Genomic DNA, 72,089 nt, shown 5'->3' on the forward strand with positions numbered 1-72,089 from the left:
GTGGACAAGATTTCGAGTACCATAAGAGATTTTGTTTGTTTGTTTGTCTTTGTTGTTTTGTTTTGTTTTTTAAAGTGGCATATGCATACACAGATGAGTAACATTTGGAAGCCTTACCCTTGAAAATAAAGTTTGGCAATGTGTTGCTCTGCAAAGTCTCAATATCAAGGAAAAACTTATGTTCTACTTGCACAATGGATTGCAATATGCACTCCATTATTGAATATGGTTTGTTCATATCTACACACACACACACACACACACACACACACACACAACGGGACACAAAATTACAGGAGGAGAAATCTGCTAAGGAGCCTATTTCTAAGAGGCCAATGATTGCACTTAGAATATTTTCATATGAGTAGCTGAATGACACTGTCCACTAAAAGCACTTAATATTCTTTTTGACAGGAGGGACCAGAGAGTGTTCACTGCTATACTGTCATGTTGTGTTTCCTCCCAGAAAGGTTGAGGTAAACGTGCCAGAAAAATATGAGCTCCATACTTGGCTGTATAAAGTCTATTAAGTCTGTATAAAAATGTATGGAAACAAAATCTTTTGCTAAAAAGCATCGATAATAGCACACTGTAATTTAAACCATTAGAAATACTTAGAATTAGGGGGCATTGTTGATTTGTAGAAAATTATCAAGAGTGGTTCTCTGAAAAGCGCTTGCTTTCTTCTTCTTGCATGACAGGACACAGAGCTACCATCTTTTCTAGGCCTTGGAGAATTGTCATATTTCTTTTCCAAGTTCAAACGTGTTTTTGACATTTTATCCTTTGTGCTTTCAATATTGGGAAATATTTCCAAGACTTCCTATAATATGAAGTGTTTGGCTAACATTGCTTCCTCTAGGTTGCCTCCATCCTTTTGGTCACAATCACCTCCTCCATTTATGTCAAGAAGTTCCCTTTTACTAATTTCTCCTGGCTGCACATGTACACTCCTGGGCAGAGGTCATGTCAACATTCCCACGGTCAGCCATTTCTTATAAAACTCCATTTATGCCCAGTTTTTATTTTTACTTCCAGCACCATTGTTCTTTGTTTGTTTGCAGTGCCTTGATGCTTTTTGGCCAATTTTCCTGTTTTGATCATTCGTTTTTGTAAATGTCATGTAGGTGTATAAGTGGGAGACAAGGAAGCAATGTTATGACACCCTTTGCTGTCTGTAGGTGAACCAAATCTCAAATGTGCAGTGACCAATCATTGACAGACTCTGAAAGAATGATATGATTGGTCCCTGATTATGACGGCATGTTTTTTACACGGTGATTTATGGAGTGAGAACTAGCTAAGTTTGCATCTAATACAATTACTGACAGTTAATACAGTGATCACTGAAATTCGAGCAGCGTTGTAGAGAGACTGGTGTTACTTCCTGAAATTTGTGCATACCAGGACTGTGCAAAGAAAGGAACGTCTGTAAATTCCTCATGTTCCCATTGTTATACCTTGGGTTATGTCTTGTTGTCAAATACTTAAAGGTAATCAAAGTTGAAGAAAATGAATCTTGACCGAGATGTAGATAGGTTAATCTTGCTTAGGACACACAGAAAGCATTCGGTGTCGATGAGCTGCAGTTGCTGGGAAGGGCAATGAAAAATGCACCCTGCCCTCACATTGAGTGGAGGCTAGTGATCGGTTCAAATCCACCTATATATACCTGAAGCCCAGCATAAAAATCAGGCCATGTAAAACCCATCCTTGGGCTTTTTACAGGCTTCCACATCTTAGCTAGGGAAAGGAAACTCTTCAATGGACTTGTTCTACATGAGAACTAATATGAGAGTGATCTATGTAAAATAGATTGCAGGTATTGTGGGAAGATTTGTCAAGAGGCTACATTACTCGTTATATTAGCAGGGACACAGAACTACTATGGGTAAGAGTTATTAAGGCAATGATAGTAATAATGCAGAGAGTGAGAGACCACGGCAGAGGCGGAGAAACAAGGACTTGCCCCTGGGAGATAAATACGGAGAAAGGAGCCTTTTGGAGACAGCTAGAGTTTCAAGCTTAAGTGGTTTGCAGAAACCTGACAGATCTGATTCTCACAAGGTATCAGTAATGTTTAATGCAGCTCCTTTGAAAGAAATAAAAACATTTGCTAGGAACCTCTCAGTAGGTTCCACGTGTTTCCTTGCATGGTCATTCACCTATATTGCTGGGTCCCTTAATTTATAGACTATCATGAAAAAAATAAATAAAGAGCAGGTGGCAAGATCTACTCCTTTAAACTTTCTTTCATCTAGCATTCCAACATGTTTCAGACAATATAAGTTCTTCCCTTTCTCAAAAATGTGGAGATAATTCTAAATATATAGATATAGTAATAGAGGCAACAAATCAAGGCTTTCCAATCACCCACATCACAATTTTAGAAAACCAGAGCTGTGTTGTGCACATTTTTACTTTTTCTTAGTCTGTTTGCCATCAGTGATCACATGTTTCTAATATTATGAGTCTCATAAATGCCATAGTACCTCTTACATTTGTCTCACGACATGTGTTTGCCAACTTTTGTCCGCAAGGAAAAGCTTTTGATAAATGCCAAGGGGGTCTGGCATAATTGTTCAGATACAGAGAACTTACAATGATATAAACTGAGCCATGGGGGGAGAAAGGATTTAAGGAATAGGAATATTCAGTCCTATTAGAACGATATTGCCAGTTGAGGATTATTAATACTCTTGTTACCACAATCCAGTTTGCCTGAGCACTACTGTATATTCTTTTATAAATCAAGCTCAAAATCATTATGCATGATTACCTTTTTACCCAGAGGTTCTGGTGCAATGCAATCCAACGTAGATTCAGATATATTCAACTCTGGCTTGTGGATGTTTCTCACAGGACCCGAGTAGACAAGGTTTTTCTGCCAAGATAAGTAATGAAATGGTATCAGAACATGTTTCAGGCACATGGCATAGTATGCTAAAGGAAGGGAGACTTGAGGTCTAATTCTGCTTTTGCCTTTCACTCAGCTGTATGATCTGGGAAAAGGGAATCACAGTAAACCTCTCAGATCCTTCATTTATAATTTGAGATAGTAACAATTCTACTCAAGTTAGAGTCTTGTCATTAAAAGTAAGGAATAAAGTCCTACTATACAAACTTATAGAACATTATACAAATATAAGGATCTATGATGATGATGACCTATAAAACAATTTTTTATAGGTGTGTATATGTATGTATATGATGTATACATATATACATGATGTATATGATGTATAACATATATATGTTGTATATATATATGATGTATAACAGATTTATATATGATGTATAACAGATATATGATGTATAACAGATTTATTATTATTTATTAACACATGTATTAAACTCCTTCATATATAGAACTTCCTTGGCTTAACAATGGGGTTCCATTCTGATAAACTCGTAAATTAAAAATATCATAAATTGAAAAGCCATTCAATGTACTTGACTTACCAAACATCATAACTTAGCCTAGCCTACCTTAACTGTGTTCAGAACACTTACATTAGCTTACAGTTAAGGAAAATCATTTGACACAAAGCTTATTTTATAATAACGTATTGAATATCTCATATAATTTATTGAATCCTGTGAATCCTGTGAAAAACACAATGGCTGTATAGGTACAGAATGGTTGTAAGTATACCGGTTGTTCACCCTTGTGATTGCGTGGCCGACTAGGGGCTGTGGCTTGCTGCCTCTGCCCAGCATCATGGGAGGGGATCACACACACATATCGCTAGCCCAGGAAAAGATCAAAATGCAACGTACAATTTTTACTGCGTGTGTATGGCCTTTCGCCCCATCACGAAGTCAAAAACTCATAAATTGAACCATCATTAAGTCAGAACTGTCTGTACTTTTTGCTAGCGGAGGTAAAATGAGGAGTAGAGTCAACAAAGAGTGGAAATAGGGTATTAAGAAGGATTTCGGCTACCTGTTACTGAACTCTTCATCTCACATGAAGTTCTCAAGCAGTGATGGACAACGCAAAGCCTGCTGCAGAATACATTGCTGGCTGAGTTTTGAGATCCGTGACAGTTTGTGAATGAGACGCTTAAGTGCTGCTGCCAGTTTCTATTTCTCAAACATACCAAACACCAAGTGTTGGTGGTTCTAACACAGCCCAACTCTGCACTGGCCTTCAATAAAGCAGGTCATAAAGTTTTTTATGCAATGTTTTTCAGTACAGTTCAAATATAACAAACTTTATACTGAAGGGGAAAATGTGGCCAATCAATAGTTTTTCCTCCTAGAAATTCTGGAGAAAGAAAAGAGGCGGATTTATCACTTTTTAATGCATACTATACCATAATGCTAGAAAGTGTATTCCTGGTACAGGAACAGACATGCAGAACCAAAGAAAATGAGAATGTCCCGAAACAGATTTATTTATGTAATGTTTTGTAGTAGTGGTCACAACACAGATCAGAGGGGGAGTTGCAGATCTTTTCTTAATTGATTGAATTTGTGATATTGGTTTTCTATATAGGAAAAAATAAAATTCAACGCATCTTTCAAACAACATAGACGAGTCAAACCCAGATTAATTAAAAATCCGAATGGGAAGGTAAAACTGTAAAATAAATGGTGAAAAAAATGTAGGAGATTGTCTTTTGGTTTTGAAATAGAAATTTCTTCAATAAAATGCAAAATCACAAGCCAAAAGGAAAAAAAAAATGATTCAACAGTATCAAAATGTTTTCTTTTTTTTAAATTTTTTTTTTCAACGTTTATTTATTTTTGGGACAGAGAGAGACAGAGCATGAACGGGGGAGGGGCAGAGAGAGAGGGAGACACAGAATCGGAAACAGGCTCCAGGCTCCGAGCCATCAGCCCAGAGCCCGACGCGGGGCTCGAACTCACGGACCGCGAGATCGTGACCTGGCTGAAGTCAGACGCTTAACCGACTGCGCCACCCAGGCGCCCCCAAAATGTTTTCTATTAATGTTTTCTATTCAGTTTAATTTTTCTATTCAGACAAAGTTGTTCAAGCAGTTATTAGTGATGCCTAAATTGGAGAAGTATCTAAAATTAACAAAGAAGTCTCATTAGTTAACAAGAATATGATGAGAAACACAACGGAAAAATGGCCCAAGGAAATGTATAGGTAACTCACAAATGGAGATCCTAAATGGCTTTCATGTAGGAATGGCATGATAAATTGATGTTTTTTGTTGTTGTTTCAAGTTTTTATTTAGTTAACATACAGCGTAATATTACAATTTAGTGATTCATCACTTACATGTAACACCCAGTGCTCATCACAAGTGCTATATGCCATTGGAGAATTCATGTGGGGTCCTACTTTTCTCCATTAAACTAACAAAAATTCTAAATGCTCAATAATACTGTTTTTTAAAAAAAACAGGAAATAGAAACCTGTATAAATTATTAGTGGGAGCGCGGACAAATGCAACCTTTTCGGAAAACGGAAAATGTTTTGGAAAACAACAAATGTCCTACTTCTTAGTGTGCCCGCAGGGACTCTCACCCACAGGTCCAGGGGTGAACACGGACATGGATGGTTATCAGAGCAGTTTCTGGGGCATTAGGAAGCTCATACAGTAGAAACACATAACAGTATATTATATTGCAATCAAAAGCACTGAAGTTGATAAGCATGTGTATGTGTGTATGTATGTGTGTGTTATATCTCAATATGAGTGGGTCCTAAATACATGATGTTGGGCAGCAAAAAGTGAGAAAGAAAACAAAAATATAACACAATATTTTTTTTTTTAAGTAGCATACTGGAAACTATCATTCATACAGATATATAGATATAAACATAGATAATTTTTAAGATTACATCAATACTGAAGTCATATATGGAACACATTAGATTGGGTCCCTAAAGGTGGTAGGGGGCTAGAAGGAGAGGTCAAAGTGGGAAAACTAAGAGTCTCAGATAAAACAGACCAATGACAGTGTGCCATGAAAGTGAGGACTATAGGGGCACCTGGGTGGCTCAGTCAGTTAAGCATCTGACTTCAGCTCAGGTCATGATCTCATGATTTGTGAGTTCGAGCCCAGCTTTGGGCTCTGTGCTGATAGCTCAGAGCCTGGAGCCTGCTTCAAATTCTGTCTTCCTCTCTCTGCCCCTCCCCCACTGACACTCTGTCTCTCTTTCCTTCAAAAATAAATAAATATTACAAAAAATTTTTAAAAAAAGCAAGGACTATAATTAGTTAAGCAATATACAAATGAGACTCATAAAACCAAGAGCAAAAAGTCAATTAAAATGTATCTCAATAAACTGAAGATAATGAATTTAATTTTTGTCCATGTTTTTTTCTAAAAACTCCTTTAACATTAACACAAATATATCTAAAAAACATACTTGTTAATATTGGCAAGTGTAAAAAGTGGCAGGGATAGCAAAATGAAGAGTAATGAGATATTATTAGTATTTGATCTGATAATAAAAGAACATAAATATTTAAAGGTAGCACATGATATAATAGTCCTGTTTGAAACAACAGAAAGGAATGCAATGTCCAGTGGTAGGAAAACACTAGCAGAAAATATTAAAAACACAAGCAGATATCATCTGGAATTCTAACTCTCTGTTGGCCTTGCATACATTCCCCAAGGTAGACAAATGAAGAATTCCCATTACACTGATATTTTTAAATGGGTCAAACTTCAAAATTCTATTCTGTAGATGACATCTAATATAGACAGCTAAATTTTCTGACCTTCCAAATTAAATTCCGATTTTACATAATTCTTTATTGTCTTTGGGCAGGGATTATTCACCTTTTCTTTTTTTGTGTGCAATGGACTCCTTTGTTGTCTGTAAAACCCTTGAACTCCTCAGAATCATTTTCATCAAAATCCAATATTTATTTTTAAATATTCTTGATAGGCTTTGCTATCATTTGTGATTCTCAGCAAGAAGACAATGGTAAGTACTAGACATTTACAGACAAATACAGGTTTTGCAAATGCTTTTGCACAGCCTCAGGTCCTCATGCCCAGGAGTAGCACTGACTACCTTTGTTGCCTAGCAACACCACTCTATCAAAGACAACCTGGTAGTCAACTGAATTGGAAGAGTCAGAAGTTGAAATGAACAGTATAGTAGTTATTTGTCTAGACTGAGATTTGCCTGGTTTTTGATAACTTGTGAACACACTGGCCTTGGGAGTATCTTTTCTTGTTTACAACCCATTAACATAAAAGTAGGATATCAGTAAACTGCTGCACCAATCTTATCTATTTTGAGCCAGAAATGATCTCAGGCAGCCTGAGGCAATTGCTGGAAGTATTTTAGCCTATGCAGGTTTCAGCAAAGAAAGAGTCAAGAATAATCATTTGAAAAGGGTTTCACGTTTTCTCTTCTATCATAAAATTTAATTCTATTTTGAAGTAATCTTGTCATCTAAAACTGACACATTGAAACCCCTTTCCTGTTCTTTTTTCCGTTGTTAACACCCATGGTTTTGCACCCTGCTGTTTCTCCAGTGTCACAGTGAGTTGGTCAATTTAAGGCATGCATAATAGATGCCAAAAGGGAGTGAAATGAGTAACTACCAACTCTGAGCTCTTTTTCTTTTTCGTCTTCTGCCTCTTCCTTTTTCACAAGTAGCAAGATAAGAGGCAGAGATCAATGGATTTTAAGAAATGTATTCATGATGCCAGTTTAGGATAGACAGCACATTGTCTTTGACAAAAACTTACCTTGGGCTCTAATTTCAATAAAGTAGGATCAGGGAAGATCTACTTGAATCTACCAGCCTGCTCTCTTTCCATTGTGGTATTTTATACACCAATCACGAGTATCCCATTGCTTTGCACTCAAAAAGCGGTCTTTTCAGCACTCTTGGAAGTCTGTCTCCCATGTATCTACACTCCCTTTCATTCCTACCTTTCCTATTATTCTCTTACATCATTATCATTTTATTGACTTCATTTTGTTAACTTTTCTTTCTTTTCTTTCTTTTTTTTCCACTCTTCAAATTCCTTTTTAACCTCACTCTATTATAAGTGAGTACGTACGATTCATAAAATTACTGCGCACTTTGTTTATTGAGTGTACTTTAAGTAGTATCTTTGGACCCCCTAGTTTCTCAAAAGTACATCTCCTTTTTATAGAACATGCAGTATAAAAGTTGGACTTATAAGCTAGAGGCGTGATTCTATCCATGGTTTGATGAATCTGTCATAACGAGCTGTGCAATGCCAAATCTTCACAGCACTAGTAATCCACAACTGTGCAATGTTTTGGAGAAAGAAAGTATGTGACCCTACGGAGTATGGGTTTTCATTTAAAACCCCATGATCATATGGGCTCCTGAGTGGCTCAGTTAGTTAAGTGTCTGACTTCAGCTTAGGTCGTGATCTCAGGGTTCGTGGGTCCAGGCCCCACACTGGGCTCTGTGCGGACAGCTCAGAACATGGAGCCTGCTTCAGATTCTGTGTCTCCCTCTCTTTCTGCCTCTCCCACACTTGAGCTCTCTCTCTCTCTCTCAAAAATAAACATCAAAAAAAAATTTTTTTTAAACCCCATGATACTACCATTGAGCTTGAAGGATCAACTTGACATAGTTTTAAATGTAGCCACCTGGGGCGCCTGGGTGGCTTAGTTGGTTAAGCGTCCAGCTTCGGCTCAGGTCATGATCTCCTGGTCCGTGAGTTCAAACCCTGCGTTGGGCTCTGTGCTGGCAGCTCAGAGCCTGGAGTCTGCTTCGGATTCTTTGTCTCCCTCTCTCTCTGCCCCTCCCCCGCTCATGCTCTATCTCTCTGTCTCTCAAAAATAAATAAACATTTAAAAAAAAATTTTTTTAAATGTAGCCACCAAAACTAATTGGTTAGTTTTTTTTTCCTTTTGATATTTTCTCTCTCTCTCTCTCACACACACCACCACCACCACTAATTTCCTTTACTTTAATTTTCTATTATTTGCTTGAAAATCTTCAGTACTTCTGTATATTTTTTTTCTCATGAGTTCTTCACATTTTAGTAATAGAAGTGTAGCATTCTTTTTTTCCTGTCTTTACATTTTTACTTGACACACATTTTCTATTACTTTAGTTTTATATTTTTAGGTTATGTCTTCATAAATATCTGTTATTTCTTTTTTTCTTATGTTTATTCATTTTGAGAGAGAGAGAGAGAGCACGAGCGCACACAAAAGCGGGAGGAAAGGGAGGGGCAGAGAGAGAGAGAATCTTAAGCAGGTTCCAAGCTGTCACTGCAGAGCCCAATGAGGGGCTCAATCTCAACAACCATGAGATCAGTGAGTTGAAATCAAGAGTCAGGCGCTTAACCAACTGAGTGGCCCAGGTGTTCCTCTGTTATTTCTTTTCCCTAGGTTGTAACCAGACTAAAATGTTCATTGATATTTTTTAAAATAATGACAAACTCTTTTAAATAAAATTCTTGTCATATGAGTTCTTCATTTTATTTTATTTTATTTTATTTTCTTAAATTTTTTTTCAACGTTTATTTATTTTTGGGACAGAGAGAGACAGAGCATGAACAGGGAAGGGGCAGAGAGAGAGGGAGACACAGAATCGGAAACAGGCTCCAGGCTCTGAGCCATCAGCCCAGAGCCCGACGCGGGGCTCGAACTCACGGACTGCGAGACCGTGACCTGGCTGAAGTCGGATGCTTAACCGACTGCGCCACCCAGGCACCCCTATTCATTTTATTTTAAAATGCAAGTCTTTCCTTTAATTTGTTAAAAAGAATTCGACTTTGAACCTATTACCAGCCAAGTATTTTTCTAAGAACATTTTTAGTAAAATGCAATTTCGCTGAAAACTATAAATTATACAGCATATTCTAAACTCTAGAAATTTTGTTACTTAATTCTGTCAAGATATATTTATCTGCTGTTTACACTTTTAAAAAAGACTAAAAATTCTCAGTATTGAAAATCTGTAGTGTTGAGTATTTGTAATTGTTTTATTTAGATAGGCATCAAATTGTCCACAATCATGTTACCTTTCCAATTCAATCCTATTAATATCTTTTTTATTTCCTAATCTATTTTGGAACATAGTCTGTATAATAATTTATAATATTCTTTGATCTTTTTATTTATTTAAAAAACATTTTTTTAATGTTTATTTATTTTTGAGAGAGAGAGAGAGACAGAGCACAAGCAAGGGAGGGGCAGAGAGAGGGAGACACAGAATCTGAAACGGGCTCCAGGCTCTGAGCAGTCAGCACAGAGCCTGATGTGGGGCTCGAACTTATGAACCGTGAGATCATGCCCTGAGCTGAAGTCAGACACTTAACCTACCGAGCCACCCAGGCATCTCTGAGTATTTTAAATACATACATTTTCTTTGGCTTGCATCAAATTTGTCTTCACCTATTCTCTGCTTTCTATTTTCATCTGGCTTCTCTTTACCCATTGGTTTACTAGGTTTCTATGATTCTACTAAAACGAAAATCCTTTTACGTTCTTCATATTATTATTATTGTTTCCATTTCATTATTTTAATTTTGCTCTTTGGACTTTCACAGTTTCTTTTGATCTTTAGACCATGTCAAGAATAAAGAAAAGGCTGTTAATTACATATTTATTAAGGTACATTGATTCATGTCAAGAGAGATAATTCTGATTGACAAGGTAGTGTGTTTTAGATTCTAGGGCAGGTCAGGAAGGACCTCTATCTCATCTCTTTCCTTGTTAGATATTCAGCGATTTATTCTTGGTTTTCTTGATCCTCTTTTTTTTTCTCTCTCTCTCTAAAAGAAACTTAGGAAAAGAAATGAGACTGAATTCTATTTTAACTAAAAGTCTACCAAAAGTAACAACAAAAATCCCAATGAAGTCTGGTAAATATGCTTGTCAATCTCTCCTCCATCTGAGTGGTAGTTGATTTTCTTCTCCACGTCAATTGAGGTCATCCACTTCACCCAGGCAAATCTTTTTACTGACGACCGATAGTCATTGTGGACATTCCTATTAGACAAGCAACTATTTGTTTTTGAAGCCATGCTTTAGAAATTAGTATGGTGGAGCCCTTATATGTAGGAACTACAAAACAAGTGCACACTAAGGACTAGATAATCACCCTTGGCTCAGCGCATCTTTCAGGAGATACAGCTATTGTTTCTTTTACTCAGTTGTCTTGCACACTGCTTCTGTTTACTTCCCTGATTATTTTCTCTTCTATTTTCACAAAGCAAAGCTCTTATAAGTGTGAGACAAAAGTAGTCTTTGCTTGACGCAGGCTAAATATTGAGTCACACCTCTGACATCCTTCATACACTGTTCAGCATCTTGTCTATTTAGTCCTGCTTAGCTCAACATCCCATCCAATAGTCACCACCAGAGCCTGTATTTTGCAGCCATAATGAATTTAATAAGTTGCTCACAGTTTGATGGAGCATCTTTAAAAAGCTCATGGCATTCAGGTGAAGGTCAGACTGTTGTCCTCCGCTAAAATATTCTTTTTCTCCATCTTCCGTCAGAATTCCACTCAGCAAGAAGGATTTAGTTATAGTTAAGGCCCAGCCTCCCTCGTTTAGAGCTCCTGTACCAGCACACCCTGCACTGACCTTTCCTTGCTCCGAAGTAGGTCAGTGAACTTACAGTCAATAGCAATCACTTTATTCATTATATCTTTATGTCTTTCCAGCCGAATTATAAGATGCCTAAAAGTCAGAGGAAATGATAAAATTGTTCTATCACCTCAGTGAACATACTTTCAATAAGTACTTTTGAATGAGTATGTGATTAGCTAGGAACGCAATGGGAAGATCATAAAAGCGGGACTGAAAAACTAAATTCTACTTGCAATTTTCCAATGATTACCTGGATTACCTAGAATAAATAGGCTTGTTTCTTGAGATCTCTGATTTCTCATAAACAAAAGGAGAGACTTGGGTCTCTTTCAGCCCTATGATTTGACTAAGCAATGAATGGGGCAAGGGTATGGGGGATGACTAAAGTTAAAGATTGCCAGGAGGCAAAGAGGCTTGAAATATCTACGGGGCATTTGCTGTTATGTTCTGAAGATGATTTACAATTTTAGGTATGAAAAACAAATATTTTAGTTGCTGCTCACAAGAGAGGAACTAGATATAGTGAAATCAGAAGACGGAGCTCAACTTAGTTCTTCTATTTCTAGCTGTGTGATCTTGGGCCATTGACTTAACCCTCTTTGAGCCTCAATCTTTTCACATGTAAGTGAGGAACAGTAATACCTCTCTAATAAGCTTATTATTATTAAGAGTATTTAAGAAATAAGTCGTAAATACGAGGTAGCTGTCAAGCAGTGACATCAGTATTTTCTACATAAGTGACATACGTACGCAATTTTTCATTTTTTTAATCAAAACTTTTTTAAAGCAGACTTATTTCTTTTTTCAAAAAAGTTTTTATTTTTTTATTTTGACAGAGAGAGAAAGTGAGCAAGAGTGGAGGAGGGGCAGAGAGAGAGGGAGACAGACAAAATCCCAAGCAGGCTCCACACTGTCAGCACAGAGCCTGACATGGGGCTCAAGCTCACAAACCATGAGATCATGACCTAAGCTGAAATCAAGAGTCTATGCTTATCCAACTGAGCCACCCAAGCAGCCTAAGCAGCCTTATTTCTTTTGTCCCCAAGCATGTGTGGATTAATTTTATTTCGGATGACTTTTATAAAGGCTTAGAAATATGAATTTCTTGAGCCAACATTATCAATAAAAAGATAAATGTACCTTGCATTTATTTCTCCCTACTTCATTGAGAACAGGATGTGGTTGGTTATCATTTAAAATTCATCAATACATCCATATATTCTCGTACATGAAAGATAAAGTTTGAACTTTTAACATTTGTAGGTTATAGTCAGAAAATTATCTGAGTGGAATTAGTTTAACCCATGGTACATATTTTGTGTTTGTATGGCATGCTGACTTTAAATAATAATTGCTTTTCATTCCTTCTAGATAAAATGTCTTTGAAAATATCTGGTGCATTTAGACATTTATGTAATAACATTTGTTCTCACATTGCTATATTTTTCTATAGTAATCTCTAGTAAATTAAGACTAATATTTTCACTTATCAGTCCTTTTCACACCGGGGACTATTTACAGACAACCTCACAGAATGAAGTCTATTTAGCTCACACTGTGCTCTAAAACATTTTTAACATTAATATGGCGTGTCATAGCTCAGGAAAGCATAGTTTGTTACCTTTTTGTCCACGAATTCATATAACTCACATGTAAAGGATGACGAACATAAAGCTAAGTGTCACAAAGAGAATTATACAGATCACAATGCCCCTCTGTCACCTCAGGTGGGTATGTTTGATCAGATGAGGAAGATGGTTTATGGGAACTGACCATCTGCATTAGAACCTTGAAGCAGTGAGCATTTTCAACATCACAGCTAAGGAGTGTGATTTACCAGCTGATCCTGAAGTAAAAATGCAGAGAGTTGGTGAGGAGAGTTAGGAAATCGTAAAAGACATGAGACAGGTCTGTTGGTATACAACCCAGTTCTCTGGGAGAGGGGAAAAAAGCAAAAAAGGAGCTTCCTGCACAGGAAAAGAAGTTCTAAATAGAACAAGATGCTTCCTCCCCTAAAACACTGACGTTTACTTTCAAGCACTCAAAGTAAGGAAATAGATTTAAAGTATCAGTTGCTTTGAACATTAAAGGGCAGAAAACTCAAAAGGTTCAAACTTCGTGCTTTTATCCCATTCTTTTCTCCCATCTGGATGTTGAGAACATTCTTTTCTAAAGACATAAATAAAACTGAATTACTATTTAATTCCTTTATGCTCACCAAAAAGTCTGGAGGAGATTTACACCAACTAAAGGAAAATTAACACATAATCAGTTGAAATGCAGTAAAAACTAAGATAAAATTCTTAAGTGAGCATTCTTTATTTAACTTTTACAGAGAGACAACTATGCATATTTCAAGCATTGTATTTGGTTCTAAGTCAGGGTTGAATTAGACATGACCCTACCCTCCAGGAACTCGTGAACTAGTGTAAGAGATAAGCACATAAAAATAAAAAATAAAATAAAATAAACCAGTGAGTACAATGAGTTACATGATACAGGTTTACACTGAATTCTGTATACATCATGTGTCTATAATTATTTTGATCAGTGATTATATACACATAGATATAGAGAGACTTCCTGTATAATAAAGAACAATTTTGGCTACATTTAGCAGTTAGCCACGTGGGTATAGAGCAAGGGCACAGGAAGGCAAATAAAGTGTTTCCTTGACAATCTGAAACAATTAAGAATTAGACCTAGAATAAATTAGTAGTTTAACTGAGGATGAGGAGGGAATAGGATTTGAATCAGAAAGGTAAATCAAAGATATATAATTAAGGAAAATGCAGCTATCTTATTAATTAGGCATTGTTATGGGCTGAATGGTGTTCTCTCAAATTCATATGTTGAAGCCCTAACAAGGCCTTAGTACCTCGGAATGTGACTGTATTTGGGAATAAAACCTTTATTTTATTTATTTTTTAACGTTTATTTATTTTTGGGGGGACAGAGAGAGACGGAGCATGAATGGGGGAGGGGCAGAGAGAGAGGGAGACACAGAATCGGAAACAGGCTCCAGGGTCTAAGCCATCAGCCCAGAGCCTGACACGGGGCTCGAACTCACGGACCGCGAGATCGTGACCTGGCTGAAGTCGGACGCTCAACCGACTGCGCCACCCAGGCGCCCCGGAATAAAGCCTTTAAAGAGGTGGTTAAGTTAAAATAAGTTCATTAAGATGGGCCCTGACTCAAACATGATGTCTTTCCTTTAAGAAGAGGTGATTAGGATACAGACATGCACAGAGGAAAGACAATGTGAAGACACAGAAAGGAAGTAGCCTCAGAAAAAACCGAACCTGTCAACCTGTCAACACCTTAATCTTTGACTTCTAGCACCCAGAAACTGTGAGAAAATAAATATCTATTGTTTAAACCACCTCGTTGACAATACTTACTTCTGGCAGCCTGAGAAACTAATATAAGGATAATTTATTCAGATTCTGATTTAGAGAATTTTCTTAATTTTTCTTCTTAGTCCCAATTTCCTTTTATATTATACTTACTCCGGGACAAGATTAAAAGAAATGCATAACCTTAGAGTAAAACAAACGTGACTTCTACATCAGCCCTTCTTTTTTCTCGGGCTAAAATCAGACTATTCTAATCATTTTCTCTAAGAGTTAGGGATGAAATGATGCCTATGTGGGACCACGATACTTCCCAAGTGTAAATATACCATCTTCAATGTAGGAAAACATAACATCATTGTTAGAGTCTCCAAAGTGTTGAAGGAAGACAACTGGAGGAGTAAAGAGTAAAGTAACAGTTGATTATTTAGCTGTTATTTTAGTCAACTTAATCTAACTTATATATAAACTCTGTGCTCTTCTGTGCTTTTCATTCTTCTAGGATAGGAAAATGTTCTTGTCATGTTTAGCTGGGGTGCTTCTTCAAAAACAGAAGTGGAGCCCAGCTTCTACCCAGGTTCAGAGCTAGGGAAGTGGAAGAAAGATAATGAATCTCAGACAGGAACATAGTCTCAGGGGACCAGCTTCACATATTTGTGGGCTTCTCCCCACAGCTGGGTTGCTTTCCTCACAGTCACTTCCAAGCCTTGCATATTATTTCCACTATGAATACAAGTCAGGTTATTAAATCCTTGTGTTTGGAGAGTTATAGCCGCAGGATAGCTCTCGGGGAGCACGTAGACAGCAAATCATACTGAGTTCTTCCTCATACTTCAGAGACTCTGAGTGCTTTCTGTCTCTGGGGTCTTGGGGCAATTTTCCACTCCAGCCCCTGCCTTGATAACCTGCCTCCACGGGCTCAGATGGTCTGCCAGCTACTGCCCAAACTTTTGCCTCCTACCTGAAAGCTCTTCTGTTGATACTTAAAGCAAGAAACAGCGGAACCAGGCAGCCCGCTGCACATTAGCCACGTGGAAGTGGATAAAAATCAGGTCCTTGTGGTGAACCAATATGAGGTGGGTGCTGTCAGAGACATTATTTTCCTTCCTCAACTTGGCATGATTGCTTTGAGAATCAATTATTTACATGTCCTCTCTTGGCATTCCCAAGAGATTAAGCAATTCATTACACTTGATGTCAGTTAGTGATCAGCTTGATAACAAAGCCTTTGATGATGGCTCCCTTTCCTGCTTCTCCAGTCTTTACCCCCACTTCTGCTCCTCAGACTGGGATTATAAACCTTTATTCCAGGCTTTGCCTTCTGGATGACCTAGGCTAACACAGAGGAAAAAAGAAAAGCAACTCTCTCTTGAACGAGCTGGCACTGTTTGCTCCAAAAATTAGAAAGAAAAGAGGTTACTTAATTACAGGTTTCAAATATGTGTCCGTTTATCTACTGTATTACTTTTTAATTTAAATGTTATTGACATATAACTCAATGCCAAAAACAATCTTGTTAAAAAATGGACAGGTGACTTCTTTTTCCAAAGAAGACATACAGATGTCCAACAGACATATAAAACATGCACAACATCACTAGTCATCAGGGAAATGCAAATTAAAACCACAGTGAGATACCACTCCACACCTGTCAGAATGACTAGTATCAAAGACAAAAGGTAACAAGTGTTTGCAAAGATGTGGAAAGAGAACCCTCGTATACTCTTGGTGGGAATGTAAATTGGTGCACCCAAAATTGAAAACAGTATGGAGGTACCTCAAAAAATTAAAAATGGAAACCCCAGATGATCCAATAATCCCCCTACTGGGTATTTACTCAAAGAAAATGAAAACACTAATTCAAAAAGATATATGTCCTCTGATGTTTACTGCAGCATTATTTACAATAGCTAAGGTAGGAGAGCAACTCAAGAGTCCACTGATAGATGAGTGAATAAAGAAGATGCGGTGTATATGTACAATAGAATATATGCAGCCAAAAAAAAAAAAAAAGAATGAGATCTTGCCATTTGTGACAACATGGATGGACCTAGAGGGCATCATGCTAAATGAAATAAATCATTCAGAAAAAGACAAATACCATATATACTTCATCAAAGCTGTGATAATTTTTTGATGTGTTAGCTAGGCTGATCTGTATTTCCTAGAATTCCCTCTTGAGTATGTTTCCATATAGATGAGCTACAAGGGATAGTCTCAGGTTAGAGTAGGATGATGGAAAGGAGACAGCTACCATTCTGTGGCATAAACATACATTCTCCAGTTATTTAATCAAATACTAATCCAGGTGTTATTATAAACGGATTTTACAGATTATTTATTTAATGTTTATTTGGAGACAGAAAGAGAGGGAGAGAGGATCCCAGGTAGGTACCTCATTGTCAGCACAGAGTCCAACGCAGGGCTCTATCTCACAAACCATAAGATTATGACCTCAGCCAAAATAATGAATCTGACACTTAACCGAATCACCCAGGCACCCCTACAGATACATTTAAATTTCCAAGTGGGCTACGTTAACCAAAAGATGTTATCCTGGATGGACAGGTTTTAATAAATTGGAAGACTTTTAAAAGAAAGCTTACAGGGGCGCCTGGGTGGCTCAGTCGGTTAAGCGTCCGACTTCAGCTCAGGTCACAATCTCGAGGTCCGTGAGTTCGAGCCCCGCGTCGGACTCTGGGCTGATGGCTCAGAGCCCGGAGCCCGCTTCCGATTCTGTGTCTCCCTCTCTCTCTGCCCCTCCCCCGTTCATGCTGTGTCTCTCTCTGTCTCAAAAATAAATAAACGTTAACAAAATTAAAATAAATAAATTAATAAATAAATAAAAGAAAGCTTACATTTTCCGTACTTGGGAAACTTGCGGTGGCTACCAGGATTACACATCAGGATTTGCACAACTCTTATGTGTGGTTAAGTAATAGTTCGCTCTCTGTCCACAGGAATCAAAGAAAGCAGGACTGGGGCTACTGGTGTCACATGATGGAAAGAGTGGAATCGGAAGAGGGGGGATGAAGCAGAAAGGGGGGGAGAGAGAGTGAGAGGGAAATAAAAAGACAGGATTCAGCAGTAAGGGCTGATAGGTTAGGAAAAGAAGGAGTATCGGGGAGTGTGGGTATTTTAGTTTGAACAGCAGGTATATTGGAAAAGTCTGAGTGAGTCTGAAGAATGGAAGAATGTGGTCAAAGAGTAGAAAGTTACATTTATGGTTTTCAAGGTAGATCATTTCCAGGTGATGGCTAGTTCATAGACTTTCCCTAGACACTAAAACTGATGTGGTGCGGAGTTGAAATTTAGAATGGCCCAGAAATTTTTCAGGAGAATTGCTGCTTGGCTCATGTACATCCATGTTGAAACAATATGAAAGAATTAAAGTTCTGATTCAATTGCTCAAAATTTATCCTTCAATCGCTAAAATATTCACAAATGTCACTGTTAATCCATGTTCCTGTTTATATTTCCTGTTGAATAATACTTTTACTTGGAGGAAATAGAAATGCCTTATAGACTTTTTACTGAAGTAACAGCATCATAGGGCAGGTAGAATTGACCACCATTTATCCGGCTGTGCAATTTTAACATGACACCTAAATCAGTAAACAAATATATTTAAAGACCTAAATTTAACTTCTAATAAGTTATAAGAAGCATATATATGGTGCACTTAAAATGTGAAATCACCCAAGCTGTGAAGTGGATCCTGTCCCATGTCAACGAGCTAAAAACAGTTATAAAGAAGGAAGTCATTTCAGTATTGCTGGAGGCAAGCTTAAATTGGAATGGTAGAAACTTGATCAAATTTTGGTGTCTTTAATCAGATCTGAACAAACATCCACTCTTGTGGCTGACTTCACTTCCATGTATTTGTCAATTTTCAAAAAGAATTTGACGTAACAATCTTTGGACCTCAATGATGTGAAGGCAGAGGGGGAAAAGAAAATAAAAAGTTTTGAAATTAAAAAAAAATGTAGATAGAACAAAATGGTTGTTCTTTGATGTATCCAGAAAAAGTAGACTCTATCCATCCCTTGCCTAATAATTTTCATGAAGCTTTATGAATTTCATAGGGGGACGGGGTAAATATTAGTAAGAATGAAACACATTTGGCTTGTAAAACTTCTGGGAAAAGGGTCTTTCCTCAGCAGTGTGAGTAATCTCTGTGTATACTATCTCAATGGGCAAAAGTTGGTTATTCTATCCCTGGTTAGAACTACTTGCTATTATTCTCCCTCTGTGCTCTGTATTCTGTGTCAGATCCACTCACGTTCTACTTGTAACTAAAAAAAAAAAAAAAAGCAGCAGCATCCCAGAGAATCTGTGAATACGAAAACAGAGGAGTGCACTTAGAAATAATGAGGTTTGTTTTCAATTTCATTTCTCTTCTTGGTAGTTAAGAGCAGCTGCTATAAAGTGACTTTGTGTTTGGTGAGCGGCTCAGCAGGGAAGTGCGGGTGGGGAGTGACTCACTAAAACCAGGAATGAAGAAATGGCAAAAGAAGAACGAAACAACAGAGGAAAACAACTAGGGCCTGTCGGTAAGAGACAAGCTGGTTCTGTAAGGAAAAGCTAGCCTGGACCATTTGGGCTGAAAAATTACTTTACAGTGAAGAGCGTAGAATGAAAATAAAAGCAGAACAGGGAAAAGAATGCTAAAAACTGTGCAAGACCCACTCATGTTTGATGACCTGTCAACTCTCAAATGAAAAGCAGGTGTCCTCTCTCTTCACCTACTTCTGCAAAGACTCAGGGTTTCCAACGGGAAAGGGAAGACAGGCTTCAATTACAACTGACATATACCTAGGTCACGTTGGATGCATACATTTTCTGCTTTTGTTTTAAAGTCATCCTGACTACAGCTGTAAGGAATTTGTGCCAACTTGGCTCCCAAAAGAGTTTCCTTTAATGTCCCATCTCTAAACAGTAAAAAACGTATTGTTGTATTGTGACTTAAATATGTCAAAATATTTTAGAAGAATAACCCTTTCTCCATAAAAAATGAGCTGATTGTTTTTCTTTCTATTTTAATAGAAAAATACAAATAGAAAATATTAAAAAGACCAAAAAGTATCTCAAGTTCTTTGGTTGCTTAGGTTTTTATTATTAAAAACCTTGGGTCAGTGTCATGGAGAGACTGAATTTAATAGTCACCCTACTTTTGAGACACCGTATACAGAAACAAGATCGGTGGCGAATGATTTTCTTAACTGCTCAATTTTGTATTCGAATACAACCCATTTATATTGTCTTTATAAGTAGAGCTTTAGAAATTATTCCCAAATTACAAACACGACTATATATTTTCTCTAAAAGATATATTTTAACTAAATATCAGCAAAAGGAAATGGAAGCATTACTTCCCCTCAAAGACTTTACAAACCCGGCGTGGGACTATCTTCAAACTTTGTGATTATCTGTGTCTTCAGGTATCTAAGGGTCTCCAGGTTATTAGTATCTTCAATTACACAGTGTTCTGCTTCACCTCATCTCTATTTACAAATTCACATCTTAAAACTTGTTACACTGGGGATTCTGGCTCCACTTCTGCGATGCAGCGTTAGCATGAGAAACGGCCACTTTTTATCGGCACCGTAAACTCTATCATTGGAAAATCCACCCAGAGTAGAAACCGAATTAGCCAGGCGCTCTGCGGCCACAGCTGCTGGAAGCCCCGCAGCCCCTTCTTGGCAAGGCGCTGAGCGAAAGGACTGAGAGATCAGGGTGCAGCTGGGAAAGGTTAGCTCTGTCCTCACAGTGCTCAGACCCCTGACAGGAGAGGGCTGAAGGAAGCATGTCACGGAGCTTTCTGGGGGCAACAGGGTCACGTATGTGGGCTACATCACAGAGCACCTGTGGCAGCGCTGCTTGTCTCCTCCATGTTAAAATAAGCAACTTCAATTTTCCCTCAGTCTTTCTGAGAAGAGAAATAATGGAACAATTGTACATTTTTTTTTTCTGAAAAATGACGATGGCATTGAAAAATGCCTATATGGATTTTATTCACAGAGTTAAGAGCCTGATTCATTACACAGAGGTCAAGGAAACAAGCAGTCAGAATTTCTCTGTATTAAAATATTTTGGTTTCGAAGGGCGGGGCGGGGGGGGGGGAGAAGGGAAAGGATTATAGAAAAAAAAACTTTTAATATCTTTTTTTTTCCAAGAACGTTCATTTCTTCTGAAGTGCATGTGCACAATATACATGAATGTTCACCTGAAATACACCCTTGTGTATATATAAATTTATATAAATATATTTAATACTATATAAACAAATGTACAGGTGTATGTATATATATTTTTTATTAAAAAAGTCTTTTGACGTCTTCTTTTAGCTGATGAACTCCCATCCTTCTTTCCTATTTGGCAGGAGTTCCCTACTCTGTGTCATCGTGTTGAAAGGCAATGGCCTGCCTTCCCCTATCAACACCAGAAGGGCAAGACCTTCTCTTGCTCTGCCCTGGAAGGCAGCAAATGTGCATGTTTCTTCGCAACAGTGACTCAGATGGCCCACACCAGGACTTTGTCTCTTGACTGAATGTCACAAAAAAATGAGGAACATAAGAATTCTTTCGAGACTGTAGTGGAGACCATGTCCTAGAACTCAGAAAACATAGCCTCACTGTGTCTGTTGAGCGTCTTGGCTCCCAGAAGCTCTTCGAATATCAAGCCTGGCTCCCAGACTCAACATTCCAACTGTGGCCCTACATTTCCTTTTAATAACTCTTCATTTTTGCTTGAGCAAGGTAGAATTGGTTTCTGCTTTTTACAGTTAATTGCGTTGCGGATGATACCAATGCTGAGGGGAGATTCAGACTCAGTCTTGCCATCGAAGATCTTCTCTCCTCAAACTAAATCCTTAAAACTATCAAATTGGTAGTTATACAAAAGGAACGACAGCATTGGATAACAATGATTTCTGTACTACTGGATAATTTCTCTCAACAAAATAGAAAATGAGAAGTTAAGGTCTATGTTTTTTGAGATTGGGAAGAAGTTGAAACTTGGCTCTCTTTATATCTGGAAACTTGAAATGTACTATAATATCTGTTCTTTATATAAATCTCTATTGTAAATGTTATATAAATGTAAGTATGCATAGATGCTTCTTGACAGGGCAAAGCAAGAGAAGGTCTTGCCCTTCTGGTGTTGGTAGTAGAAGGCTGACCATTGACTTACTACAATATTAAATGACACTATACTAATATAAACCTATCTTTATAAATTATGCAAAGAAAAGCTAACTTACTACTAAGCTGATATTTTTCATCTACAAGGTCATTTCAACTACCTTCGAATTCACGTGGCATACACAGATGAAATACAGGGTGTTCTATTAGAAGTAGTCATCAAAATACTAAAAATCATAATATCTCCCAATATAATAAACAGATCTAGCATTAGGAATCATCCGATATTTTAATCTATCATGAGATACTTACTAGAATTTTTTTAAATGGCATTTTTATTTAAAAAATGTTTTGGAAAAATTCAGCTATGTAGTAGGAACTTTGAAATCACTTCAATGGATATAATTGAAACATAATAATGTAAATAAAGTCACTGTGGCCAAAGTTCTGGATCAAGGATTCTACATTATGAGATTAAAATTATGTTATTAAAAGGGATGGCCAAATCCACAGATTCATGAAATCTGTTATAGTGCACAGCTATATACACACATGCATGCACAGATAACTTCTTAGTAAGCTTATTTCTAAAAAAAGCTAATGAAAGCCCAAAATGGTGATAAAAAATTGTTGATTTTCTATAAGATCTAGTATTTTGATATCTTGTTTCCTTGAAAGATACTTCTTGGTTAAATCTCCTTAGTAGGTAGAGTATGAAAAGATACTGGCATCTCAGGAGGGAAATCTCAGTGAAATCTTTCAAATGGCAGGATTGTAGGATAGATTTAACAAATATTTGGAGAACTGGAATCAGAAATTTGTGATAATGGTATTGTCTCCTCCTAAAAGCTTTGAAAAAGAGGATAATAAATGTACTATAGACTATGTAAACTTTAAACTGTCTGAAGTTGTATAAAGAGTATCAAATAATAGGCTTTGCTAATAAAAAGTGCAAGCAACATAAAAGCAAAATGGGAGATACTAATGCATAAGCAATGATATATTACTGCAATTTCATCTGTTGTGACTGTCGCAAGTAGTTGCTCACAGATACCATAAATTTGTACACTCTCTAAAAGGTATATAAATTTTTTTAAAAGATTCAAAGGTGATACTGAGATTCTAATAAAACATAAACATAGGTACACGAAAATATACCAAGCATAGCTCTTTGGATCGTGCATCATCTCTTCTTGTTGCTATCATCTCGAAATGACCTACTTACAAGGTGTTAGGTACTTCAAAGGATTCTAATCTGTTCTACTTGCTTTTCCCAAAACACTTTGATTAAGTCCAATAACATATACCAGCACCCAAGTAGACGAATTTTAATGTAGACAATTAACTATACGGACCACTCATTTTCCTTTAAAGTTAAGATAACAACATTTCAAATGGATATTTACTCATGTCAATAGTCCTACCACACGATCCAAGTAAAGCCATTTTGCTAGTCTCTGCTATACATATTTAACATCTTTATATATATATATATGGCATAGAGGTTATGATCATAGGTTCGATGTGCTAGCAAGAATGTTAAAAAAAAATTGGAACTCTCATATATTGCAGGTGGAAGTGTAATTGATTCAAAATTGTTTGGCTGTATCTACTAAAGCAATTCTACTTCCAGGCACATTCCCAAGAAAAAAATGTCTATACCAAAACACATGTGCAAGATCACAGCAGTTTTATTCAAAATGGCCAGAGACTGAAAAGCAACCCAAATATCCATCAATAGCAAAGTAAAAAAATATGTGGTATATTTACACTATGAAATTGCACACAGCAATGGAAAAGGACAATGGCTGATGCATGCACCAACATGGATGGAAGCCAGATTCATAAGAGTATATATGATTGGATTCCATTTCCATGTGCAAAGTTCCAAAATCAGCAAAAACTTATTGATGGCAAATAGAAGTCAGAGTGCTGAAAGAAGTCTGAATGAGTGGGGAGAGGCACACGGAAACCTCACTGTAGGGTGCTGGAATTGCTGTGTTTTTCAACCTGGAAGGTGATTACATGGGCATGGGCATGTGTGAAAATTCATTGAGCTACACTCTTGGGAATAACACATTTTTGTACTTTCCTTTCTTTTTTTTTTAACTAATTTGAGGGGTGCCTGGGTGGCTAGTCAGTTAAACGTGTGACTTTGGCTCAGGTCATGATCTCATGGTTCATGAGCTTGAGCCTCATGTTGGGCTGTCTGCTGACAACAGCTCAGAGCCTGGAGCCTGCTTCGGATTCTGTCTCCCTCTCTGCCCCTCCCGTGCTCATGCTCTATCTCTCTCTCACTCAAAAATAAACATTAAAAAAATAATAAATAAATAAACTAATTAGAAACAAGTATAGATTTGCAGCAGGTTGCAAAAACATACGCAGTGAAATCATGCGCATCTATTCTCCAGTGTCCCTCAAATTTAACAACTCATAAAACTATATCAGAATATCAAAACCAAGAGAATGAGATTAGTATAATTGCTGGAGCTTATTCAGATGCCATAGTTTATATATGTACTCTATTTTTATGTACATAGGTCAATGCAATTTTATTAATGTGTAGCCTGTATAACTACCATCATAATCAAGATAGTGTTACATCACTACAAGATTACCCTGGGCCAGCAACTGATAGCCAAACACCCCTCCCCTTGTTTCCCTGTCTCTAACCCCTGGCAAATACGAATCTGTTCTTTGTCTTTCTAATTATGATACTTTGTGAATGTATAATAATGGTATAATGCAGTATATATCTTTTGAGAATGGCTTTTTGTATTCAGCATAATTCCTTGAGATTCTTACAAACTGTGTGTTGCAATAGTTTGTTCCTTTTATTGCAGAGTAGTATTTCATAGTGTTTAACTATTTTATTTAACCATTCACTCATTGGAAGACATTTTGGTAGTTTCCAGTTTTTTACTCGTATAAAGCTGTTATAAACATTCATGTATGAAAATAAGTCTTCATTCTCTGAAGTAAATGCCCAAGCGTGCAATTTCTGAGTTGTATGGTAAGTCCATTTTTGGTTTTGAAATGAACTGCCAAACTATTCCCCAGAGTATCCATACTATTTTAAATTCCCAGTATCAATGTACGAGTTATCTAGTTTCTCTTCTTCCTCACCAGCAGTTAGTATTATCACTATTTTTTATTTCACTCATGTTGATAGGTATGCTATTATAATTTTAAAGTGCATTCCCCTAATAGCCAATGATGGTGAATATATTTTATGTATTTATTTGTTATGTCTTCTTTGTATATCTTTATATATTTTGTATTTGTATATATATTCTTGTGTATATATTATTTGTGCAATTTGTATATATTAAATATATTCTTTATATATTTTGTACCTCAACACAATAGTAAAAAAAAATACCCCTTAAAAGAAGAAAATATTTTAGGCCCTGGAGGCGACTTTGTTAGTATGAATACTACTAACTCTGCTACTTACCAGCTGTGTAACATTGGGCAAGTTTCTTATCAATGTGTAACAGAGATGTTGTATTTAATATACTCACAGATTAAAAGCATTTAAAACAGTACCTAGTAAATTACCATGACAAAGAATATGTTAAGAAAAGTAAAACTTGGGGCACCTAGGTGGCTCAGTCAGTTGGGTCTTGATTTTGGCTCAGATCATGATCCCAAGGTGGTGGGATCAAGCCCCAAGTTGGGCTCCGTGATGAGCATGGAGCCTGCTTGAGATTCCCGCCCCCCCACCTTGTGCCCCTCCTCCATTCACTCTGTTTCCTTAAAAAAAAAAAAAGAAGACAAAGAGAAGAGCAGGAAAAGCAAAAAGAAAAGAAAAGAGAAAAGAAAAGAAGAAAAGAAAAAAGAAAAGAGAAGTAAAATAAAACTTTCCCCAATCCCCTTCTATCTCTTCTCCTTAGCTCACAACATTAAATCCTCACAACAACCTTATAAGGTAGTTCTACATTTTACAGATGAAGACATTAAGCCCTAGAGAGGTCAAGTAATTTGTCCCAGATTAGAAAGCTGTCAGAGGCCAGGCTAAGGAACTGAATCTCAGCCTTCTGCCCCAGTGCTCCTAACCAGTAAGTGATCAATTGGGCGTGGATTTACTTTACTTTCTACTTGGAACCAGTGGCCATTACTTGTTTAAGGATTTTACTTCTGTGATTGTCCCACTTCTCTTGTGTGTCCTCAGTTTCTCCCCACACCTGCATTACTATCATTGATATAGCAACATGCCTCACTTAACATTAGCTCTCTTCTACATGTCTGATGACCTTATGTTCCTCTAACTGGTACCAATTTCTCTCTTCAATCCATAGCAAAACTTTTTGCATGAGTCATTTATACTTGTGGGGTCCACTTCTTTTATTTATTTATTTTTATTTTTTAGAGAAACAGAGAGGTGTGAGCAGGGTACAGGGGCAGAGGGAGAGAGAACCTTAAGTAGGCTCCAGGATGAGCACAGAGCTTGACTGATGTGGGGCTCTATCCCATAACCTTGGGATCATGACCTGAGCTGAAATCAAGAGTTGGATGCTCAACTGACTGAGCTACCCAGGCACCCCTATACTTGTCCACTTCTAAGGGTCTTTTCTTTTAAGGAACTCTAGGCTTTTTCTCAATACTCACAAGACAAGGTCTGAGAGTACAGGCTCTCAACATGCTATCAAAGTCATAGCAATCTTTCTCTTTCTCAACCATTTATACTATTAGCTTCCTTCTTTCTCTAAACAGCTTTTCCCTTTACTTTCCATTAGAACAAAGTTATCTAATTCTCCACAACCCCTTGACTACTGCTTTTCAATCTCCCTTTTAGCCCCTCCTCCCTACCCCAATGTTTTAAGAAAAGCATGGTTATGTCTCACTTAGTTCTTGTCTTTCTGCTCCTTTCTGGACATGCCCTTTTCCCTAGATAGGCTCATTCAGACCTATGGATTCAAAGATTTTAAAATTTTTATCTCCAGCTAAAACACCTTTACTTAGATCTTGAATTGTATGTTCAACTTTATATCTGTACCTAAATATTAAATTAGCATTTCAACTTTGAAATTATTGTTCAAACTGGTCACTTGATTACCGTCTGCTCCATGCACCAAACCTACCCCTCCCCTAAGCATTCTGAACTTAGCTAATGATGCTAAGCCAAAAACTTACAAGTTATTTATTTTTTTTTTAATTTTTTTTCAACGTTTTTATTTATTTTTGGGACAGAGAGAGACAGAGCATGAACGGGGGAGGGGCAGAGAGAGAGGGAGACACAGCATCGGAAACAGGCTCCAGGCTCTGAGCCGTCAGCCCAGAGCCCGACGCGGGGCTCGAACTCACGGACCGCGAGATCGTGACCTGGCTGAAGTCGGACGCTCAACCGACTGCGCCACCCAGGCGCCCCACAAGTTATTTTTGATTCTTCTCTCTTTCATTACACTTATACCACCTCTCAACAATATCTATTGGCTACTTTCTAAGAAAGCCAGAGACACTAAATCAAATAGCAGATTAGAATCTCCATTGCTGCCACACTAACCCTTGACATTCTGTAACATCTTCTGTTGTTGCTTTTCCACTTACCTCTTGAAGTGACCACGTTAAAGAATAAATCAGAGTATAGATCAGATTATATTATATACTTGATTAAAACTCTCCAGTGACTTCCCATTGCATTTAAATTAAATCAAAACCCCTATCGGGGCGCCTGGGTGGCGCAGTCGGTTAAGCGTCCGACTTCAGCCAGGTCACGATCTCGCGGTCCGGGAGTTCGAGCCCCGCGTCGGGCTCTGGGCTGATGGCTCGGAGCCTGGAGCCTGGTTCCGATTCTGTGTCTCCCTCTCTCTCTGCCCCTCCCCCGTTCATGCTCTGTCTCTCTCTGTCTCAAAAATAAATAAACGTTGAAAAAAAAATTAAAAAAAAAAATCAAAACCCCTATCAACAAAAGACTTATTATCCAAAAAGCCTTATGCGAACTGACCCCTCCCATCTCTCTGAATTTGACTTCTCTACTTTCCCTATTTTTCTCAACTCTGTAGCCGCAGAGGCCTTCTAGATGTTCCGTAAGTATGCCCAACCTTTTTCTGCCTGGAGTTCTCCTGCTCCAGGTATTTTCATGACTATTTTCCAGTCTCCACTCAAATTTCTGCCCTTCAAAGATGTTTTCTCTTACCACTGTAGTCAAAGTAACTGTCTATAACTTCGTAATACTCTCTGCATTTATAGTCTCTTCATAGCCCTTACTACCTTAAGTTACATTGTAGTATTCGATTACGAGGTTTTATATTTGTTGTCTGTCTCACTAACCTGTCTCACCCGTCCCCTAAAGAAAGTGATTTTCAAAGTTGTGAAGGCTTTTGTTCACTACTCAGTGCCTGATGTCCATAATTTGTGTGGCATTTAAAATAGATACCCCTTAATCTCAAATACTTAGGAACAGTCTTGGGTAAATTAATTTTTAAAAAGTCTATAAAGCCAGAAAACATATGAAATACACACACCAAAAAAATTTTGAAAAATGTGCACTCGTGTTCTTTTTACACACGGGTGAGTCTTTGGGTGTGGATCCAGTGACTGGAGTTCCCACATGAAGCAGCGTCTGTGGGGTTACCAGACAATTAAGAGTCTACTTGCTAGTAGTTAAAGACACTTGTGAAGCCTTCTGGATGCTGACTTGTCCAAAATTTGTATAGTGTTTTCTTCTATATTTTACAGCTGTCTAATCAGAGTTGATTTAACATTTATTTCAGTAGCAACTCATTTTAATAGTATTAATATTTCTAAAACTTTTAGCTTAATTTTCACAGAAGTAACAAGTTTGTTCCATTTGTTGCTCATATGTCATTGATTTAATGTGACATTAATTGGGTTATTGTGACACTAATCATATAATTATAATAACAAGTACAGTTCCCATAAACAGATTTGGGCACAATTTGGGTGCTACTTAGTAACTAACCCACTGGGGAAAGAGCTGCATCCTTTTATAACTTTCTTGAGCCTTTAGCTTATAGTTAAATAACCTGAAAACAGGCTGGGCCATTTTGGTTGATAAGGTTAATCAATAAAATCTTATTATGTTTATAATTTTTGGAATTAATTTTTATATTCTAGTCGTAAGCTAAACAGTGAAGATCTCTAATTGGTCATCACCTAAAGACCCTTAGGTTCATTTATATGACTTTTTGAAAAGTACATTTTCCCCAAATAATGGATTTATCTGTTTTAAAATTACTGCAAACATCATATATTTAATTAGTGTTTTTCTATTTTCTCAGAAGATATATGAAGCTTTAAATTCAGTTAGAAAGTCAAGACTGACAGGTAGTAACAAATGTACCTGGAAGAATTCATACATTTTTGGGGAAGACCTACATAGCTGTCTTCTAGAACCTATATATTTTATAGTATATGAATGAAATATTGATACAACCAAACATTTTAAATAATGATTTTTCCATAACTTACCATTTATACTTAATTAATCATATGATGTGGCTAATTTTCTAATAAATCAGTGAAAATTAAAATATTGTCCATTTGTAACATATACAGAAATTCTGCCAGTCGGTCTATAGTAACAAAAAAGACTTCTCCGATCAAGTATAAGAAAGAGATCAATACGGGACCATTGTTGTATATACTGTGTAAAACTCTTACATATTTGAAATTCATATATTATTAATTCCTTCCTTTAAAATCCTAATCAGCACCCTGAAAGACTTGCTTATGAACATATTTTCCCCAGAAAGCACTTCATGCACACTGGTAAGATAAAGATGAAATGTTAAAGAATCTGTGGGAAGGGTCCATTTAGATACATTTTTATACAGCTAATTACATAGTTAATAAGGTTTAAAAATGTAGTACTATTTTAAATTTTTTAAAAGTACAGTTTTGTATAAATCCCAGAATTACTTTTATGGGGTGGTGGTGATGATTGGAGTGTATAACAGTTACCAACCATTTGGAAGGTATTAGTTTTAATCTGTAGCAGACTGTTTTGGTATTTGGAACTGTATCTTTGCAATCATCTCGTTACAAGTTAATGTAATATATACCTCATTAAAGAAATATTATAAAATATGAGCTTTCCTATTTATTCAAAGGTAACAAATAGTCAACTGTAATACCCAAAATGTTCCTGAACTATTTGTATTTTTGAGGAAACTGGAAGTTATATAACAAAGAAACATATTTAAATTTTTCTCAAAGTTATTTCATATTAAAAAGTTCAATAATTGTTTTTAATTTCTTTCCAGCTAGGGAAATATGAAGAGAACATTTATTTAAAAGGCACTCAATTATGGTGTGTCAATGAAACAAAGTTTGGAGAAGGAAGACACATGCTGTGACCAAAATTTAATGAATATCCTAGAAGTATGTAAATTTCCCCAACAGCTCACAAAGCAACTGATTTAATGCTTACATCTTTACATGAATATTTAGCTTAAAAGAATATATTTGAACATTTTAAATTGTATTCTCATAAAAGATCTCTGATCATGCCTTTAGTTGATAAACTGAATATCACTAGGTCCTTAGAGAATTAATGTCAGCAAATAAAATATGAGACCTCAAGCTAGGCATCCTAAAGTTTTGTTACAATGAGACTATGTCAACATAGTAGACAGAATTATAACGATTCCCTTTGGACTAACAATATGAATTAATTTTAAAACAGAAATTTGAAACATTTAGAACTGGAAAGATGGTTATTAGTGAGCGAGTCCAAATTCTGCATTTTGGGGGAAAAAAAGGTAAGCACAGGAAGCTTAAGACATTTTCATAAGGTCAGAAAATTAACTAAGGATAGTTTCGTGACTTTTGGTTAAATGTTCCTTAACTTTTATCACACAAATGATTAGGCAATGAATTAGGAAAACAAACTTTCAATGGGATCCTTAACCTATAAAATTCATTAACCAGAGTAACCTAAGTCTGTATGGATTTTTCCAGTAGTTGATCAGCAAGTACAAAAGAAAGCCAACGTATCCTTGAAACATAACTATCCAACCTTCCTGTACTGCTTATTTATTTTTTATAATGTTAAGCAATAAGCCACATGGATACAGAAGACAGTGATGGGAATATCTTTAAATCACAGCATCATGCAGTCAGATGCTTTCTTTTTTTCAATTTTTTTAATGTTTATTTACTTTTGAGACAGAGAGAGAGAGAGACACAGCGTGAGTGGGGGAGGGCAGAGAGAGAGGGAGACACAGAACCCAAAGCAGGCTCCAGGCTCTGAGCTGTCAACACAGAACCCAATGCGGGGCTCAAACCCACGTACCCAGAGATCATGATCTGAGACAAAGTGGACAGCCAACTGACTGAGCCACCCAGGAGTCCCAGTCAGATACTTTCTAACTCATTCCTTTGTTGTTGTTTTATGATGAACACTTTCAAGAGTTTGTACCAAACTCTGATCAATCTGAATTGTATGCTGTGTTGAACTGAGATATTTTAAATTTATTCTTAAGAAGTCAAACAATATATATACAGTTGAAAGCCCTTATGTATTCCTACTTGACGAAATTACCCAGTGTCCCTTCTTTAGATACAACTATCATAGTGAATTTAGAGTTAATCATTCCCCAAAGTATTTTTATCTTATATTTTTTACCACAAACCTATTAGACATAAAAATACATTAGTATCATAATGTTTAAATAGTATTTTGAATTGCTATTTTTAATGGGCCTATATTTTTTTTAGCTTTTAAGCTTACTGGCAAATTTTCTAGTTCTTTTTTTTTAATGACAATGAAAATGCTACATTTATTTATTCTGTAGCTATATATTTGGGATATTTCTAATTTTGCCATTACAAACAATGTTGAAAAGAAAATATGTATATGGTTTACTAGGTACATGTTTGAGAGTTGAGATAACCAAGAAATGGAATTTCTGGATTTTAAGGTATACAAATCTTAAAATTTACTGGATGTTGTCATGTTGCTTTCCAAAAAGGTTGTACCAATTTATACTCTCACCAGGAGAGTATGAGAATTCTTTGCCTACATTCAGTTTCTCTTATGTTTAAATATTTCAGTCAGTTTGATGTACAAAACTTTTGTTTAAACTTGCATTTCTATGATTGCTAATAAAATTAAATAACTTTCTACATGTTTATTGGTCATTTAGGCTGCTCCTTTTGTGAAATGATCGTATCTTTATTTGCTTTTCATTCAGTTCTCTTTTTCTTTTTTTTTTTTTTAATTTTTTTTTCAACGTTTATTTATTTTGGGGGGACAGAGAGAAACAGAGCATGAACGGAGGAGGGGCAGAGAGAGAGGGAGACACAGAATCGGAAACAGGCTCCAGGCTCTGAGCCATCAGCCCAGAGCCCGACGCGGGGCTCGAACTCACAGACCGCGAGATCGTGACCTGGCTGAAGTCGGACGCTTAACCGACTGCGCCACCCAGGCGCCCCTCTTTTTCTTATTCATTTGCAAATGTTCTTTATATTTTATGGGCCCTAATTCTTTGTGGGATATATATAATTAATATATATTATATATATGTCCTATATGTGTGTTTGTGTATGGGATATGTGCATATATATGATACCTATATCTTCAATATCTCCTCCCAATGTATTTATGGTACCCTTCGTTAAACAGGATATTTAAAATTTAATGTACTTCTACTTGTTTTCTGATATATGCCTTTAATATATGTTTCAGAATATTTCCTCACTTGGGGTCATTATTATGTACCTTTATATTTGTTAAAGTTTTGAAGATTTGTATTTTGTTCTTTGATCCATCTGAAAATTATTTTTGCATATATTTTTAACTAGATTTTCCAAAACAGTATCTTCCGTTCAATTAATACATAATTTTACTTCTGAGACACATCTTTTCCATATATACATAGGTCTGTTTCAGGACTCTGTTACAACTTTATCTGTCAAGCTCTGTAATATTTTTTTTTTATTAAATTTTTTTTTCAACATTTTTTATTTATTTTTGGGACAGAGAGAGACAGAGCATGAACGGGGGAGGGGCAGAGAGAGAGGGAGACACAGAATCGGAAACAGGCTCCAGGCTCCGAGCCATCAGCCCAGAGCCTGACGCGGGGCTCGAACTCACGGACCGCGAGATCGTGACCTGGCTGAAGTCGGACGCTTAACCGACTGCGCCACCCAGGCTCCCCTGTAATATTTTCAATAAGTGTTCTAAGAGAGGTTAACAATAAATGTTGATATTTTGCAGGAGTAATACCTCTCAGTACATACTTTATTTTCCTTTTTCAAAAGTGTGTCTATTCATATTTGTTTTTCCCTATAACACTTAAAATGACCTTTTAAGTTTTATGCAACAAGTATTTATCCAGCTTTTACAGTAATTCTTCCATTAGCAGTTTTCAAAATGAATGTACCCTATTTCAAATGTCAAATGTTAAAGTCTAAATTGTGTCTAGCTTAACATATATATATATATATATATATATATATATATATATATATATATACCTGTGAATCCTTTACCACAATACAGGTAAACATTTTTATCAGTCCAGTTTCATTGTATCACTTTGTATCCCATCCCTCCTTCTACTTCTTTCCAGGCAATCACTGATCTGATTCCTATCACTATCTTAGTTGCATTTTCTAGAATTTTATATACATGGAATCAAATAGTGTGCACTATTTTTTGCATAGTATCTTTCATTCAGTATAATGATTTTGATCCTTTGATATCAAAACCTTAAAAATTTGATATTCATCCAAATTATTGCATGTATCAATAGTTTATTGCTTTTTATTTGAGTAGTATTCCATTGCACTGACATACCACAACTTACTTATGCATTCACTTTTGATGGATATTTGGATTGTCCTCAGTTGATGCTATTATACCCAAATCTGTTGTGAACACTTATGCACAAGTTTTATGTGAACATATAATTGTTTGGATAAATACCTAGGAGTGGAATTCTTGGCTCATATGTAGGTGCTTGCTAAACTTTTTACAAAACTTCCAAACTATTTTCCATAGCAATTGTACAATTTTATATTCCCACTAGCAGTATTTGAGAACTCCATTTCTTCCATACCTTTGCCAATATTTGGTGTAGCTGAAACTACTTTTGTGTTATTTTCTAAGCTTAGTTATATATTTCAAACACCAAACTCATGTAAGAAGTAAAAAGTTAGAAATTACCACAGATACTCTTCTTTGCTTAGCCAGAGCAAATCCTTCCTTACGATCTTCCTATATAGTTATGTCGACTTATTTTTGTCCACCATTTAATTAATGGTATGGCAACTCAAACGTCTTCACTTTAGGTAAAGGCCCCTTTTCTAAATCCCTTACTTTCATGGACCATCTCTTATGCCTGCATGGGTTACTAGGATATAGAGGTAAGCAAATCAATCTCGTTTCTTATCACCCTACACAAATGATTCCCAATTTCCATTCCCACTTCCAATTCCCACAGTCTTTCCTGGGATATGTTACCCTCTTTGATTTTGCTCTTGAGGAACCTGAAACTGACTTATTTATTAGAACCCATATATACAGGGGCACCTGGGTGGCTCCGTCAATTAAGTGTTCAATTATTGATCTTGGCTCACGTTATTATCTCATGGTTTGTGGGATTGAGCCCCCTGTCAGTCTCTATGCTGACAGCATGGAGCCTACTTGGGATTCTCTCTCTTTCTCTCTCTGTCTCTGTCTCTCTTAATAAATAAATATTTTTTTAAATCCATTTATACATGTTTACTAGTTTGGTTACTGTAGAGCAAATCAAAGCTCCTACATAATTAACTAAATATGTTCTCCATATTTGCTTTGGTGTTAGCCAAACAATCAGATTAAATTAGAAAAGTAATGGGGCACTTGGGTGGCTTAGTCCGTTAAGCAACCAACTCTTGATTTCTTCTCAGGTCATGATCTCATGGTTCGTGAGTTCAAGCTCTGTATTAGGCTCTGTGTTGACAGCATGAAGCCTGCTTGGGATTCTCTCTCTCCCTCTCTCTGCCCGTCCTCCACTCACACACTCTTTCTCTCTCAAAATAAATAAATGAACTTAAAAAGAAAAGAAAAGTAAATAAAAGCTTTGGAGCACCACTACTCACAACAGCCAAGAAGAGGAAGCAGCCCAAATGTCTATTGACAGATGAATAAATAAACAAAATGTCATTATATATATATATATATATATATATATATATATGTATATGTATATATACATATAAACATATTATATACATATATAATATATATAAACTAACATTATATTAATTATATTTATATTATATTATATTATATTATATTATATTATATTATATTATATTCAGCATTAAAAAGAAAGGAAATCTTGGGGCGCATGGGTGGCTCAGTCAGTTAAGCATCCCACTTCCATTCAGGTCATGATCTCGTGGTTCCTGGGTTCAAGCCCCACATCAGGCTCTGTGCTGACAGCTCAGACCCTGGAGCCTTCTTTGGACTCTGTGTCTCTCTCACTCTCTGCCCCTCCTCAACTCGCACTCTGTCTCTCTCTGCCTCTCAAAAATAAATAAAAACATTAAAAAGAAAATTTTTTTTTAAAAAAGAAGGAAATCCTGTTGTGTTCTACAATATGGATGAAGCTTGAAGACTTTATGCTAAATAAAATAAGCCAGGCACCAAAAAGACAAATATTGTATGATTTCACTTATATCAGGTATTTAAAGTAATCAAACTTTTATAAACAAAAAATAAGGGGAAAAGGGGAGGTGCTGTTTAATGGATATGGTATTTCGAATTTGTAAGATGAAAATGTCCTAGAGATCTATTTCACAACAATGTGAATATATTTAATGATACTCAACCATACAGTTGAAAACAGTTAAGATTGCAAATTCTATGCTATGTGCTTTTACCACAATAAAAATAAATACAAGCTTTGGGTAGTTTTTCTTTATATCAATTTGAAGAAATTGTCTTCCTGTTTCTTCTGAAATAGAAGATTACTAACTTTTCCCACAAATATTGGCATGCATATTTAGTGAAACTTTTGAGCAACATCAACAACAATAGCTCCACTGTGATGGATTTCTGAATACTGAATAAGGTCTAGAGAATTTTAAAAGATTTGGACTCACTGTAACCTCTACTCTCTGAAGTTCAGATGTCATTGCACAAAGGGCAGATGAATTTCCTACTTACCAGATGTCAGTTGAAGTGTGGCTTTTTTTTTTTTTTTTTAGCTTAAAGGCAACTCTCTATATATTTTCTTTATCAGCAATGAAGTTTAAAGAAATTGACTCTGTGAACTGAAAGTTTCTTTTTATAGGACAATCGTATAATTCAAATTTGATTATTTTGAAATTTATCCTTAGAAGGCAGTTATGTTGGTTCAAAGTACTCCAGAAAACTATGAAAACAAACTCTATTTTAAAGTAGGGTAAGTATAAATAGCTTTCTCAGAAATATATAAATAATATTAAGAGATGCATATTATTTCAGAAATTTTACATGTAATATCAAAATAGTTGCCCTCAATATGCAAGTGATTTTTTTTCAGCTGCCATTGTGAAGGCAGTTATTTAACTTTCTCCGTTAACTTCTAATTAGGAGTGTAGATGTTTTCTGGAGACGAAAATGAAGAGGCCATTAAAACCACTCAGTATATTCAGTAACTTTACTCCTCTGAGTCACTTCACAGATTATCTCTTCTGAATAGTGTCTTTTATAAATCTGAATTTGTGTTTTTGAGTTCCTATTAAAGTCCACCCAGCAGGATATAGTTCTAAGTTAAAATTGTAAGGAGAGAGAAAAAATATTCTTGTCAGCAAAATCCTTTCCATAAACAACTTCCAGGAATCTGGTACAAAATGTTAGTATTCTCAGACTATATAACTTTTCTTCTTGGGAACTCTTAAGAGTAGATTTAACTCTTTTCAGAAATAGTGAGATCAAAGCACTAAATATAGTTTCCCCATCATATACCTTGGACCTTCAGTTTACTTCAAGATTGTTATTAATACTTATAGTTTAAGTGGTCATTATTTTAAGAGGTAATGCTCTTTGAGGTTTTAGAAGACAATTAGCTAGAAATTTAGAAAGTATAAGATTTGTATCTGTAGCATAAAAATAGTAAAAGAACCTTATTCCCAATACCAAATAAACTCTAAAAAATCACATTCTTTATAATAATCCAAAAGCTGTTAATATAGTTTTTAGATCTTTTTCCCCCTGCATTTCGTTTTACCTACATTTTAGGTGGTAGAGTGATTTTATCTTTAACTTGGAGGTGAATTTAATGGAATATCTTCTACCTTCCTAGGTGGGGTAGTAGGCTTAGAATTTAAGTTGACCTTATATGACAGTAAATAAACTGAACTTCTGCAGATTACTTCAGCATAAAATTAACCTCAGAATGACTCTCAAACTTTCCTTAGATGGAGTACATGGGGGTAGTAGCATGAAGTAAAAAAAAAAAAAAAAATTCTGGATCTGAAACCAGAAGGCTTGTGCTCATTGTCAGCTTGTCTACAGGCATCTCTTTACCATGGACAAGCCATTTATACTCATTCTTTCTTCCCAACAGAATACATACAAAAAGAATTATTCTACCATGGTTTGAGATTATTACCAGAATCAAATAAGAATGTGAATAAAAGCAAGTGAAAATCATAAAAGTTTAGAAAATACAAACCATTATATTCAACGGTTGTATCATATTTATAATGCAATGATGAAAAGTCACAAATTTTTAGAACTACAATTAAACAGAGAGCATTTTCTAGTTCCATGTTGCCTAATGTTTTTAGATACAAAATATTGCATGTAATTTCATGGGTATCATGTATCCTAAGTATGAATTCCTGATCAACTGAAATGCTTTATTCTACAGAGTGGATAATGAAACCTAGAAAAATGAAGGTACTTAACTGAGGCAACACAGAAATTCTGTGGCAAAGGTGATTCTAGAGTGCATGCGTGTTGACTCACACTCCAGTGTTCCAGGGTTACAGACAAGTGTGTCCCATAGAGCGCTGCTCATTTCAAAGACACCTCAGTAGCAAACACAAAACAGAGATATCTCAATCCTAACACTTTTTATTTGTTTTCTACACTGATCTTCCAAATTTCCATCTTATGAAAAAAAAGTTTTGACATTATTGCTATAGAAGAATAACAAAATAATAGATATGAAGTGAGAAAAGTAATGCGTATAGCTCCCAGAATTATGAGTTTCTTAAAAACTGCAGTGTCTGGTGGTCCTAGCATGTGTTGCTCTAAAAAATTTAGGAAAACTGAATGTAAAATTTTAAAATACTTCAAACAATAAATTCAAGATCTGTATGATTTCATTGGAGAACTCTATTTAAATATGTAAAAAAAAGAGAAAAACACCAATCTACACAATCTCTTGCAAAAATGGAAAATAGTATACTTCCTAATTCATTTTATAAAGCTATTATTACCCTAATATGAAAAAAAAGTCAGGAAGAATAAAGAAGAAGAAGAAGGAGGAGGAGGAGGAGGGGAGAAGGAAGAAAGGGGAGGAGGAGGAGGAGAAGAAGAAAGGGGATGAGGAGGAGGAGGAAGAGGAGAAGGAGGAAGAAGGAGAAGGAGAAAACAACTGCAGACCAATATCCCTCATGATTATAGTTTGAAAAATCCCTAGCCAAATGATGGAAAATAAAATTGATCAGTGTATCAAAAAGAATTATACATTATGATCAAAGAAGATTTATTCTAGAAAAGAAAAGCTGGTTGAGTATTTGAAAACCAGTCAATGTAATCTACCATATTAACAGGCTAAAGAAAAAAAATCACATGATCATATGAATTGATGCAAGAAAGCATTTGATAAAATTCAACATCTGTTTATGATACATGCTCTCAGCAAATTAGAAATTGGAAGGATACTTCCTCAACTATAAAAAAAAACCCACATCTAACAACATATGCATTAGTAAAAGACTGAATTATTTTCCCTTAATATCTGGAACAATACAAGAATGTTTTCTATTATTCAACTTAGTACTAGAAATGGTAAATCATGCTAGAAGGCAAAAAAAGGAATAAAGCACATAAAGTTCATTAAAGAAGTATTTAACCATCTCTATTGCAAATGGCAATATTGCCTATAGAAAATCCCAAAGGATCTACAAAAACACTCTTAAATCTAATACTTGGTTTCATTAAAACCACAGAATACAATATCAACATTAAAAATAATTTTAAAAATTCTGTATATGAGCAGTGAACACATGGAAATTAAAATTTAAAATATAATACCATTTGCAGTCATTCTAAAATAAAATATTTAGGTATTCCTAAATAAATAATACTAAGTAAACTCACTAAGTAATAAGTGCTTAGGTAAAAAAACAAAAAAACAAAAAAACAACTAAATATGTATAGGAATTATATGCTGAAAACTACGAAACATTGATTAAAAAATCACAGAAGATCAAATGGTATGAAGACACATACCATGTTCATGGATTGGAACACAACATCCATCCTAAAAACATTTCAAGCCTCTTAAATCGCTATAAGTTAAAGGCACTATCTATCAAAGTCCCAGCAAGATATTTTATAGTGTGGATGATTCTAAAATTTTACAGAAAGGCAAAGAAACTAGAATAGGTCTTTTAAAGGAAAATAATAATAGAGTAGGATGAATCTCCCTACCCAATTTTAAGACTTCGTATAGTCTTAAACTTTATTGTTGGCAGAGAAATAAACATATACAACAATGGAGTAGAATAGAAATCTAGAAATAAAAATACACAAGTATACATTAATACAGTTGATTTTTGACAAAAGTGCAAAAGCAATTCAATGAAGAAAAATAGTCTTTGCCTCATATACCATTGACAATCCTCCTCCTCTTCCTCCTCTTCCTCCTCCTCATCATCATCATCACATCCATCTGAACTTCACACCACAAGGGCGCCTTGGTGGCTCAGTGGGTTAAGGGTCTGACTATTGATTTTGGCTCAGGTCATGATCTCATAGTTCATGAGATTGAGTCCTGCATTGGGCTCTGCACTGACAGTGTGGAGCCTGTTTGAGAATCTCTCTCTTTCCCTCTCTGTCTGCACTTCCCTCACTCATGAACACATTCTCTTTCTCTCTCTCTCAATAAGTAAATAAACATTTAATATTATTAAAAAATAAACCTCACACAATATACAAGTTTAAAAATAAATCATAGATTTAAATGTAAAATGTAAAACTGAATTTTATACAAGAAAACAAAAGTGAAAATCTTTAAGAACTAGAGTTTGGTGATGACTTTTCAGACACAAACAAAAGAATGATCCATAAAAGGAAAAATGTTTGATGAATTAAACTTCATTAAAATTAAACCTTTTAGTCTGCAAAAAAACAAACAAACAAACAAACAAAAATGAAGAAGATGAAAATACTGGTGATGGGACATTAGCAAAAATCTGAAAACAATACATATCACAAAGGATTTGTATCCAGAATTTTAAAGGACTTTTTTGTAAAAAGCAAACAATCCAATTGGGAAATAGGTGAAGGACATGAAGAGACATTTCATCAAAAAGTATACATGGATGGGGGGAAAACATAAAAGTATCAAGCATCACTAGCCACTAGGGAAATGCAAATTAAGACCTTAATGAGATATCACAAACATTTTAGACAACTAAAGTAGCAAGATAGTGACTATATAACATGCTGGCAAATATTCAATAAAGCAATCTCATACTTTTCTAGTGGGAGTGAAAATGGTAGAATCACTCTGAAAGATAGTTTCATATTTTCTTTGAAAAGCTACACATCTAAGATATGTCTCAAGAATCATACTACTGGGCACTTTCCCCAGATAATTTTTATTCTAACAAAAACATGTACATGAATGTTCATAACATCTTAATTTGCAACAGAAAAAAACTAGACACAACTAAAAATGTTCCTCAATAGGTAAATGGTTAAATAAAATGTTACATATATACTATGGGATACTACTAAATAATAAAACCAATGAGCTATTTAAATATACAATAACTTGGGGCGCCTGGGTGGCTCAGTCGGTTAAGCATCCAACTTCAGCTCAGGTCACGATCTCGCCATCTGTGAGTTCGAGACCCGCGTCGGGCTCTGGGCTGATGGCTCAGAGCCTGGAGCCTGTTTCCGATTCTGTGTCTCCCTCTGTCTCTGCCCCTCCCCCATTCATGCTCTGTCTCTCTCTGTCTCAAAAATAAATAAACATTAAAAAAAATAAAAAAAATAAAGATAACTATGATAGACCTCAAATACATTATGTTGAATTAAAAAATGTCAAAGGTCACATACTATATGATCTCTTGTATATATAATTTTCCAAATTAAATTATAGACAAAGAAGTTAGATTTGTGGTTGCTAGGGATTAGAGGTAGCTGAGGGACAGGATAGCTATGAAAATAAAGAAGTAGCAAGAGGTACTTGATGGCAGTGGTGATTACACTACTCTTCCCATATGATAAAATCATATAGAACCTGCTGGAAATAAAATGTGACTTCAGCTAGATTTAAGAATAGAAAGTCAATATACAAAATCAATTCAATTTCTATATACCAACAATATACGGGAATAATGTTAAAAAACAATACTATTTACAGTAACATTAAAATACATGATATATTCAGCAATACACTTAACATCTATGTCCAAAATCTCTTTTTATACTAAAAATCTCCAACACTATAGATAATCATTAAAAATCTAGATAAATGGAGACATATGCCATGTTCATTGAATGGAATATTCATCATTAAGATGCTAATAGCATAGAAATTTGTCTATAGATTCAATGTCATCCCATTGAAAACTCTAGCAGGATTTTTGTGTAGACATTGACAAGCGTATTCTAAAAATTATAGAAAAACAAAGGACCTAAAATAGTCAAAACAATCTTGAAAAGTGTAAATTTAGAGAAACTATATTACCTACTTTAAAAGTCACCATAAAACCACAGTAATTAAAATGATGTAGATTTTGCCTGCAAATAGACAAACAGATCAATGGAATGAAGAGTATTTTTAGAAATGGACTCACATATACAAGTTCTATTACATTTTTTGACATATATGCTAATATACTTCAATGAGGAAAGGACAGAATTTTCAACAAATGGTGCTGGAACAACTGGATATTCATACATTTAAAAACAAAACCAGCCAACCAACAAACCAATGTCCTGACCTCTATCTTGTATGTAGAAATTAATTTGAGATGGATTTTAAGCCTGTAAATAAAAGTGAAAAGACCTGAACATAAGCATTTGTAATGATGCTCAATATCACCAGAGAAATGCTAATTAAACATATAATGAGATCTATTTCACATCTATTATGATGGTTAAAATTTCACAGATTGGTAATATCAATAAAAGGAAGATATGAAGCCACCAGAATTTGCATATATGGTTTGCATGAGTGTCCCACTTTACAGAAAAAAAAAAAGGCAATTTATTATAAAGTTAAAAACACACCTACCCCTTGACCCATAAATTCCACTTCTAAATAAATGAAAAACATACATACACAAAAATACTAACAGAACTAAAAAGAACTGATAGCACATAGAAAGTTTAGCCATAATAACTGATAAATGCAACACAATCAAACATTCAACAATGGGAAAATGAAGAAAAGAACTGTAATACATTCATACAGTGTAATAGAATCCTACTCCGTAATTAAAAGGAAGGAAGCACTGATACATACAATAACTCAGAAAAAACTCCAAAACATGTTGAGTAAAGAAATCTAAGAACGAAAGAGTTCATACTTCATGGTTTAAATTCCAGGAAGTTCAAAAGCAAGCAAAAGTAACATGAGAATAGCAGTTGACTTTGGGTGGGGGCAAGAACTAGCTGGAATGGGGCATGGGAAAACTCTCTAGGATAAAGGACATATTCTATATCATGTTCATGGTAGTTGGTTACATGGGTGTTTGCTTGAGCTCACTGAACTGAATACTTTAAATCTGGATATTTTATTGTATGTGAGACTAAAATAATCTTTTTAAAAGCAACAAAATAAAATAATTTCTTTAGGTAATTATCTATCATAAATTGTTTACTGACTGTCTATTGGATAAACCTCTATTCACTGTTTTAATTAGTAATGGTTTGGGAAGGCACTAAATTTCAATTTTATAATTACCCGGTCTTAAATGTGAAAAAAAATTCTCTGAATTCAAATGAATAATTTATATATATTCAAATTATTGAAGGTGACATGCCACATTTGGTAAATGTTTTATTTCCTTTTCTGAACAAGCTCCACAAAATAGACTAGACCAGATGGAGCAATCATAGACCGGAGAGAGAACCCTGGACCTGAAGTCAGACAACCTGACTTCTCTTCTCGCTTCTGCATTTTATGGCTCTGTTTGGCAGATGTTCCCAGCCGATTATCACTGTCGAGGTCCCTTGCACAGAAAAACTTATTAAATACAGGGTATCATCAAGACACAAAGCAATGACTTAATGCCCTCTGGTCCTCTTGGCTGTCAACTTCAGGATGGTAAAAAAAAATAAATAAATCGCTGGTATTCATAAACAAATATGATTAGTCTTGTTCCTCTTTTTCTTTCAGCCTGTTGAATTTGCTGCACTTTCGTTTTATGCAAGAATCACTTTCTCCTTCATTTTTAAGGCTCTTATGAAACCAATCGCATGCTTCAGTGCCACCTTTTAAGCAGCTGACATAAAACCGAAGTGACAGGGCAGAAGAATAAAGGCCATCCCTCTTTACTTTTGCTCCCCATTACACAGAACCACCTCCATTCCTTTTCACTGATAATTTCTTTTCAAATTCTGACATCTTGCAAAATTAATGACTGTGTAGCTTTAAAAATTTAGGACTTTCACAACCTCTACATTTTAAATGTATTTGCTTTAATGTGCTATCATACAAAGATAAAATAATTATATGTATATATGTATAAACATACATACACAATATTGATGCATATTCATATGCATAAAAGTGTATCAGTGAAATAATCATTTATTTTTTATAGTCTTTCGTCCATTCAACATATAAATATTTTCGGCTTTATACAGGCTTCATGCTAAGCACTGGGAATGTGATTTTGATGTAATTTACATCTCTGCAATAATGACAGACTTATATCCATGCTTGACACTGTTCTAAATTCTTTGCCTGTTCTAGAGTTGCTTAATCATTGTAATTCTATAAAAGAAAGTATCATTGGGGAGCCTGGGTGGTGCAGTCAGTTAAGCCTGTGACTCTTCATATCAGTTCAGGTCATGATCTTGTGGTCATGGGATCAAGCCTTGCTTGGGCTACACTGAGTGTGGAGCCTGCTTGGGGTTCTCTCTCCTCCCCCCTCTTTCTGACCCTCCCCTGCTCACACACACACACACACACACACACACACACACTCTCTCTCTCTCTCTCTCCAAATAAATAAATAAACTTAAAAAAAGAAAGTTTTATTTAGTTGAAATTCAGACACAAAGAAGAAGAGTAACTAACCCAATGTCACACAAGCAGGAAAAATTAGAGTCAGAATGTCAACTCAGGTCATCTAGCTCCAAAGTAAGGGATGTGTAACTACCATACCATGCTTTCCTGCTCTTGTGTCTTCTTTTATATAGGAAAGATACTAACTAGTTATAAGTTATATGAAATAAGCAGATATCATTCAAAATGCATTTCCCTCACACTGTCTGAGATATTTCACTTATTTCTCTTCCTAGCATTTAAACAATTCTAAATTATTTTCTCTTTTCTTTTTTAACCAACCTCTATTTTAACAAAGGAAACAAGTCTAGGAAAGTTTTAGTGTAGGTCCATTCTTTTTCTCCTAATATGTATCTGAGACCAGGTAAGAGAACTGAAATTTTAATGGGATGAATTGGCTTGATGAGGAAAAAATATAGCTTTAGGACATGGAATACTTTAGTTAAAAAAAAAAAGTAGGTTTGAAGTAGGTTTGTTATGTTATACCATTATTATCAACTATTCATCATGTTTATTGTAAAGTTCATACAACATATCCATTACTATATGATTTACAGGACTTCCCTGTGGCAGGAAAATACTTTGCATCATGTTGACAAAGATTTGGCCATGTGACTCTGTTGTACAAATAGACCAATAGTGGGGCGCCTGGGTGGCGCAGTCGGTTAAGCGTCCGACTTCATCCAGGTCACGATCTCGCGGTCTGTGGGTTCGAGCCCCGCGTCGGGCTCTGGGCTGATGGCTCAGAGCCTGGAGCCTGTTTCCGATTCTGTGTCTCCCTCTCTCTCTGCCCCTCCCCCGCTCATGCTCTGTCTCTCTCTGTCCCACAAATAAATAAAAAAACGTTGAAAAAAAACAAATAGACCAATAGTGTTGTGTGTTATGTATGGCAAACTCATTGAAGTTATTTCATAGTGCTGGAATTGTTCCTTCCATCTACCATAAGAATGGTATATCCTAAACAAGGACTGTTTCTTTGATTTGGTTCAAATAATGAATAAGACCCTCAGTGATGCTCAATTCGCATATAACACAAGAGTAAAGGAAAGCTTTGTTGTTATAAGTTAGTGAAACTTAGATTTATTTGTTACCACAAAATAATCTCACAAAATCTAAAGGATACAAAAGATTTATCTTTTCATATTCTGTACCTAAATTCCTTTTTTTTTGTACCTAAATTCTTTTTTTTTTTTAATTTTTTTTTCAACTTTTTTTAATTTATTTTTGGGACAGAGAGAGACAGAGCATGAACGGGGGAGGGGCAGAGAGAGAGGGAGACACAGAATCGGAAACAGGCTCCAGGCTCTGAGCCATCAGCCCAGAGCCTGACGCGGGGCTCGAACTCACAGACCGTGAGATCGTGACCTGGCTGAAGTCGGACGCTTAACCGACTGCGCCACCCAGGCGCCCCGTGTACCTAAATTCTTTAAACAGAGATTGTTATTCAAAATCCTTTAGTTTGAAGTGATGGAAAACTGCCTGAAATAATGGTAAGAAAAAGGGCATGACTGCAGTACGAGTAGGCATACAATAAAGTCTGAGTGTTAAAAACAACTATGCCAAGACCCTGAACATCACCTTAAATCATTCTCAAAGTCTTGTCTATCATTCTGTATAGGCCAACTTCTCTCTCTCTTTCTTTGGGTGAGTGTGTGTGTGTGTGTGTGTGTGTACAGTCTCTTACTATATACCAAATTTTTCTATAGAACATGAAATTTCACCTCTCCTAAAAATGCCCCCAAGGGGGAAAAAACCCTGTATCTTCCAGCTCCCCAGTTTTAGTTCAAATGGTTCCAGGAAAGAATCCTAATTGTGTCATACTACATCTTGGGTCACTCTAGAGTCAATCAACTATTTCTAGTCATCAACACTGTATAAAAACATGATAGCTCCAACATGAACCACACAAGAACACTGAAGAGAAGCAGAATGAAAAGGATGCAGAAGAGAGGGATGCTGGACAGATACTTAGATGTTGACTCTAAAAAAAAACCAAAAAACCAAACTTACATCATGAAGATCCTACACATGTGAAAAGATGAAAGCAAGAAAAAATATAAAGGAGAGATGGGGATGACAAGAAGCTTAAATTTAAAGTTTTAAATTTGTTTACAAATTTAAAAATTTGGTAAAAATTTTAGCCAACCTGCAATATCATTTCCTTTATTCAAACATAAATTGAAGAAGAAATGTGTCAATTATTGTGATATATGCTGAGAATATAAACATGGAGGACAAGGAGCTTAAAATCTCATCTAGTATACAGAATAGAAAAAAATATATGTAATATTAAAAATTATAATAGAAATCTTAGGTTGCTATAAGTGCTCAACCACAGATCCCAAATGTTACCCAAAAGCTTTCCAGAAGAAGTGGTAACCTGAAGGGTAAAGAGGACTTAGAAATACAAGGAGGAATGACATCAGCAAGATGGCAGAATAGGAAGCTCTGTCCTCATTCCTCCACAGAAACACCAATGTGAGCAACCATCCAGAGATGAGCCCTTGAGTATAGCTGAGAGGTTCCAGCCCCCTGGCGGATGCATTGAAGAGGATAAGAAAATCAGTTTCACTTTACCTGCATCATCTGTTCTCCAAGGTGACACAAACTGGTGCTGAAATAGACCACCATGGCCTGTGATTCTCCAACAAGGAAAAGTGAGAGTGAAACGAGCACCTGGCTTCCTCGGCTTTGCGGGACACTGTCCAGGAGGCCCACTTCTATCCTAGTCCATCCAGAATATGGAGGGGATTGGCGCTGATGAGTTGTCAGGGGGCAACTCTCACCATCTAGTAAGCATGGAAAAGGGCAAGGGGGTCATAGCAAACTGGCACATGGATCTCAACAGCTGGCCATGGACCCCACTAACTGGCTCGTGAACTGCACCAAGAAGCTCACCCTCAAACTCCACAGGATAACTCAACTACAGAACCCCCAGTCAGCCAATGCCTATCCTAGCACTGATGATGGCACACGCAAGCTCTTGCAGAGAGATATGAATCTCAGTAGCAGATGCAAATCTTAGCAGTTGGTTCATCTCCGTTGGATTGGCAGGAAGAGTGCAACCTTAACAGCTTCAGGACACTGCCTTAGGGAAAGTAAATGAGAAGCTCTTAGGGACCAGCCTGATTTTGTGGAACTGAGAGAACACACATAATCCTAAGACTCCCTCCCCACCCTGTCCATCACCACCACCACCCCCCCCCCCCCCCCACCGCCACCGCCACATTAAGAGAAAATAAGAGAAATGGAGTAGGCACAAGCACAGAAAAGTTCTGAGACACTGAGAATTCCTAACCAAGCTGATCGGTATAGACCTTTCTCTCCTAAAGCCAGTCAGTAAAGACTGGAGGAGGTGACCAATGTTTACATTAGAAGACATTAATGCAATGAACACAAAAAAATAAAAGAAAGAGAATACCACCAAATGAATAAATAAAGCCAGTCTATGGCTTAAACCTGGGCTCAGTGCAGAGAGAGCAGATAAAATGCCTATCTACCAGATACTCTGTGGAAGTGATGTAACTGGAAACTTTCCCAGTTGCTTATGGATCTGGCGTCTAATCAGTCTCCATCTAGGTGACTGTGATCCTCTCCTCTGGGGCAGTGATGGGTCTTGGCACTCTCTCAACTATTGCAAATCACTAAAAATAAAGACTATAATGTGAACAACCCCAAAGTTTTAAGAGCTAACCAGGAGCTATGGCTGGGCTAACTGATGAGATATCTTGCATGAGACCAGTCTGTCGCGACTGGGAGAAGTGTCTGTTTTCTATAATGCACAGAAACCAACACAAAGAGCCAAGGAAAATGAAGAAACAGGAGAATATGTTCCAAACAAAGTAACAAGATAAACTTCCATTAACAGATCTTGATGAAACAGAGATCAGCGCTTTCTCAATAAAGAGTACAAAATAACAGTCATAAAGATGCTCACAAAGGTCAGGAGAGGAATGTATGAATGAAGTGAGAATTACAGCAAAGAGGAAATATTCAAAAGCACCAACAGAAACCGCAGAGCGTAAGACTACAATAACTGAAAATTTTAACGGAGGGCTTCAACAGCATATTACATGAAGTTGAAGAAAAGATCAGCTGACCCAAACTCAGTGTAGTGGAATTCATCCAATCAGAGGAGGAAAAAAAAAAGACTAAGGAAATGAAATAGTTTTGGGACACCATCAAGAGAACAAACATATACACAAAATACAGGTTGTAGAAAGAGAAGAGAGACAGAAAGAGGTGGGACGCTTATTTAAAAAAACAACTGAAATGGCTGAAAACTTCCCTAACCTGGGAAAAGAAACATTCAGACCCAGGGTGCCCAAATAGTACCAAATAAGAGGAATCTAAAGAGACCCACACGAAGACACATTATAATTAAAAGGTCAAAAATTAAATACAAAGAAGGGTGCCTGTGTGGCCCAGTCGGTTAAGTATCTGGTTAAGTGTCCGATTCTTCATCTCAGCTCCAGTCACCATCTCAGGACGTGGGACCAAGCCCCATGTTGGACTCCGTGCTGAGCATGGAGCCTGTTTAAGATCTCTTTCTCCTTTTCTCTCTGCCCCTCCCCGACTCATGCTTGCACTCTCTCTTGAAAAAAAAATAAAAGAGTTAAAGACAAAGAGAAAAAAGTTTTAAAGCAGCAAGAGAAATGCAGCTTGTTACATGCAAGGGAGCCTCATATGACTATCAGTGGAGTTTTCAGCAAAAATCTGCAGGCCAGAGGCAGTGGGCAGTGGGATGATATATTCAAAATGCTGAAAGAAAAAAAAAGAAAAAGAAAAACCAAGCAACAACAACAACAACAAAAAAACCCAGTCACCCAAGATTACTTTACCTGGCAAAGTTGTCCTTCAGAATTGAAAGAGATAAAGGTTTGCAGACAAACAAAAACTGAAGGAGTTCAACATAATTAGACCAGCTTTACAAGAAATGTTAAAGGGAGCTCTTCAAGCTAAAACAAAACGATGTTAATTAGCAACAGAAAATATCTAAAAGTACTAAAATCACTGGGAAAAGTAAATATATATTTAAATTCAGAATACTCTAATATTATAATAATGGTAGATAAATCACTTAAAGATTCCAATATAAAGGTTAAAAGACAGAGTATTTAAAACAACTAACTACAATAAGTTTTTTGAATGTTTATTTGTTTATTTTTGCATAAGCAGGGGACGGGCAGGGGCAAAGAGAGGGAGAGAGAGAATCCCAAGCAGCCTCTACACTGTCAGCACAGAGCCCAAGGCAGGGCTTGAACCCATGAACCATGAGATGATGACCTGAGCCAAAATCAAGAGTTGGACACTTAACCAAATGAGCCACCCATGTGCCCCTGTTATGTTTTATGTTAGTTTCATATAACCATGAAACAAAAAACATATAGTATATACAAAAGATAAAAAGAAAAAAATCTAAGCATACACTAAAGCAAATAATCAAATCACAAAGAAAATAGCAAGAGAAGAATAAAGGAAAAAATACATTACAAAATAGCAGTAATTTAAAAATTAGCAACAGTCAGGGCACCTGGGTGGCTCAGTCGGGTGAATATCTGACTCTTGTTTTTGGCTCAGGTCATAATCTCATGGTTTGTGATCTTGAGCCCTGAGTCGGGCTCCGCGCTGGCAGTCTGGGAGCCTGCCTGGGATTCTCTCTCCCCTTCCGTCTCTGCCCTTCCCCACTCATGCTCTTTGTCTGACTCTCAAAAATGAATAAATAAACTTAAAAAAATAGAAATAACAAGTCCATACCTCTCAACAATTACTTTAAATGTAAACAGATTAAATTCTCCAATCAAAACACAGAGTGGCTGCATAGGTTGAAAAAAAAAATCCAACTATATGGTTGTCTGCAAAAGACTCATGTCAGCTTTAAGAACACACATAGATTGAAAGTTAAGGAATAAAAAATATATTCCATGAAAATGAGAACCAAAGGAAAGTAGGAGATGCTATACTTATATCACACAAAATAGACTTTAAACCAACAACTGTAAAAAGAGACAAGAAAGTCATTATATAATAATAAAGGAGTCAATTCATCAAGAGGATATAACAATTGTTAAATATTTATCCACCCAACATCAGAGCACCTAAATATATAAAGCAAATGTTCACAGATCTGAAAAGAGAAAGAGAGAGCAATGCAACAATAGCAGAGACTTCAATACCCAACTTTCATTAATAGATAGATCATCCAGATAGAAAATCAATAAGGAAGCATTGGATTTAAACCACACGTTAGACCAGATGGACTTAATAGGTATATACAGAACATTCTATCCAACAGCAGCAGAATATACATTGTCAGATAAACAACCTAACATTATATTTCAAGAAACTGGAAAGGGAAGAGCAAACTAAGCCAAAGTTAGCAGAGGAAAGAATTAATAAAGATAAGAGTCAAAATAAACAAAATAGAGACTAAAAAGACAGTGGAAAAGACCAAGGAAACTGAGAGCTAAGTTTTTTAAGAAGATAAAATTAATAAGCCTTTAGATAGACTAATGAAGGAAAAAAAGCCATAGATTCAATAAGTAAAATAAGAAATAAAAGAGGAAAACATTACATCCGAGAACAGAGAAATACTAAGGATCATAAGAAACTACAATGAACAATTATACACCAACAAGTTAGATAACCTAGAAGAAATAGATGAATGCCTAGAAACACACAACCTACCGAAAGTGAATTGTGAAGAAATAAAAAAAAAAAACCTGAACAAATCAATTATTAATAAGGTAATTGATCAAAAACCTACCAATAAAAGTCCAGATCAGATGGCCTCTCATGAATTCTACCAAATATTTAAAGAAGAATCTAATACCAATCCTTCTCAAAGTCTTCCAAAATACTGAAGAGGAAACACTTCCAAATCATTTTATGAGGCCAGATTACCCTGAGACCAAAGTCAAACAAGGACACTCACTATAAGAAAAGAAAATTATAGCCCAATATCCCTGATTAACATGGATACAAATATCTTGAACAAAATATTAGCTAACCTAATTCAATAATACATTGAAAAGATCACACACTAAACAAATCCAATTACAAATGGGCAAAAGACCTGAATAGACACCTCTCCAAAGAATATACACAAAAGCCCAACAAGTATGTAAAAAGGTGCTCAACATCATTATTTCTCAAGGAAATGCAAATCAAAACCAAAATGAGGGGCGCCTGGGTGGCTCAGTAGCCTAAGCTTCCAACTCTTGGTTTTGGCTCAGGTCATTATTTCATAGTTCATGAGATCAAGCCCCACGTCAGGCTCTGGGCTGACAGAATACAGCCTGCTTCAGATTCTCTCTCTTCCTCTCTCTGCCTTGCCCCTGCTAGCATGGGTATGTGCATGTGCTCTCTCTTAAAATAAATAAACATCAAAAGAAAACACAATTAGATATGACTTCATATTTGTTAGGGTGGCTATTATCAAAAAGAAAAAAAAAGATAACAAGTATTGGTGAAGATCTGGAGAATACTGCAACCCTTGTACACTTGTTTTTGGGAATGTAAACTGGTGCAGCCATTATGGAAAACAGTATGGATGTTCTTCAAAAATATACAGATTTACCTACCATATGATCCAATAGTCCCACATTATATATGGATATCTATCTATCTATATCTGTCTATCTATCTATCTATCTATCTATCTATGGGTATAAAGCCAGGATCTCAAAGAGAGATATTCATTGTAACATTCATTTACATATAATTACATATAATTGTAATAATACATACATAAATTATAGGTAATTTACATACAATTACATATAATTGTAATATTCATTGTAACATTATTTATCATAGCTAAAATATGCAAACAACCTAAGTGTCCATCAACAGATGAACGGATAAAAAAACTGTAGTATATACATATAACGGAATGTTAATCAGCCTTAAAAAGAAGAAAATCTGTTATATGTGACCGCATGGATGTACTTGGAAGGCACTATGCTTAGTGAAATAAGACACAGCAAGACAAATGCTGTATGACTTCTCTTGTATGTGGAATATAAAATAGTCAAACTCACAGAAGTAGAAATGTGATTACCAGGGAATATCAAAGGGGAGCAATGGGGAAGTGATGGTTAAAAGGTACAATGTTTCAGTTATGCAAGAAAAATAGGTTCTGAATATCTACTATGCTGTATAGTGTCTTTAGCTAACAATACTGTATTCTGTAGTAAAATATGCTAAACAATAGATCTTATGTGTTCTCACCACAAAAAAATAAACACAATAATAAAGGGAGTGGGAGGAAACTTTGTAAAGTGATTGATATGTGTATGGCCCTAATGATGGTGATGTTTTCATGAATGTACTTATCCCCAAACTCATCTAATTGTAAACATTAAAAATGTACAGTTTAATATGTCAATCACACCTCAATAAAATTGCTTTTTCAAAAATATATATGAGAAAGATAGAAAAGGAAAAAATAGGCAGAGAAGGAATTCTGTGAAAAATCTCAGAGGAAGATACAATTTAGGAAGAGAACAAAATTCTACACGGAGGACTTACTGGATAGAGGAAAACAATCAAAATAAGACTTATCTACTATCCAGGTTAGGTATGTTGAATTTTATCCTTAATGTAATAGTGAATTCTGAAGGATTTGTAAGCTAGGTAATGTACTTTTTGTTTGTTTGTTTGTTTACATTTTATTCTGACAGCAATGTATAGAAAGGATTGCTGTGAAGGAATATAAAGGAGAGTAGAGATCCTTAGGAGGCTCTTGATGCTTCTTAAAGCATTGCCTTTAGTAAATAATAATAAGAACTTGGACCAAAAATTTTGATTAATGAGCTAGTGGGTAAGACAGATCAAAATTTCAAGAAAGAATGTGAGATCATTCACTAGGGAAAGGGTGGTACCATTATCAAGATAAGCAATACTGAGAGGGAAAATGGGTTTTCAGAGAAAAAGTAAACTAGTGTATGCAGATTTGAAGTGACTTTAAGTCATTACAAAATACATTTTACTAGGTATAACTCTCAATCTGGGAGGAGGGTGGGGGCAGCTGATGTATGGCTGAGATGATAGGCAATCTTCCTTTCAACTGTGTTTTGACATCTATTACAGCCAACATCTTCAGAGACTTCATTCCACAAAGTAGCCTTTTTTCCCCCATTTTTTTCTTCCTTTCTTCCCTCTCTTGCTCTCCCTCCCTCCCCTCAAGCCCCTCCTCTTTTTTATTACTTATGAACATGTTAATCTCTTTCATCCTCAAAAATACCTCTCTCTCTCTTTTTTTTAAGTTTATCTATTTATTTTGAGAAAGACAGACACAGCGCAAGTGGGGGAGGAGTAAACAAAGAGGGAGAGAGAGAATCTCAAGCAGGCTTTGCGCTGTCAGCACAGAGCCCAATGTGGGGCTCAAACTCATGAAACCCTGACATCATGACCTGAGCCAAAACCAAGAGTCAGTCAGCCAAAACCAACCGAGCTACTCAGGCACCCCCCAAAATACCTCTCTTTGATCCTTTGTTGGTCTGTAGCTGCCCCCTAACCTTTTTTCTCCCTTCAGAGCCCCTGCAGCCTTCTGAAAGAGTAGATGTACTTGCCGTCTCCATTTCCTCACTTCCCATCCCGTCTTCGATTTATTTCAGTATCTTTTGCCAAAGACCACTCAGTTTTCAGTTCCGGTTTACTTGGCTTCTGAGCAGATTTTAACTCTACTGATCATATCTTATTTCTCAAAATATTCTTCTGCCTTATTTCAGCTATGACTCCCAATTTTCTTCCTACTTATTTTGGCCATTCTCTTTTCATCTCTGGATTTTTCTTCTTCTACCTAACCATGAAATATTGGGCTTTCCCCCAAAGTTCCATTTGGCAAATTTTCTTACTCTACAAATAGTATTTCAGTGAGTTCACTTATACCCTTGGCTTATACCACAGCACACCTGATAATGATTTACAAATCTACGTATCCAGTCCAGATCTCCCTTGATGAAAACATAGAAAAAGAACTCCCATCCAAGGGGTAATTGCAAGGAATCTCCAAGCTTATATCTATTCTTACAGCAAGCCCTACAGAAAATAAATTATTTAGTTTCCTATACTTCTACAAGAGTCCCCCCCTTTAAACATTATTAGCCCCAAGAGACTTCTGGAGTCATATGTCCTCCAAGATGTGGAGGTATGACCAACTTCTCCCAATCTGCATGGACTAAGAATTGGAGGAGGTGTTTTCTTACAGGAAAGTGGGAACTTTTGAAAACAACAGTTAATGACTGCTGCACAGGCATAAATAACAGGTGCTCCCTGCACACTGTGATACCACCAGAGATAGTCATACTTTCTAACTCTTGACAGCCAAGATTTGAGAGAGAGAAAGAGAGAGAGAGAGAGAGAGAGAGAGAAGTTAAAGAGACAGGTGGCAAATTTCAGTGATTATTTTTAATAGTTTTTTTAAGTTTATTTATTTATTTTGAGGGAGGGAGGGAGGGAGGAAGGGAGGGAGGGAGGGAAGGAGGAGGGAGGGAGGGAGAATACACACAGAAACAGAGGAAGGGCAGAGAGAGAGAGAGAGAAAATTCCAAATAGGCTCCACCCTGTCAGTGCAGACCCCAATGTGGGGCTTGATTTCACGAACCATGAGATCATGACCTGAGCCCAAATCAACAGCCAGATGTTTAATTGACTGAACAACCCAGGCACCCCAGTTTTGGCAACTATTGAGGGAATATAATATTTACAAAAAAGAAAAAGGACCAAGACTAGACAGCAGTATGTCAAAAATGTCCTATGTAAGTGACAGGTGTAGAAGCAAAAAGGAGAACATGATACAGGAAATCCATGCAGATAGGGGAGCAAATATCCATAGAAGTATGAATGGGCAGGTGAAGCTAAAAGCCAAACAGTACAGGAGATGAGCAGGAAACTAAAGCAACAAACTGAAGAAGGGGATATGACAACTAGTGCTTTCAGATATTGCGTAAGAATCAGAAAAGGACAAGATTTTGCAGTTGAAAGAATTCAAAAACTAAAGGACTGACAAACTGTGACTAAACAAAATTTATTTAGACACATGTTGCAGAAGAGGATGCAATCAAAAGACTGGGCTAAACCTATGTGTTTTGACCACTGATTTAACTGCTTTGGCACCAGGAATTGATTCTGCTGCTAGCCGACCTGTCTAGTGAGTTGTTAGCAGGATCACATTTGCTATTGATATGTATATGCTCTGAATAAATAGCTTATATTTAGCCCAAAGTTCAAAGCATACCAGTCAATGAAGAGGAAATGTCTGAGGCAGAAGAACGAGAAAGTACAAAACTGAGGGGTGTTTGGGTCAATGATGCCAATAACCTTTAACCTTTGGGACTAAAATCTTAGGCTTAGCATTTTGCATGGGAAACCAAGAATTAATATATTACCAGTAGGTATTTGGATCAGGATATTATATGGGGCTATCTTGAATAGTTGCACTTAGTATTTTATTTTTATTTTTAATATATGAAATTTATTGTCAAATTGGTTTCCATACAACACCCAGTGCTCATCCCAAAAGATGCCCTCTTCAATACCCATCACCTACCCTCCCTTCCCTCCCACCCCCCATCAACCCTCAGTTTGCAATTAGTATTTTAAAAGGAAGACCAGGAGAACAATTAAGGCTTACGTCTAAAGATGTGGCCAGCTATACAGATTGACAGGGCAGTGGATTATGCTATTGTAAAATTTCTTTAAGATCATCTAGAGACTCTAGTATGGCCAGGTAATTGAGAGGGGAAAATACCCAACACCAGGTATGTTTTAAGACATGAGTTTGTTGGTTCAGTGGGGCTAACATAAAAAATTATCTCATAATGCCTTCATGGTTGATAATTTTATATCAGGAGGTGGGGCTAGGAAACCAAAGGTCAGGAACAGAAGGCAAAAAGGAGGAAGGGTAGCTCATAGTGGCTGGGGCTGCATCAGGAAAGAAGAGATAGAGGAATAGATGAGAATATAGGGAGACATGAATACATTTCATAGGTTTTATAAAGGGACATAAGGTTGTGGATAATTCTACCCAGAATAAGTCCAACTGCTCTAACTTTTGGGTTGAGGTCCTCATCGAGGTAAACCCATCTGTGGAGCTGATCATATGATGAGAAGTGAATACGCATTCAGAGCTGAGGTCAACATGGGAGGAGAGGGGATGAATCCATCTGTGGGGCTGAGGTCATAAATGGAATACCATGCCTGTGTTCCTGGAGAAAGTTGGATGTGATTAAGATCTTGTCTGCAAATATTTTGTGCCATTGGCAGGGCTCTACAAGTGCTCCTCTGGATAGCCAGGTAGGAGTGTATGGTGTTCCTTCAATGGGTCCATTTAAGGAGGGATTCCTGGACAGAAAAAGGCAAACATAAAGCAGGACTGGGCTGGGTTGAGTGACACAGAGTATAGTTTGACCCTTTATAGAGTCTAGGGGTTGTAAGTGGGGAAAAATTCCTTCAGCCAGGCTGGAGGGTTGTAAGGTTTAAACTTCTTGCTGGTACCCAAAGAGGGAGTGTGTGTGAGCTTTCTGATCAGTGTGCCCAGGTTGTACAAAAGGAGAAGGGGTAGACGGGCTTGAAAGATGTTTTCTTTCTATTATTGTTATGGTAGTTAAAGGATTTTAAAAATATGTATGAACCTATGCAGATTAATTCCTAATACCAAGAGGCACTTTAAATATTGTGTTTTGGAATATAAGTGGAGCTATAACATAACTTAATATAATAAAGCAGAAATTCTCTTTAATTAACTATGGTTTATAGACTAATAGAAAAACTAATAATACCCAGAAAAATGAAACTGCTAGAAATTAAGAGATTTGCATGTGAATGCACATGTAATAATAAATTAAACCTTACTTCCTTGAAGTTACTTTCAATTCAAGACTAAAGCACTAAAGGAATTCAAGTAGGATAAGAAATAATAGTTTAACCTTTCAGGAACTAGTCTTAAAACACATTTTTTAAACTTTAAAAATAACCAACAATTTTTCCCCATTGTTTTAAACTTAGATTCTGCCCACTTCTGTTTTTTATTGAAATAGCTGTAAAAACTACATTGGGTGCCATTTCCACCCAACAGATGCAGGAAATACTGGAACTCTTTTAACAAAATCTGTATTGCAGAGATTTCCTTCTGAATTTTGCAGACCTAAGCAATTCACATGGACTAAAATTTAAAACAAAAGAAAACAAAAACCTTTTTGTCATTTAACCCATGAGATACAGATTGAAATTTTTAAAAGTAGAATAAAATTGTACTATGATAGTTTGAAGATGACCAAATTTTCCTTGAATATATATATATATATATATATATATATATTTCCTTGAATATATATAAACTTTGTAGTTGTGTTTTTAATTGAAAATTATTATATTTGAAAGTCCATTTGATAAACATGATTTCTTTCTATAAATATCTAACCACATGCCACAAACAAAATAAGCACATTTTAATAGAGATGTAACTAGTTAATGTTCATAAATAAATTCCTTGGCCATTAACCAAATGTGCCATTTTAACATTTTGCTAAATATATTCATGTCATTGTGCCCTGGCATTATTGGGCATAGACACGTTTACTTGTGCCAACAGCTCACTATATTGGCCTGTTAGAAATAGAGTCAGTTTCTGGTGCCCAAACAGATCAGTTATCAAGCTAGACCTCAGAATCCAATCATTTGATCTCACCCAATTCTATCACATGTATATATAACGTTATTTTTATATTTATTTTCAAATATAAAGCACATGACACATGAACTAGACTGAATTGTTCCAAAACTTGGTAGAATATGAAAAGTATATGGGATACTCTCTTAAACAAGAATTTGAACAAAGTGAAATTTCTTTACTAAACCCAAAATATCACTGAGTAGTCTCAATTCTAACATAAAAATAAATCTCCGTTTAAACTTATACTCTAAAATTCCAGGGGCACCTGGGTGGCTAAGTTGATTAAGCGTCTGACTTCAGTTCAGGGTATTATCTCATGTTCATGAGTTCGAGACCTGCATCAGGCTCTCTGCTGTCAGCACAGAGCCCACTTCAGATCCTCTGCCCCCCTCTCTCTGCTCCTCCCCCACTTGCTCTCTCAAAAATAAATAAACATTAAAAAATTTTTTTAGTTTAATAAACATGAATGTTCTTAAGAACATTAATGTTGTTAGTATCTTCCTTGTTTATATATACCTTCTTATTCAAAAAGTAAATACAAAGAAATTGAAATGACTGACCATGTGCTCTTCAATATGACTAGGTAACATACACAAAAAATGGCCTCTAAACATTTTGTCAGTCACTGCGAAGGTCCTGTTTTACACAAAAGTAGACAAATTGGTCAAAAATATCTGGAATAGATTCTCCCGGACACCCCCCATGGAAGCAAAACATGAATTATTCTTGGCTACTTCTTACCAAATCTTTTAGCTCATGCCAGATGCATCCCTTCACAGTGAAAAAAGACCAATTCGTATACACTAAGTAAAGTTTCATTAGCTGTTGAAGTAGAAGAGTTTTATTTCCTGTTGTTATACCCTAATATAAGATTTTTTAATGTTTATTTATTTATTTTGAAACAAAGAGGGCAAGAACAAGCAGGGGAGAGGGCAGAGAAAGGGAGAGAGAGGGAATCCCAAGCAGGCTCCATGTTGTCAGCGTAGAGCCCGATGTGGGGCTGGATCCCACAAACCATGAGATCATGATCTGAGCCAAAATTAAGAGTTGAATGTTTACCAGACTGAGCCACCCAGGCGTCCCTATCCCAATATACTTTTATTAGCAAAAACAAAAACAAAAACAAAACAAAACAAAAAGAAACACTTTTTTTATACAGTTGAATTATTGTACTTGATGGTCTGAGAAAGTATAAAATACAAATGATAGGTTTTCCTTTTGAATATTTCTTATATTAACAAGTGCTCTTTTTCCTTCATAAATAAATACATTTCCTATATCTTTAGGTGGCTAATCACGTAAGTGTGGGTTTTGGAATTATCCATATCTTTTATAAACAATACAGTAACTTAGTTGGAAAATAAATGATATTGAAACACTTATAGAATGGGAAGTTGCTCTAATAATTACATCAATATTACTGAGGGTAACCTCAGAAATGCATTATAAACATATGTATCATTTTAGGATAGGCAATTCATGTGTTAGAATTAAAATCACTAATATATTATGTTACAGCACTAGGTATTAAAGAAAAAAACAAGAAAGGAAAAAGGAAAATTGTTGGCAAGGTGCCACTTCAGTAAGTTGCATTGTTGTTTTTCATTAATATCTAAATAACCACCTTTCCTGAATGGTTACCAGAAGATTTGTGGAGCTTGCAGGCACAGACAGCTTAAAGCTAGATAGCATATGGTATCAAACAATACAATGAAGTTCAGTTTGAAGATTTTAAAGAGATTTCTTTTTTTTTTTTTTTCAAAGTTTATTTATTTTTGGGACAGAGAGAGACAGAGCATGAACGGGGGAGGGGCAGAGAGAGAGGGAGACACAGAATCGGAAACAGGCTCCAGGCTCTGAGCCATCAGCCCAGAGCCTGACGCGGGGCTCGAACTCACGGACCGCGAGATCGTGACCTGGCTGAAGTCGGACGCTTAACCGACTGCGCCACCCAGGCGCCCCAAGAGATTTCTAACCATAATCTGCAAATATTTAGAACATAAAAAGGACTACCAGCTTTAAAGAATATAATACAAGGTTGAATAAATCATCATCATTTGGATGAATAATATACAGAGTATGCCGTAATTTCTCTGTTAAGATTTATTTACTCACATTACCATAATGTGTTAAATAGATTATAACTTTAACTCACAATTTATTAAATTTGTCATGGTTTCTTTCTAAAACCATTTTGTTACTGTGTGCTTACCTTGGGCAATGAGCATCGAGGTTCTTCATTTATTCATTCAACTAATATTTATTAAAACTTTAGTATATTCCAGTGCCAGATAATGAGAGAATTAAATAATCAACCTGGGAGCCAGACAGGAAAGAGGAGGAGAGGAGGAAAGCCTAAAATAGAATGATGAGCCCCAGAGAAAGTATAAAGGATGAAGGCAAGGACTAGAAATGTTTTTGAACTCTAAGATGCATTTAAAAGGTATAAGGAATGAGGTGAGTGGAAAGTTGGAAAAATAGAAGTTTAAGATCAAGAAGTTGGCCACTAGAGTTCAAAGTTGCAGAAGCTTTAGCTAATAATACTACAGGAGACACTTTAGAGCATGGCTACACTACTTTAGCAGTGCAAGTCACAGAGATTAGGTTAATCTTGGGCTCGACTTCCTTTCTCATGGATGCTGGAATCACTTCCAAAGATGATAGGATTTAAGGTATAGAAGGCTGTTGTAAGCAAGGAGAAAGTCCTCAGTGAATGTAGTATGCGATCTTAAGACAGATACTTTAAAAGTATAGAATAATAATAAAAAAAAAATCATAGGTGCATGGAGGCACAAGAGTATTGGTCATACAGCATCATTGGAGAGCTAGGAAAATGTCAAGCCACTTTCACCTTCATACTTTCACTTTCATACTTGGTGTGTATGCGTGCGTGTGTGTGTGTGTGTGTGTGTGTGCATGTGTACTTTGAATTTATATTTCTTACCATATGTTTCCAACTATTGATGTATTTTTTTAAATCTCTCTAATTGCACCTTTTATTTCTCTAATTGCACGGGGGATAAGGACCAAGGCTTATTCATCTGTATAAACCATTTAACATGAGGTAGCAAACTTAAATTCTTCATAAATATGTCTTAGTTAAGAAATACGTCACTGTTAATGAGTGACCCTCTCAATGTTACATTTCAAGTTACTAAAAGAAGTTAGAGAAACTTTCCATGTTTTTATTCTTTATAAGTTATTTTTAGTGTTTAAAAATATAATTTAAATATAATAAAATGCACAAATGTTCAATGTACAACTTGATGCATTTTGACAAACATATACCCCCTCCCAACTGGCAGTACACAAAGGCCCACTCACACTGGCTCACAAGAGCTTCTGTGAACATCTCTTCCTGGTTTCACTTCAGCAATGTCACATCAGTAATTTGAAATATACCATGGTGACAGTATTTACAACATGGACGTTTGCCTGTGCTTTAAACTCAGACTTTCCTCAACCTAAGCCTCCCAGAAAGCCAGGACAGACTGCTTATAACCCATCAACAAGCTCAAGATATACACCGCATGTATATAATTTCATACCGCTTTCCAGTTAATCCCTTGCTAAGCATTTTTTGGATTTCTACCACCATTGATTAATTTTGCCTGATTCTAAACTTTATATGAATGAAATCATACAACATGTGCTCTTTTCTTCCAGACTTCTTAAATTAGCATAGTATGTTTCATCTTAACATGTGTCATCGTGTGTACCAGTAGTATGTTCTTTATGGGTGTGTAATATTCCGTTGTATGAATGTGTCAAAATTCATTTATCCATTCTCCTATTGGCTTACATTTGAGTTGTTTCCTCTTTGGGGTTTTTATGAATAAAACACACATTGTGTGTCTGTGCATATTCATTACATATACATTCCACTTGAGAATATATTTAGGAGTGAAATTGTTGGGTGATAAAGATAGGTGTGTCAAATTTTTAGACACTGCCAGATAAACTTTAAAAGTAATTGAATTGTATTTGCACCAAAAATCTGTGAGTTTGAAATGTCTGCATCCTTGCTAACAGTAGATGCAGTGTCCCATGATATTTTTTATTTATTTTTTTAAATTTATTTATTCATTTTGCGGGGGGGGGGGGTGAGCAGGGGAGGGACAGAGAGGGGAGAGAGAGAATCCTAAGCATGTTCCTCACTGACAGTGCATAGCCCAAAGCAGGGCTCAAACTCAGGAACCCATGAGACAATAGCCTTAGCCGAGATCAAGAGTTGGACCCTTAACCCAATGAGCCACTCAGGTGCTCCTCTGTTTGTTGTTGTTGTTGTTGTCGTTGTTGTTTTAAATCTAACCTCAGGGGCGCCTGGGTGGCGCAGTCGGTTAAGCGTCCGACTTCAGCCAGGTCACGATCTCGCGGTCCGTGAGTTCGAGCCCCGCGTCAGGCTCTGGGCTGATGGTTCAGAGCCTGGAGCCTATTTCCGATTCTGTGTCTCCCTCTCTTTCTGCCCCTCCCCTGTTCATGCTCTGTCTCTCTCTGTCCCAAAAATAAATAAACGTTGAAAAAAAAATAAAAAAAAAATCTAACCTCAAAATGTAGAACACTTTATATCCCTCAAATTTTTAACACCCAAAATTTAATTTAAATCTATGATAGATAAGACTAATATTTTTCATAAATTTTATGTTTACGGTCTTAATTTCATACAATCAAAGTATTTTATTTTAGGAATAGAATGTTTTTTAAAATTGTTATGTAATATTGCTCTGAAGACTATGTATCCACATTATATTCAGTAATCATTTTTTATCATGTTACATGACAAAGAAATCATGCTTATTTCAATTCTACTAAATGCTGTCAAGTATCCCATATTTATCTTCTATCTACACACCAAAAAAAGTTAAATGAACAATGACTTTACAAGTTCACTATCCAATTCTCATAAACTCTGCATTTTTTAAAGTTTATTTATTTATTTTAAGACAGAGAGAGTGCACACAAGCTGGGGAGAGGCAAAGAGAAGGAGAGACAGAATCCCAAGCAGGCTCCGCTCCATCAGGGCAGAGTCCAATGAGGGGCTTGAATTCACAAACTGCGAGATCATGACCTGAGCCATGCTCAAGAGTCAGACACTTAACAGACTGCACCACCCAGGTACCCCATAAACTCTGCATTTTTATGTAAAAGGTTAGATGTTCTATATCTGAGGGAAGTATCTGTATCTAGTTTTTAGGTATCATGCTACCACAGGGCTCTGTACATCAACTTTTTGTTTTGATAATATGGGATTAGCCTTGATCATTGAGTACCCTCCTGGTCATCCTGAAGTCTTCTCCAGAGAAATTAATTGCAATAATCCAGTAGTTCAGGAAAGAACTACTGATATCATGCTTATTCAGGTCCATAAAAATTACTTAATGTAGTAAAAAAAAAGGAAAAAAAAGCCAAATACCCCAAATTTTATTTTCTAGACTAATGTACACAAAAATATTTACTTATTATTTACCTAGACATTTTTTTCAGTTTTTAACCAACTGCTAGCAATATATCTTATTTGACTGACATTTTTAAGAAAATATTGAATTGAAACACCATTTTTGCCAATAGACCCCTAGTTTGTACCTAGCAAGTATGAATGGTTTCTTTTTATCTCAGTAGATTATTCTGGTATCACGTAGGCACAGATAAAGTGATGGCATTTCTTAAATGATTTATTGAAGCAGTCTGAAGTCTTTTCCAATACTCTAGCCAGCTCCCCATTCTAACATAACTTCCAAGAGAAAATATACTTTATTATATTCTCTTTAATCTTTCAACTATTTTAGATCTCAGATTTTTATCAGTAAAATAGGCCATTGGACACAAGTATTACAGGTTTTTTTTTTCTCACTTGGAATCCAGCAAAGTACAAAAGTATAGCAAATTTTTAAATAAGCTTTGAGTGATTAGGAATTAAATTGCAGAAGTCTCCTTTAAGATTTTATTTTTAAGTAATCTCTACACTCATCATGGGGCTCAAACTTATAGTTCTCAGATCATGAGTCGCATACTTTACCAACTGAGCCAGTCAGGTGCCCCTCCTTTGGCCTTTCTAAGTGGTTTATTATAAGGCATCTTTATAATAAATAATATAGCTTTATAATAAGTAATATATAACAAGTAATATAATAAGTAATACAATAATATAGCTTTACAATAAGTAATATAAGAAATATAACAAGTAATTCATAGGAAGATATATTTGTTATGGGTCAATGGCCAGAAAAATAAAGGAAACTACTTTTAAAAAGAGTGGAAAGTTAGAATGATACAAGGTTGTTATTTTCTACAACTAAACCTATTTGGAAGCTTTATCAAAGTTTTAATAAAACTTCATCAAACACCACAGAAAAGTTTTATCTTTCTATGAAGTTACCCAAAATATGAACATTGAATTTTCTATGGTGTTTTTATAGAGGCAAAACAATTGTTAAATCAGAAAGAAAAATTGATCAAATACATGTTTATTTCAAATGGTTATATTTATTTTATAATATCCTGTTATGCAACAAGTAACAGATTTTACCAAAATCCAACGATAGTCTGTAAAGGAGACTTCCATTATGAAATGGCTGACAATTTTAACATTTAGAATTTTTAGGAAGCGGGGCGCCTGGGTGGCGCAGTCGGGTAAGCGTCCGACTTCAGCCAGGTCACGATCTCGCGGTCCGGGAGTTCGAGCCCCGCGTCAGGCTCTGGGCTGATGGCTCGGAGCCTGGAGCCTGTTTCCGATTCTGTGTCTCCCTCTCTCTCTGCGCCTCCCCCGTTCATGCTCTGTCTCTCTCTGTCCCAAAAATAAATAAACGTTGAAAAAAAAAATTAAAAAAAAAAAAAAGAATTTTTAGGAAGCTTGTTCAAGTTCACCCAGCTAAAGACAAGAATAATAAAAGAAAGCCTACATTATAATCAGTGATAGTCCTATCTGTGTCATGTATCATTGCATTAATAAATAAAATATCTTTCCAAAAGAAAAAAAACATCTCTACAGATCCTACTCACTGCCAAACACACACACACACACACACACACACACACACACACACGCACATGCATACACAGAGGAATATTATAAACTTTATAGCAATCCATATTTAAATTTAAGTCAAATGGAAAAATAACTTGAAAATAAATTTTACCATAGCTGAGACAAGAAAAATAAAGGAATATGAATGAACCTATACATATTAAATACTAAGTTCATTATCAAAATCTATTCTAAAATTGAAAATTTCAGATCTTATTGGCTTCAGTGATAAATGGTTCCATAAATTTCCTATGAAAAATGATGAGGGGGACCTGGGTGGCTCAGTTGGTTGAGCATGAGACTCTTGGTTTTGGCTCAGGTCATGATATCATAATTGTGGGATTAAGGCCTGCATTGGGTTCTACACTGAAAGTGGAGCCTGCTTGGGATTCTCTCTCTCTTTCTTTCACTCTACCCATCCCCTGTGTGTGTGCTGCACATGTGTATCACTCTCTCTCTCTAAATAAAAAAAAGAATGCAAAAATAGACATTAAACAAAAATGAAAAAAAACAATGAAGAAATACTTTCCAACACATTTTATAAAGTTGTTATGATGCTGACATCCAAACACACACACACACAAAAACATTATCAGGAAGATATTATTATTACTCCATGATTGTGAAGATGGTTTAATATGTAAAAAGAATTAATAGGCCATATTAATAGAAAAAAGAGAAAAATACAGTATTTTTCAGAAATGCAGAAGTAGTATTTGACAGAAGTCAACACTATTCATGACAAAAGCTCATAGCCAATTAAGATTAAAATGGATTGCCCTTCATTTGATAAAGAATATCTGCAAGGAAAAAACAGTACAGCATACATTACACTTAAAGGTAGTTATAGAATGCATTCTCTTTGAAACTGGTTAAGAAATAAGGAAACCTTATACCAATACTTCCATTCAACATTGCCTGGAGGGTTTTGTCAGTACAATAAGAAAAAATAAGGGATGTGAAGATTGAAGAATAAATAAGCAGTTATTCTTAACAGTTTGTACCTTTAGCACACAGAAATGCAAAAGAATCTAAAAAGAAAATATACAAATTCAGTAAATTCAGTAAAATACTAAGGACAAGGTCAACAAGTAAAACTCAATTTTATATGTATGTCAGCAAAAAAATTCTCAAAAATTACTTTAAAAAAAATGATAACATTTATAATACCACAAAGGGAAGATGTGCAAGATATCTACACTAAAAACTACAACATGTTATTGAGAAAATTATCTGAGAAAATATTTATCAGATGTCAAGTGTCTCAAAATTGGCCTGAAGATTCAATATAATTTCAGTCAAAATCTCAATAGACATTTGAAGAAAATCACAGAAGTCATACAGTATGAGGTTCTCAAATTGACTAGAAAAAATATATTCAGTAAAAATATTGTAAACAAATCAAAAGAAAAGATTAATGTTTTTAATGAAAAGTTTCTGAAAATAAATTTAAAAAGATAAAGAGCTCAATTTTAAAATGATCAAATAAGTAGTTCATAGTTGAAGAACTCCAAGTGAGCATATGGTAAAAAACAAAGCAACCTTACTCATAATTAGGTGCAAATTGAATTAATGCTAATATGATTTTCAGCCTTTAGATATATACATAAGCATTAAAAATGCATGGTTTATTCTTAGTAATATTAACATTAGGTGGGGTTGTGGAATAGGGCTTTTCATTTATCATTGGAAGTGTAAACTGGCACAACTTTTTAAGAAATATCTATCAAAATTAAAGTTGTAAGTACCCTTTGGCAAAAAAAAAAAAACCCAGTGTTACTAAATTATATTATAGATATAACAATAAAATTAAGTTATTTGAATAGCTAACATTATTTATGACAGAAGAAAAAGGTCTAGTAGTATAAAGAATTGAATAAATTAAAACTGTAGCCCTATAGTAGAATCCATATTGCTACTAAATAAATTAGTGTATTTATGTTTTGGTTCCTAAAACATTGAATAAAAAAGATATAGGCATATATCTCTGGGCATAACATGATCCTTCCTTGAGCAATTATGAAAACACTTGAAATGAAAAAATGAGTCTCAGTAAAATGTTGTAGATATAAAAAAGGATCAGATGTAAATTCTAGAAAATAAAAAATAAAACCATGAAATTCAAAAAATAAATGAAATGAAAGGACCCAACATTAGATGGAATGAACAGGGAAAGCAATCAATGGTAAACAATATAAATTATCCAATCCGAGCAAACAAATGGAAAAAGAAACGGAAAAAAGTAAATTGAGCTTCATGGATTCATAGGACTACAACAAAAGACCTATTATCCATGTCACTAAAGCCCCAGGAGGAGACCAGAAAAATACCTGAAAAAATAATGACTGAAAATTTCCCAAATTTGGCAAAAGACCTAAACCTGTAAACTCAAGAAACTGAGGAAACCATAAAAGGGATAAACTAAAGGAAATCCATACCAAATTATATCATAATCAAACTTCTGAAAAGTAAGATGAAGGAAAAATCTTGAATGCAGTCTAGAAGTGGAAAAATAATTATAATGACAACAGACTTCCCATCAGAAAGCATAGAGGCCAGGAAGTGGCAGTACATTTTCAAGTGCTGAAAACACTGTCAACCTAGAATCTTGTATCCAACAAAAGTATCCTTCAGGAATGAAGGGGTAACCAAGAAATTCTCAGATGAAGAAAAATGAAGAGAATATGTCACTAGCAGACCTCCCCTAAAAGAATGGCTAATGAAAGTTCTTTAGAAAGAAGGGACACAATAAAGGAAAGAATCTTGAGACATCTAGAAGAAACAATGAAAAATATAAGTAAATGTTACAGACTTTCTCTTCCTATATATACACACAATCTTAAGATTTATATGTATATATAAATTCATATATATATGAATTTTTATATGTATATATATATACATATATATTTATATATATTTATATATTGAAATATATATTTATATATGTATATATGAATATATATATTTATATATTGAATTGTATATTATATATTTATATATATACAATATATATACATATATATTTATATATATTTATGTATATATATATAATATATATACATATATATTTATATATATATTTATGTATATATATACAATATATGTACATATATATTTATATATATATATATTTATGTGTATATATATATACATATATATATATATATTTAAACAAAACCACCCATATATCTTTAGTATAAATACCTCAACCTGATAGTTTATTTGGCAGTGTGTTGACTTGAGAGACACAATACCCATCTCTATGTTCTTTAGATTCTATTACTTGTTAGTTTTCTAAACTGAGACAAATGCTACATTATCTTCATTTTCCTTTTTTCTAAAGTTGTTTTGAGAGAAGACTTTGTAAACTATGAAAAAATATAAATTCAATAATATAAATTATTATCATTATCTTTTAAAGCATGCTTTTGTTCAAAGATAATCTATCATGGAAATTATTGTATTGAAGAATTTAAGGAGTACTGAGATTTAAAATTATTCTGAAATAAAAAATCTAAGAGGATTGCTATAAAGGATAGCTTTATAGGGTAGTTATATGATAAATTGAGTACAGTAAAATGTTAATGGTAGGGTCTGGGTAATGGGTATATGGGTATTCACTATAAACTTATTTTAAATTTTCTGTATTTTTTTAACTTGTCATGAGAAAGTTTGGGGGACAAATTTTAACGTAAAGATCTTAAATTCTCACAGATTTCAAGCAAATAAAAAAAAATTACCTATGATGTTACAAGCATATTGATTGTATGATACATGGTACTATATATCTTAGACTACAATAACAATATTATATTCACAAGTGAAATTAAATACAAATTCCTCCCCTGTGTGTATGTATGTGTGTACATGTTCACATACATGCATATATACACTATATATGCTAATAAGTAGACATATGTGGTCATAAAACTCAACATAATACAAACAAAATTAATGTATAAGTTCTATCACAAACTTATACTAATGTTTTACTACCTATTTCAAGGTCCATGGACAGTTTAGTTGTGTTTTCTTAATAACCTTAGTATGTGCTAATAAATGTGTTTATATCAGCTATCTCTGAGAATCCAAAGTCAGATATTCTTTTATTATAGAAGATTTGCCATAATATATACATCTCTTTTGTCCTAGCTGAAATCTTTGACCGCGAATCCTTATAATAACATTCATTTCCAAATACAGTAATTGTGACCCAAACTTCCCACTGCCTTATACAGTATTAATCTGGGTTGTGTTAAGTGCATACCCAACTCAGTTCTAAAAACTTTGGATACTCAGACCCACAAAAAATCAAGTTCATTTTTCTGGGTCAAGTTATCTTTCAGGCAAAGAAAAATATATTCAAATTAAAATGCCTTCAAAAATGTTCCTCAGGACATTAACCTGTTTTTATAAAGCAATATTTAGAGCAGAAAATGTAAATGAGCCATATGGATTGCATTCCACTTGAAATAATCACGTATTGGCAACTTAATGGAAAATGGGCTTAGAAACACTTTACAATGTATTGGGTACCAATATCAAGGTCTTTTATGACTATGTTTTATGGTTTCAGGTAACAAGCCACAGTTGGAGAGTAGAATTACCACATATAGCAGGGGTGGCATTTCAGTAGTATGCAGGTGTTAAAAGGACTCAGCTTGAGAGTGTTAAAATCTGTCAGTCTCGAAGAGTATATCACATTTCAGGATAGGGTTATACTGGCCTGAGGAATCCTTGCTGGATACCTTGGGACCCTGGTGGACCCAGAAGTCTAGGTAGACTTAGAAAGTATGTAACTTAGTAGAGATATTCATTACACCTTTCATTTATCAATTTACTCATTTTATAGCATTTAAGTAGTGTTCTAATTAATTAGTCCTCTGTGTTATTAGCTTAAAGGGATAGGGCAAAAGAATAGATCTTGATTAAAATCCAATGACTCCAGCAATTCATAACTATAACAGATGCTCTTGGTGCCACACCCATATTATCTTGGCACTACTATTTTCACACATGCCAGACCAATTTCCAACAGCCAGCACCTGAATCTCTTTCTGGCCACCAAATTCTTGTCTGCCCACATGCAACAGGCTGAAGAGCTGGAAATGAATTCCACCTAAAAACAGCCCTAAACCAATCTCCTGCAGATGAGATAACACTGAAATCCGCATTCACAGATTCTAAAGTTCCCTATCAGGTTCAAGCTCCAGTTGCCCACAGTGCTAATTTCTTCTTCCCTATCTTGTTCTTCCACTCTCCTATTCATGTTTCCTGACATTATGTTACAAATAAATGACTTGTCCTAGAATCCTTATCTAGGGTCCGCTTCTTGGAAAGTCCAAAATAAGACAATAGGTATATTAGTCAAGGTTCTCCAGAGGAGCAAAGCCAATAGGATACATATACAAATATACTAGGGGATTTACTGTGGAAATTCGCTCACCTGATTTTGGAGCCTGAGATATGCCTCCATATACTATCCATATGCCACAATATGCCATATAAAAGCTGAAGAACAAGGAAAGCTGGTGGTATAATCATTTCAGTCTGAATCTGAACACCTGAGAATCAGGAGCTCCAGTGTCTGAGAACAAAAGATGGATACCTCAACTCAAGAAAGAGAGAGAGAATTTGCCTTTCCTTTGCCTTTTTGTTCTAGTTGGGCCTTCAATGGATTGGATGATAACTCACTTACATTGGTGAAAGTGATCTTCTTTACTCAATCTACTAATTCAAATGCTAATCTCTTTTGTAAGCATCTTCACACCCAATTTGAACATAGGGGAAATGGAATTTTCCCACACTACCAAGTAACTCTCAGATACCAGCTGGGTGTTCTACTATTCAACTCAATTCTGACACTATCTACCTGGAGATATTATCAAACTCTGTAGGTTAAGGGCTCAGTGCTACAAGACTACTCCCCCAACACACACACACGCACACACACACACACACACACTGCAGAAGTCAGCTGCAAGTCCATGTTGTCACGTGTGCTTCTGACCAATAGACTATAGATCAGAGGTTCCAATGACCTCCTCTTTGGGTTTGATTAGTTTGCTAGAGCAGCTCACAAAACTCAGAAAAACATTTTACTAACTAAGATCACCACTTTATTATGAAAGCATATAACTCAGGAACAGCCAGATGGAAAAGATGCATATGGCAATGTATGGAAAAAGGACAGGGAAATTCCATGTCTTCTAAGGGCATCATGCTGCCCAAATCTCCATGTGCTCACCAACCCAGAAGTTCTCTGAATCCTATCCTTCTGAGTTTGTATGAAAACTTTATTACATAAACACAGTTGATTAAATCATTGACTTTCCCATTTGAACTCAATTTCCGGCCCCTCTCCCCTTCTAAGAGGTAGAGGGGGTGCGACTAAAGGTTCCAACCCTCCAACAGCATGGTTGAGCATCCAACTTTAGCTCAGGTCATGATCTCATGGACTGTGAGTTCGAGACCCGTGTTGGGCTCTGTACTGTCAGCTCAGAGCCTGGATCCTGCTTTGGATTCTGTGTCTCTGTCTCTCTCTGCCCCTACCCCACTCACACTCTGTGTCTCTCTGTCTCTTTCAAAAATAAATAAAAATTTAAAAAAAAGAAAAAGAAGAAGAGTACCAAGTGTTTAAACTACAAAGGATCACAGGAAAGATGATGATTCCTACAAAGCAAACATTTACCCAGGAGTTTGCAGACACAAGCCTGAGACACATATATCAGGAATCCCAACCTCTTTTCAGTACACTAAATTGTTCCTTAACAAAATTATCTTAGTCAAAATAATTGTTTAAACTACGTTGTGTATGATGGCGTTGCTGAATACAGAGAATAACAAACGCTTTATTTCAAAACTCAACTCTCACAAATGAAACAAAATCGGTCACATGTTGATAATAACTGATGATGGGTACGT

Source organism: Herpailurus yagouaroundi, unplaced genomic scaffold, assembly GCF_014898765.1.
Source record: "Herpailurus yagouaroundi ecotype Mexico unplaced genomic scaffold, PumYag 139, whole genome shotgun sequence".
NCBI lineage: Eukaryota > Metazoa > Chordata > Mammalia > Carnivora > Felidae > Herpailurus > Herpailurus yagouaroundi.